Source organism: Astyanax mexicanus, chromosome 14 (genome assembly GCF_023375975.1).
Source record: "Astyanax mexicanus isolate ESR-SI-001 chromosome 14, AstMex3_surface, whole genome shotgun sequence".
Lineage (NCBI taxonomy): Eukaryota > Metazoa > Chordata > Actinopteri > Characiformes > Acestrorhamphidae > Astyanax > Astyanax mexicanus.
This window is the reverse complement of record NC_064421.1, coordinates 20,958,688-21,030,776: the sequence shown is the minus strand read 5'-3', so window position 1 is coordinate 21,030,776 and position 72,089 is coordinate 20,958,688. Positions and strand designations below refer to the sequence as shown.

The window sequence follows — 72,089 nt, the reverse complement described above, 5'->3', positions numbered from 1 at the left end:
CATAATTCCCTGCTTAACAACATTGCGGTCGACTCTCTCTCTATCTCTCTTTCTCTCTCTCTCTCTCTCTCTCTCTCTCTCTCTCTCTCTCTCTCTCTCGCACACACACACACACACACACACAAAGGAAAATATGCATAAGTAAAATACAACAGTTATCCACCTATAAAATCTATCGGAGCTCAATATACAGCTAATAGTGTAGAACTCTTATTTTCATATTTTATTTTCTCAGACCATAAATGTGGTAAATTTATTCCGTTAGATCAAATTAGTTTAAAATCTAAACTCACAGTGTTATTTTTACACTCACATGTGTCTTAAGTTACCACTAGGAAATTGATGTTGCATAGCACGAGTACAGATGGACTGCTTCACTTTTGTGCTGTCTACTCTGAATTCACAGATGTAACCCACACTATTTTAAACACATAAAAATATTATCAGATAATTTGGAGACACCTATAGTTATCTACAACGGCAGCGATTTTTCAGGATTTATACTCAGCTGCTAGCTTCCCATCTACTTACTATTCTTTGCTCACAGATTATGGAGCTAAAGAATGTCCTCGATCAGTTTATGAAATCACAGTGTTCATGTTTGGTTGATTAAAACGTTCACATGTATAAATTATTCCAAAAATGTGGGTATATATGTATTACGAGAGTCGGCTTGACTCTCATGATTAAGGTTTTACCTGCATAAAAATACAATAGTCGTCATTTGGATTAAAGGATGCGCCTTATTCACTATAAAATAGTCTAAGGTCTATTTTGCAGTTTAAATGTTTAAATGCCGGTTATATCAGTAGCGGTTAAAACGGTACGGTTTTATATACTTACATAAATGCACACCAATGCAAGATATAAAATATCCTCACATTGGTGCAGGTACCGTTGGTCACGGAGAAAACAGGTGTTGACTTTGCTCGTCGCCAAAAAAACAAGCAAAAAAATTATTTATATCTCTCTTTGAGTCACTGTCTTTCGGAAGGTTATATTATTCTGTAAACCGTAAAAAATGTAGACAACGCGAGAATGGGTATTGCATGTTCCTAGATGGTTCTGTCCCCACAGCAATGTGTTTTTTTGCAACCTATTAGCATCATTTCGTCCATCGAGCTTCATTAATTGCATTTGAATGAAAACTTGGACCGAAGAATAAGGTTTTGGAGAGGCCTGTCAGATACTTGGTACTCTTGGGAGGACCTTTAACCTCCTTAACGGTGGGTATGGACTGTTTAAGGAGTGCTTTCTAGGCAGCCTGGGAGCTGGGACAAGCACCTGCCTGCTTTGGCACAAAATGGTTGACAACATAATTGGTGAACATGGCTTTATATAAAACCTTTTCCGAGGACACCTCAATTAAAAAAGAATTCAAGGTTAAAGGGATGAAGTATTATTTTCAATTTGATTAAAACACTAGAGTGGTATTAAAAATAAAAATAAACAAATAATAATAATAATAATAATAATAATAATAATAATAATAATAATAATAATAATAATGTCCATTATGAGAAGTAACGCGCGACCTTGAAAAACAAAAAGCAATCACAATCGCTACCGGTAGATAAAACTAGGTCTGCCCGATAAAGAAATATTCAAATGTTCTTTGTCTGTAATGTATACTCGTAATGCAAAACTGAATAAAGGGGGAGATATATATTTCAATTCCACGCTGGAAAATTACTTAAAATATCCCAGTTTGAACTTATCCTGTTTTATTATTTTAGTATTATATTTAATTATCTTGCCTGAGCATGACGTACATAGTCTAATTATTACTTTTCGAAAGGCTAAAATAACTTTTCTTTTTCCTGTGTCGACAAATAAACATGTAACCATGTGAAGTTTTTTCTTAAACAAAAAACATAACACTAGTCGGTAAGGCTTTGTTCAGACAGTGCTTCAGTGTTGAAAATAATAAAAAGGTCAATAAATATATAAAGTTTACTACTATATTTACTATTATTTTAACATGGCATTAGTCATTTATTTCACATTTAGAATGAATTGTAAGCATGTAAACACAACGTGTAAAATTGAGTGAAATGTATTGATTATAAATTTATTATGAACATAAAGCATTTGAAGTCATACATTAGTAGGGATTAGACATTGCAAATTGATAGGAAATACATTGACTCTTATTGAGCACAGGTTACACACGCCATTTACATTAAGGCGCTTAATAAGATAAATGCGCTTCGAACAAGTAGCAACTTTAGCATTTCGCCCAAATGGGTCGTGTCCTCCTACCAGTTTGTTGCAATTAGAAAAGGTAACTGATTTGATATGACGATCTTAATTTATGTAAATTGTCCTCTAAATTAACAAAACAAAGTGGTCGGCGCGTTGTCTGTGGATCTTTGGTTCCGGATCCTCACCGCACTTGGCACAAATTGTAGGATACTCCTTGGATGTGCGTCTTGGGCGCATCCACTACACTGACTGCGCAATCCAAAAAAGAACAAAGGCGTGAGTTTAAAGTTACTGTTTTGTTTTCGTGGGTGTTTTGCTCACTGAAGAGTGGTTCGAGTCACAACCAACTCTGAGAGAAACTATATGCTGCTTAGAGCGATCAATGCACGTTGTATCAATATGATTAGCAGTGAGACCACAGCATGTTCGTTCTGTGTCCGCACAAACAAACATGTTGCTTTAAACCGTCGCTGGTCTTTAATTTTTTCAAATACATAGAATTGCAAACGAGGCCAGTGATTTGCGAGGTGTCCCCTTTTTTGCTCGCTCCGGACCGTTTGTTTCGCTGTTGAATCTTTGAGATGGTGGGTCAGGACCCCAGCTCTCACTCCAAGCGCTCTTGCCCTCCACTGACCCCTCCAACCTTCCGCTCTGGTGGCTAAACTCGCGCGCCTCCGTGCGCCTGGCACAGCGGACATAGTGGTGTGCACTATTCTTGTATAAACCAGGATACCTTTCTTTAAAATGCAAGACTGCTATCTTGTATATTCTAGACATATCAGAGACGGCGTGCATCTTAAATAAAGGCGCACCAGTGCTTTTCATTTTGATGGCTGACCAATGACGCTTAACATTTTTGCTGCCTTTTTGAAGCATGAGAGTAAAAGCAGAGCTTGAGCTGGTCAGACAATATATTGTTAACCACCTCAAGGTCAAGCAGAGATGCCGCTCTCAGAAATGGTGCTGTTATCCATATAGTGGCCTCAGTCACGTCAGTGCGTAAAGAGGATGCTATTATTTGACGTTTTAATTATATAAACCAAATCAAATTTTATTTCAATATTTTAGGTGACAATTACCAGCATGTACAATGTAAACGTTAACATCGATAAGAATATGACCTTTTTTATTTAGCTTCAGCGTCAGAAAAAGAATTTTAGGTGCTACCACCGAGAAATATATTTGTCCCAAGATGTAGCAAAAGTCTTCATAAAAACACATTAAAGTGTGAAATTCACACCTGGCAGGTGTTTTGTGTTTTTATTGTATCAGATATTGCACCTAAATACTTAGCTCTGTTTATTGTTAAGTTATTGTTTCCATTGTTTTTGCACGGACGTGATAGCCCGCGCGCCACCCGCCTACACACACGCACACACACTCATTTGTGAGCCACCTTGAATAAAAGTAACATATTATTTGACACCTGGTAGTTGTAGTCCATAAATGATCTTGCTACTCAACTGATTATATAGAGTGTATATTATATTATCTGCCGTAAATTACATTACATTATATGCTATATAGTGTGCACATTCTGTACCTCTGAAAACGCTGTCCGGTGCGTCCCAGTCCTGCCTGCACTTGTTTATTCTGGTGGTCTGCTCCTTAATGACGCACGGCTTGCACATAGAAGAATTTGGTCAACTAAAATGCTACACTTTATGTCCTGAGCGGTGCGGCAGCCCCTGGCTTCTCCTGCTGCAGAGTAAGCTCGTTGGCCCGCGGTCATGCTCTCTGCCTTAATATTCCACAAGGTTGAGTGGCCCGGCTCATTTACCTAATGGTCGAGACGCACAGATCCCAGCCAAGTTTCTAGGAGCAACCAGGCAGACTGCAATCAGACAGGATCTGGCTGATAATAGTGCTTATGGCATAAACAAATAACATTTATATGTTAAGTTTGTTAATAAGCGAAAATGATGTTGATTAACTGTATTATAGCAAGTTTTAAAAGTTATAAGCAACATATATATATATACCAGTTTAGGATTGAGAACTGACTCATAAGTTTGGAAAACCTTAATTTTGTATTTTTCACTTTCATTTAATTCATGAACATTTAAATGTAATTTAGCAGCTAAACATGTCAACATAAACACTTTTAAGCTGAATCCCGTCATATGTTGGATGAAATAGGTACGTAAATAGTTAAGAATAGATAATTATATCTTATAGTCTTAAATCTTAAAAAGCATGACGTGTGCTAAGTAAATATGCAACAATGTTATTAAACCTTATCAGGCCTACTACCTATACTGATACTGCGCCATTAATAGGTACTGCGCAGACGTCTGTTCTCAGTTATTTCAACAAGTTAATATACTTTAATTTCTATATTTAAATACATTTCCAAATAAATATATAGGAGTAATAATATTTGTTCTTAAGCCTCTTTTGGTTTAAATATGTGTTCTGACGTAATTTCGATTATTCGAAGAGCCACATTGATATTAATAACTACAAATACAGTCAGACAGACGGGCATTTGTTTAAGAAAAGGCTGCAAAACACAGACATTACTACAGAAACAATAAGCCTAATAATACCAACAATATTTTATAATACATTTTATATTTAATTCATAAAAAGGCAAATGTGGTAATTAATAATCTGACAGCCGATGGGAAATGCAAGTGTAAAATATACTTCATAAAGCTTTTCATTTTTAGCTTAACGTCTTTTCAGAGAAGACTGTATTGAAAATAGTATATGCTAACAGGTTTTAAAATAAAACGAAATAATGGATTATAATGCTCACCGATTGTCTTAAAAACGATCCTTCGATCTTAGATGCTTAGAGGGAACAGGTGAAAATGAACAGAAGGTGGCCTTACATATATAAGGTTTCTAATGTCACTTTTCTGTAGTCAGGACTTTTTTTTGCCTTGAGTTAATTTGGAAGAGCCCCTCTCTGGTGGCGCAAAATGATGCTCAAGACGCACAAATTAGGTCATGCAGTGGAGGGGGGCTTCATTGTGCCTCTTTGACGGTACTCGCTGGCGCTTATGTCTCGTCAAAGTGCTCTCAAACTTGAGGAAAAGTATGGAAGTCCCTATTGACGCAGAGCAACAGAGCATAGAAGAAAAAAAAGAAAAAAAGTCGCACTGGACTGGATGAAAACAGTGGCTGAAAGAAGGGAACCCTCATTTAAATGATGCTACCAGTGTGGAGTTTTTTTAATGGGAATTGTGGGAAGGGAAAGGTTTCAGCTGGCACCAATGCTTAAGTTAATATGAAACTAACAGCATTTTTTCTCAATTATCTTGCTGAGATGTCAATGACTATTGTTTGGCGGTCCTGGACGTCGCTCCGCCCCTCCTGTTTGTCGTAAACCTGGCGCCTAGCTACAATAAACCCGAGCTAAAGAGTGGCCAGGGCTCGCCTCCTCCTCGAAGGCGATCAATCGGATCTCAGGCACACCACAAGCACTCTCTTACGTAGACGTTGCACGAGAACGGCGCTGATTACAACAACATCGGCTGAGCCGCACCACCAAACATCCACCTGCTCTCTGAACCATGTCGCTGAGCCCAAAGCATACGACACCTTTCTCAGTGACAGACATTTTGAGCCCAATCGAAGAGACGTACAAGAAGTTTGGTGGCATGGACAGCACGGGGAATCTCGCGTCTCCGTTGGGAGCGTACCGGCAGCCTCAGGTGTCCCAGACGGGTATGCAGCAGCACTCCATGGGCCATAACGCCACGGTGGCCAGCACCTACCACATGCCACACTCCGTCTCCCAGTTTTCGCACGGCGCTATGGGGGGCTACTGCAATGGCAGCATTGCCAACATGGGAGATTTACCCTCTTACCAAGAAACTATAAGAAACAGTGCTGCAGCGACAGGGTGGTACGGCACCAACCCCGACCCGAGATATTCAACAAGTAAGTTACATTTTTTTGCTTATGTTTTTAAATGCATGTCTGAAAATTGTATTCTTTGACTGAGCTTTAGATCTGTTTTAAACGGTCTTGAAATGCAAATTATGGATAAGTTTTACGCACCAACATAATTATATTTTTTTCTACAATATACTGTGGACTTTATAATATTTTTCGATTAATTAATGAAGCTGATTTCTCGCATATTCTTTAGCCTAGTCTATGTGCGCAAACTCCGCGTTTCTATGTAAACACTGACAGTGTTAATTTAAACTAGCATTTAATGCGTAAAAACAAACAAACAAACAAAAAAACAAAACAAATAAACAGCGTACGTGTTTATGTATATTTTTAAGTTTCTAGATTCATGGGACCTTCCACAGGTATGAACATGACGGGCATGGGCACGCTGAGCGGCATGGCAGACGCCTCCAAAGCCATGACCCCCCTGCACGCCGCCCCGAGGAGGAAACGGCGCGTGCTCTTCTCCCAGGCGCAGGTCTACGAGCTTGAGCGGAGATTTAAGCAGCAGAAATACCTGTCGGCGCCCGAAAGAGAGCACCTGGCCAGCATGATCCACCTGACCCCGACGCAGGTCAAGATCTGGTTCCAGAACCACCGTTACAAGATGAAGCGACAGGCCAAGGACAAGGCGGCACAGCAGCTGCAGCAGGACGGCGGCCTGTGCCAGCAGCAACAGTCGCCTCGACGGGTGGCCGTGCCTGTGTTGGTGAAGGACGGCAAGCCATGTCAGAATGGCTCCAACACACCGACGCCCACCCAACAGCAGATGCAGCAACAGCAGCAGCAACAGCAGCAACATCAGCAGCAGAACGGTTCTGGAGTCGTGCTTCCTGCCACGAGTAACCCTCTAAACCAGCACCAGAGTCAGCAGGTCAGCGCGATGGTGCAGGCCCAAGACCTAGAGGAAATGTCACCAAGTCCTCCATCCCTCCATTCTTCACTAAGCAACATGGGACAGATAGACACTTCCGTAGATTACACCAATAACATGGTCACGTCAAATCTGCTGTATGGCAGGACGTGGTAGGACTGATTATCGTTTATACATCTTTTTTTTATACAAACATTTACTCTAAATCTCTGAACTGCAGCTAAGGCCAAAAGCAGAAGAGATGTGAGAATGTGGAGCAATTGAACGGATAAAAAAACATACTTTTGAGACGAGCCATGTGTGCCACCTGTTCTTTTTCGAGGGCGCGATGATTATTTTAATTTTTTTCTACACGAAATCCTTCTGCCTTTGAAGGACAAGCTGTTTCTAGCCTTATTCTGTGCGTTTTGGACTCCCTCGTATTGTTGTAGTAGAAGGTTATCTGTTATTGAACAAGGTCGCTGCTCCTCGTCCATGGTTAAAGGCAGGGAACGGGATGCTAGGATATCAGGTACGAACTTAAGATCCACGGAAAATCCTCAAGAGGCCCGATCTCTCAACGACCCTCTCGCAATGAACACCTGAACTTTCTTTTTTTAATGATATGACTATTGTAAGCTAATGTATCCATTTAGATTAATGAAAGGTAGGGACTGTATATTTGGCTAACACTTGATTCTGTTTTACCTGTAATATAAATGTCTTATTCTGTTGTTTATTTTATTTTGGGTTTTTTTGTAAGTTAAGACAAAAACACATACACGATGGCTGCTGTATATGTTTCAAACCAATTGAACGTTAACAATAAATGAATTGAAGTGCAAGCCCATTCTCCGGGAATTAATTTGGAGTGCGTTTTCATTAGGCCTTACGCTGCGGCTCAAAACAAATGGAAGGTAAAAGCAAGGTCGAAGGAGGTGAAGTTAGCATTGGCAAATGATGAATTTTAAGAGGTACCAAAAGAAGCATACATGGATACTAGCGCAGTTTGGTTTGTCGTACTATAAACTATTGCCTGCTTTGTTAAAATATTATACATCAAATGTAAGTTAATTAAATTAATCAAATAAGCGAAATAAAATAAATACAAATACGTGACTAATTTACTTATAAAATACTTCTTCAATTGTGTTCATTTTAATTTTTTACAAAATACTGTATATATTAAAATGAGAGTACTTGTTTATTTGATACAGTTCCAAAAATAAAATAATAGAAAGAGATAACATGAGCCTCAATTGAAATGAAATGCAAATTTGTAGATTTCTGGTATGAACCAACAAATAAATATAAAATAATAGAATGAACTTTTCATGCTTTTTATATTTCACCATTCCATAATATATTTAGCACAACATAAATACATTTCTAAAATCGCTTTTTTATATTCTTAACATTTTAACATCCATATTTTTTATGTCTATATTTAAAAAAATATATGGAGAGAAAGAAAGAAAATCCATGAAAAGTTTTGTTCGTTAGACCTCACCATGTGCGTTATTCTCGCCTGCATTATTCGGATTTTTCTTAGCTAACATTAATAAGAAATAATGTCCTAAAGCACACAGTGTATAGGTATGTTTATTCGGTAAATTGACAAATAACCTCAATGTGGATAATTTATAACAGTAAATACGTAAATATATTATAAAAGCAAAACGACAAAGCTACCGTTTTCGAGTATACCAAGAGCGCCACAATGACAGAATATATTCAGTCTGGCTCAGTCTTAGTAAAAATATAAAATTACTAAAAACCTCATTCCTACATTTTAAACATCAGGTGTGATTATATGTGCATATAATTATAATGGGATTGTGATGTAATGTATAGCAAGAACATATTTAAACTTGCTCTAAAAAACGAAAAAGACATTCAACTTTCTGTCTTCACTTGATGTCTGTACGTTAACGTACAGGAAACCTTATATTTTCAACAATTATTCATACTCCACGCGAACTGTTAGGCTTATTTGATTTAGTCGTAGAATCAAAGTGACAACCGAATATTATTAACTTCAACTGCATTCAGAAATGCTGTCGAAACCTCACTACATTAAGGTGTGTTATGAAGAGAGTGGTCAACGGCAGTGCTAACTTCATTTCTAGCGGGCAAACTCGATGTTTTTGAGAGTGATTAGCGGTCATTAGGAATGTATTATAGGCCTTAAGCACTTATCTTTCTCTTGATGGAAAACAAAGTCCAGTTACTGCCTCACAAGGATATGTGGTCATTATCAGGTAGCTGCTGTCTGATAATGGCTGTGCTGTCCAACATTTTTGAAAAGCATGCTTTAACCTGTTGCCAGCTGATTATGATATTGCTTTAAGTGGCCTTTGGAAGATTGAATGCATCTACAAATTGCATCCAAATAACATGGTACTGGAGGCAGTTTCTGCATTTAAATGACAGATTATGACCTTGTTCTGGCCTCATTATTCTGAGTCTTTAGCATTACACCGCAATGACTCTTGAAGTTTGAACAACTGTGTGAGTTTTTACAGCATAATATATATATATATATATATATATATATATATATATATATATATATATATATATATATATATATTACAACTGTTTTGTTATTTGCACCAAAGCTTGGATTATGCAAACCTTATTTTCCATAAACAAATACAGGTTATTATTTTACCAGTCAAAATCATGTGTTTACAATGAAAAACAATTGTAAACTCTATGATGTCTAACAATAAATGAAAAGGGTAATTGTGTTGCTTTTCAGACTTTACAACTGTTATTGTTAGATTTGACATTTTTTGTATTATGCCTCCATAATTATGATGTTCCATTTAAACGTATTCTATATTATATATTTATATTAAAAATCCTACTAGAGATTAAGAGCATTTAAAGTTACAGCCAGCTGTTCTGCATCAACACAACATGGAAGGTTGCTTAGCCATGTTTCAGTAGAGGTGTCAATATTTTATCTTATGGGTAGGTTTACTGCTATACCTCTATTGTTTTTTTTTTCTTCCTGGCTATTCAGTACTTGGAAAGCGCAAGCATAAAGGTTCAAAGAGATGTAGTATTTCTACTGTCCATTTCTACTCTGACCTGGATTTCTTGGAGCTCTATTCTTTGCTGCTAATTGCAGGATCCAAACAAATTCTTAACAGCGAGTAATTTGAATCCAGGCTAGAGGCCTTGTCTGTTTTTTCCCTTGCCATTATTCTACTTAATATGTCAGAAGGTCTGATCACAGAGAAACCTTTTCAAGTTCTATTGATGTGTCTTTCAATTGACCATGGTGACCTAGCAACCTGGCCAGCACTAATTGGAATAGGCCATCTGACGTCAGCATTACAGTTTTTGTGGGAACAAATGCAGCGCTCATGAAATAATTTACAAAATTATAAGCACAATGGCTCGAGATTATGTCTAAACAATGATCGTGATCATGGAGGAAAAAAAGAAAAGCATGCATTAAATGTGGTACTCAAATAATAAATGGTATAGGTTTCACTGGAGCCTGGAATATAAATAGTCATAAAAACCCATGAAAAAGAGGCAAAAGAGGTGATAGCAGCAGGAGTGGGCTCATTGATTTAGTTCATTGTGTGCTGTGGTTTGTAAAACATAGCTTTAAATGTTGTTATTCCCACTTGTAAGAAACTGTGAGTTTGCAATGTTTAAATGAATTTAAGTATAATATAAAGGCATGGATTTGGGGATTTTTATTTGGCTTGTTGCATTGTTTTGTTTTTACATTCTTGGAATCCTTTGGCACATTTTGGATTTTTTTTTTCTTTTTTGGAGAGAGAGAAAGAGAGCTCCCCACCCCCACGGTAGCACAGTGAAGCAGGCTGGAGGTTGCATGTCCCCAACCACAAGAGCCACTTCTGTTACTGCCGATTCAGGAGGTCTGAAAATAGTTTATTTCACTCTTTGCAGTGCATGCTTGTTTTGTTTTTTATTTTAATTCTAAGATCTGTCTGGGCCACAACTGAAGCAGCAGATAATATCAGAAATCTAACAGTGAAGTTGTTAAGGTGTTTTCATTGCTTTCAGCCCTTTATTATCTTTTGCACTCAGTTTCTCATTGTCTTTGAAACCTTTGCCAAGTTTAACCCTGACACGTTAGATCATCAGCAACAACTGAAGGGCGAACATTGCTTTTGGGAGCAATGTAGCCAAAATGACCTGTAACATTCTACAGAATGAGCCAGTTATCAATTTTAAACCGTGTTTCAGTGAACTGGGTTTTTACAGACTGAGTTAATGTAGGTCTTTTATATGTGACTGTGAGAAACCCTGTTTTTTCCAGTCATGAATGAGATTGTGCCCTAGGAAACACAAACTTTCCTAATTCTAGTCATTTCAAACTGGGGGAAAATAGCAGGCAAATAATCATCCTCAGGCAGTATGAAAAACATTTCAAGGAGGTCAGAGGACTCAGAAAGCAATCCTCACTCTAATAGATTTCCATAAAATTAAATAAGTGATGTGCATTCCAACAATCCCTTTGCCAAGCACACACATACTGCAACAAAAACACACACACACACACACACACACACACACACATACTGCAACAAAAACACACACACACACACACACACACACACACACACACACACACACACACACACATGGCCACATTCAGAATGATACTGTTGTGTTCTGTCTAATTTTGCAGCTTGGTTTGTGTGTATGAGAGTGCATGAGTGTTGTAAAAGCAGTTCATTCCTCTGAAGTCTGCTTTACATCTACAGGAGGAGAGATGCGAAAAAAGAGAGAGAGGCAAGCATCCCTTATTACCAAACCATGTCACATTCTTCTCAGTCTCTGCTCTGCGCTACACCGGCCAGCCTGTAATCCCCCCTCCAAGTTCCTCATGCATCTTATTCAGGCTGCCCATAAGTAGTTAAAGAAACTGTTTTCAGTCGCCACTAATAACTACTGACCTAGAGTGACACGGCCCCACAATAGCTTTGGAAGGCCTGAGTTGCCGAACCAAAGAAGCTGATTAGTACTTGAAGAGGTTTGAACCAAGAATCAATGGTTGGTCTGTCCCGTCCCGTCGGGTTTTGCCTAGCTGTAATTACGGCAGCTCACCATTAGTTACACCTCATTAAGTTCAGCAAACATCCCTCAAGGAAATTTTGTTTACCATCAAACAAGTAATATAGTTCATATTAGGAGCCATATTGGGCCGGGATGGAAGGGGCACAGAGAATATAAAGCTAGGCATATGGTAAGAAATTGGAAGGATCCCCATGAAATGTGAATGCTTTGGGAGGTGCCGGAGATGTCAGTTCACAATGAATGAATTTCTTTTATTATGATTTTGGAACTGAGTTTTTTTACTACAGAATCATTAAACAATCTAAGAATATAACATCTAAGTATATATATATATATATATATATATATTTTATGGAAATGTTGTGAACAATCTGATTGTGACTGTAAACAGTCTTATATCTAATTTAAGACTTTGACAACATTCCTGGAAAGACTTTTTAGTTTTTTTTTAATTCTATATTTAAAAGCTTAAAAGCATGTTTTTTTCCATGGTTCTTGGCTTAAATGCACCCATATTAAAAATAAATAAATAAAAATAATATATATATGTATATATATATATATATATATATATATATATATATATATATATATATATATATATATCTTTTTTTTTTTTTTTTTTTCATTTAAAGAAATAAGTTTTTTGAGATGAAAACTGATCATTATATAATTTGGGAAATTTAAAATTGTTCTATCAACAATTGACATCACTCTCAACAACTCTTTTGGCAACTTTAATGTCAATCAAATTGTAACATCAAAAAAGACCATTTCACACATGTTCACCATGAATTCACATTATATACATCATCTAATGCTTAGATTTTACTTTTAGCCTCTCCTTATGTTCTCCTTATGAAGCTTTTTAACTACAGGAAAAAATGTCAGAAACCCAAGTTGCCAAGTTTTTGGTGTTTGATGTTGACGCGCAGGCGATTCCTTAGTATCTAATTTGAATAAAACAACTAGGAGCATTTGTATGCCTTGACAAAAATGCTTCAGATAACAATAGTATTCTCGAGAGACATGAGTGTCCGATTTGTGTTGGCTCCCTAAAATTCAAATCGGGTTTGAATGGGTTTCATTGTGAAGTGCTGAAGTATTCCAGGTCTCTGCGAGGCCTTTACAATGCTACACTTTCTAACTGGTCCACAGCTTCGGCCCAATCCGCAGTTGCCAAGGCGATAGCCAGCTGCAAGGCTGTGCCTTGTTTGTTTATAGGGGCAGGACTGGATAGCGGTTCAAATGGAGCCCGGCAATAGCATGAATTGTTTGTGTGTGACCACTTCAGAAGTGTGAGAAGGAATGAATGAAGTTGCATATGTTCGGGTTCTGCTTTATTATGTGTGTGCCATTGTGAATAGAACTTAGCCCTTTGTATGTCCACGCTTAGGTGCTTGCTTGACCATGCTCACAGAAACACGGTTTCACATGCAAAAGCGCATACATTCACCTATAGCAAACACATATCTCAAGGCTTTAGACTTCAGACACCTTTAAAAACCCAAAGATTTAAAATTTAAAAATGATCTATAATAAAAAGAAAATACATTAAATATAGACCATGATGTGAGGGCCTGTTTAATGATTGCCAAATTGAATTATCCTCTTTTCCCCTTCTCATAGGACCAATTGGGTTTGTGAGCATATGTATATTAGCCTAGGGACAAATAGGTTAACATAAGTTGTTAACACCACAGCCATATCCTTACATTTACCCATGGGATAAGTCCACTAATAGGTCTAATCATCCTAATTAAGACAGACAAATTAAGTGACAAACGTCTGCTTCATTAAGTGAAGAAGAACGTAAGCATTTCAACATGTTTGTCATTGTGCTATCCACACGTACAAACAGAGCAAGGCCAGCCTAATACACTGACTACACAAACCCAAAGAGCCAAGCAGGACCACCCACTTTCTTTCCAATTATCATCTTGCGACTACCTGTCTCCTCTTCACCGTTCATCAATAGACACAGCACTCCAAGCAGGGCATTACAATTAGATGCCTGTTGTTCCTCTTAATAAATTTCTAGACTGTTGCGTGGAATCAATAGCCTGCAGTCCAAATGCCCCTGAGGACAAACAGGATTACACCCCAAATCCCACGTTCTACTCCCACTCCTTCTTCTGAGTTACCAGGGGGGCAGACACTGCTAACTGGTATGTAAGCAACAGATCTGCAGAGACAGAGTGTCTCCTTCTTTCATTCATTCTTTCATTCATTCATCCATTCATTAATTTGTTGATTCATGACTTTATGTATGTAAATATACGTTTCTGATCCACTACAGAAAATATAAGAGCTACAGAAGCAGCAATAACCTACCCGTACATTATAAGTGCAACATAAACAGAAACAGTTACCCACAGTATATTTACACAATATATTTACACTGTGCAAAAACGTCAATTTACAAACAAGTGCTCAAGCAGCATCACTTGAAACATTAACTTGTGTGTAGAATATAGTATACTCGGTGTGTATTTGTCTGTACATGTATATTAATGTATGCAAGCACTGTGTAGTACTGGAGTACCCTGAGACTACTGTTTATTTACTGAAGCTTCACAAAAAAAGGTTTGGACACACATTCTCATTCTTTATTTAATTTATTTTCTACATTGTATATTATAGAAATTAAAGACATGAAAACAATCCCCTGACCTAAACTCAACTGGGAGATGGGTGATGAAGGATGAGCTGGAGCTTCCCAGCGTAAAGGGAAAGTGGCAAGTATTGTTTAGCACCTCCACCAACTCCTTCAAGACATTGTGCAAACTATCTCCTAGAAAAAAACATATTCTGGTTTGTTTAACAGTTTTTGTTCCTGTTTAGTTTTAATGTCTTTAACATGAAACTTACAATGTAAATAAATCCTAAAAAGAATGAAAACACACTGTGAGGAGGTGTCTCCAAACTTTTGGCTGGTACTGTACATACTGTATTTTTTTTAACTAACATAACAATCATTTAAAAATAAAAAGAAAATTAAATATATGAAACTAGGGGAAACCTGATAAACCACCTACATTGCCAACATCAGATAAACAGCATCTGAAGCTTTCATCTTTGAGAGATAGGAGAAAATCAAGATTCACTCTCACTTGAAAACATCTACAGGTTTTCTTGTCTATCTTTCCACTCTGAGAAGATGACTCTGTGCACTGTGGGTCTTAAAGGATGTGGATATGATCCGGCAGCTCTTACTGAAATAAAATAATTAAAGATTCAAAACGCACCATCGTATATGATTGGTATGAATTGGTTGGTGAGCAAAAAAAAAAGCCAGAAAAGGTCAAAAATTGTTTGCTAAAAAGAATCAAAGCTGTAATGGAGGTTTCTGTCTGGATGTGTCTGTCTGCTCATATTTGTCTCAGTTTCATTCTATCTGCCGACTTGATCCCAGGTATCACTTTTTTATGCCTGTTCCCTGATGCATTACCCATGACCTGCTTAATATGATGCACACGGTCCATGTACATTATGCAAATGAAGCCAATTAGGCCAGGAAGCGCATGGGACAAAGGTGTGTTACAGCTGGCTGGCCTCTTGGCCACAGCAGACGCTGGAGTGTTTGTTTGGCCTGATTTAAGCAGATGGTCACAGAGGTTAGGCCTGGCTAGAGAGAGAAAGAACACATTCATTCTGCCCCATGGGGGGTACGACACACGAAAAGAGAAAGTTAACTCAGTTTTAGCTCCCTCTCCACAACATCCCTCCTGGAACCTTTTGTGGAGGTTGGTATTGATCAGGGAAACAAGGAGGCCATCAGTCCTTTGCGTTTTCGCCCACAAATCCTCAGTCTAGCCACACTTCACGGCTAATTAGCAAGCTCTGGACAGTGCCTTAATCACAACGGCACATTAAACCTGTCCTAATCAGGCTTAATCCTGGGACTGTGCTCTCACTCACTCTCCCTTTCTCTCACAGCACAGCCATGCTCTCTAAGATTATTAGTTAGAGTCAGTCTCAGCGGCTGGGTGACCCACGATTAGAACTACTGGACAGACCATGTTAAGAGCATCATTATTACCCACTAGTGTAGAGCAGGGTAAAAAAAAAAACACATGATATATAAGAACTTTAAAATAAGACTACCTTTATAAAGGGGTTATAAATGGTTTACAATTAGTTTATTAATGGTTACTATTTAGGTTGTAAATGCCTTAAAAATCATTAATAATCAGAGAGATTATTAATAATCATTAGAAAGGACAACAATATAGATGGCTGTGGGTTCACTATTTGGCAAACAACAGGTCATTGTTGCCCTTTCTAATTATATGTTATAACTGATTATTAATTTTTTTTAAGGCATTTACAACCTAATTAGTAACCATTAATAAACTAATTGTAAACCATTTATAAACCCTTTATAAAGGTAGTCTTATTTTAAAGTGGTACCGAATCTTTAAAGTAAAAATGCCATGAACTGTTAACAGAGATATAAAGAATTATTTGCAAATTAAGGTATTTTTTATTTTGTATCAGCATGTTAAAATAGAACCGAGATTATTAATGCACAAAATAAAAAAATAAACCAGAACCAAAATCATATTGTAACATATATCATATAGTGTTTTCATTATACCATATCATATAATATTATATTACATATCATATCATACAGTCATATACCACACTGGATCATGTTGCATATAATATCGCATTTTATTATATATCACACAACATTATGTTGTATTATATCACATATCATAATGTGTAGTATTGCAAATAATATCACATAATCATATTATTAAATCATATAATTGGATAGAAATCTCTCAAATTGAGAATAACCAAACAATGAATTATATTTCATTTAATATACTTTTAGCATAAAAGTTCAGGTTTACTGATGGTTAGCATATAAGCTTATGATTGGCATGCAAGGTCCTACTTAGCTTGTTTTTCCTTTTCTAGTCTTTGAATTAAAGGACATGTAAACAAATTAATCTTTATTCATTTATTTACATGATTGGGTATTTTTATATGCATGTAAATGACTCTGAAAGCCAAAACTTTACTGCTTGTAAACTTTTATAATTCTGAAAATTAAAATAAACTGAAAATAGAACCATTATGCAATAAAAAAAGTCTATGGTAATACAGGAATATCTAAAGAATTTCTACAGAATCTTACTGTAAATTTTTGTAGTAAAATTTTTGTACTGTAAAATTGTTGTAGTATTCTAAATTCTATTGTATAAAAGTAAAAATAGATAGAATTGGTACATAAAATATAGACTTTATTAAGGTTTTCCCAAAAGGTATATTTTCAGGAACTGTGCATACAGCACCAAATTAACCTCTTATTTGTGTGAAAGTTCCCCCCAACACACACACACACACACACACACAAAATCGCAGACATACATTAGTATTGAAACCTCTCAAAATAGCAAAAATTAAAAACCTTTAGTATCTCCGTTTCAGACTCATTATGTCTGCATGATTCTACACAGGGTTATTTTCTTTTTTGTCTTCAAATCTACAATAGGCCTTCATCTGCATTATAATCTGAGCTCTGAGCTGCAGAAAACAAATCAGGTAATTACTGTACTTTTCAGGACTATAAGGCCATAAATTTAAATCTTCAACAACTTCTCAAGTGACAACTCATCTAATCACAAGGACAATCATGGAGAGGCCACGCTGTTTACTGATTGCACTAATCAAAAATGGCTTCTTCAAACAGCTCTAATTGGTAAGTTTATTCACAGAATCACATGGCAGATATACAGGGGACACTGTTGTGCTTCGCCTAACCCAAATATCCCATTTGCATTGAGTGCCAGCAGAATGCTCTTGACTCCCACAAGTTATCAGCAAACCAGACAATTATTCATCAGCCACAAATTGGCACATCAAAGTCAAATCAGGGAATTATGGAGAGGAACACCAACGTGGAGGCTGAGAGATGTAAGGTAGCCTTTGATTGACCGCATTGCCCTTCCAGAGTCTTCGCGCACATTACCATGTTTAATTCTCGACTGAGGCCAATCTGAGTGCCGGACAAGTGCTAAACTCAGAAAAATGGCCATTTAGGTAGATAAATGGAATGTGGTCTTTTTCCCCTTGTCTTAGAAAATCAAGACATAATGAAACAGCAGGGAGGCCTGGACAGCTCAACATATTCATAACAAATACAAATTGGGTTCTGGGAAATGTACTGGTGTGATCTGAATTCAAGTGACACCATGTACAGTGGGCGCCTTATTAAATAGACACAAGAGCATGATTGATATTCACGTGAAAATAGCAGTATATCATAGGTTAGAGAGATCAGAGTTGTTTTAGTTTTCGATTGAAGCCAGTATGTCAGCTGCTGTGACTCCTGTAGTTTAACTGAAAAAAAAAAAAAACCCAAAGTACGTTACATTACGCAGTGCTTAGAGAATGTTCCCCCCTTAGATCAGGCATGTGCAAATATTTTAATTCACTTCATCTTAAAACTGTGGCCTTCACTTGTACCTTTGTAGCTAAGACCTTTCCTTTAAGCAACTTAAAATAGTACAAATACTATCCAGTACAAATAGCTAAATTTAATTGATTAAACATAGCTCTTACTGCAGACGCTTCATATTCTCTCCATTAAAACAGATATAGACAGGTTAGCCAAGCTCAACATGAGTGCAAGGGCAAGAGGCACTTTCTGTAGCTTAAAACAAAAGGTGAAGCCTTTGAAATTGTGACAGGGTGTAAATCAAGGTAGGATTAAATAGAAAAAAAGTGAGAGCTGTACAATTTTCCCACAAACAAAAAGCTCGAGTTGAAAGGGAATTAATCCTATATTATTTAGAGATCCGTTCGGCAGACAGTCAGAGCAGCAACCAAATGAATGTGGTTTGGCCTTCCTTTGCTTCAACACTGCTTGACAGCCTTTTGAATCATCAGCTGAATAGCATGTGTTGCTGCACTTGTAAATGTGTCCTACATTAATAAAAGGTGGAGGTGCTTGCATGAACAGACAGACACTCACGTTCGAGGACCAAGCTATTCCCAATTTTCTCACTGCCAAGTAAAACAAACGGCAGCTCCCTATTTAACACTGGTCATAAAGGAATCGCTTCAAAACAGTGCACTCTAGGACACCCAACATCATTTTAGCATGCATTACGAATCAAAAACGAGTGGACTTGTAGCAGTTTTATGTGGCTGGAGCTGGAGTTGAATGCTAGGCAATTAGTCTCAAATTAGAGTGATATCACTATTTCTGATCTCGTTCTACTTTAATTCCACTTAAGCCATCTATGTAGTCATCTGCAGTCGTCTGTCAAGAATTCTAATTTCATTTTAGCTGTTACATTTGTCTGGATAATTACAAAACTAACTGCAGTAAAGGTAAATTGGTTTGTTTGTTATAAAGAACTGGGTCTCTTTTAAGTTATTCACTATAATAACGTAATTTAATTGCATGAGTGTTTCCAATCACTGCACAAGTTTTTTTTTCAAGGTAACCAAATGTACAACTGTTTTAATTAACGAATGATAAAATAAACCCATTTAATATATGGTTGCCATATGGAGATTTTATTCCACTGGCATATACTACATATGAAATATGTATACTATGTGTATGTATACTACTAATACTACTATCTATGGGAAAAAGTACTGGGACACCTGCTCATTTATGGTTTCTTCCCAACTCAAGGTTATTAAAAAGTATCTTGCTTTCCTTGGAACAAGCACTGTCTTCACTCTACAGGGAAAGATTGCTACTAGATTTCTGGGACATTGCTGTGAGAATTTGATTGCCTTTATCCTCAGATGATAGCAGTGATAGTAAGGTCAGAGTGCTGGATGATCACCACCTTACCTAATCCCCAACTCCCAACTTATCCCAAAAGTACTGAATGGAGCACCATAACCAATAGAGATTTTTTTTAGCCCATTCCTAGCATTGGTACCAATAGGTATGTATTTATCTGCTGTAGCCCAGAGAGTTGTAGTATACTGGCAACTATAGTGTGTGCTATAATCTTTGCATTTCATTTGGAAGTCAAGGGACCAGGATTCAGGAGTCTGGAGGAAGAGTGAAGAGACAGTCCAAGCTGCTTGAGGGCTAAAGTGAAGTTTCCACAATCAGTGATGGTTTGGTTGCACTGCCCACACTGCCAAAAGTACCAATAGGTCTTATATAATATTAAAATTTTCGGAGAGACTGATATTTTATTTTATTTTATTGGCTGTAAGCCATAATCATCAACAATAAAAGAAATAAACGCTTAAAATAGATCTCTCTGTGTGTAATACATCTATATAATATGAGTTTCACACTCTGAACTGATTTACTAAAATAAAGTCACTTTTCAATGACTTTCTAATTTTTTGAGATGCACTAGTAAATACATAGAGAGAGAGAGAGTGCAGACATTGTTACCTTGTAAGATGATAATAATTTTTGAGGAAAGAAATGATGGACCTTCAGTCTTTTGTGAAGAATGAGTTATTGTAAAAATACTAATTCTCAGATCAGCTGGAATGCTGTAAATTCAGACAGCTATGGAATTTAAGAGCACAGTCGAGAAGGACAGCATGGCAGGACCATAAGTGCTCCAAATGCTCTCCACACACCCTTATGATGGATTTTCTTTTATTTTCATAAAGAGAAGAAGTCTTTAAGTTTACAGAATTAAGGTCAGTGCTTTTATAACACAGAGGGGAAAAGGTTTTTGTAGTTTGTTCAGTGTTCTCTGACGTGTTCCATGCTGCAGATATATTTTAAATCATATGGGCCTATGTGTAGTCTTCCAACAAATGTCTCCTTTTCCAGCATTTAATAAAACGTTGAATAAACGTGAGTATAAACAGAGTATTCAGAAACATCACATTCATTTTTTTTACTAAGTTTAAGTGGGTAGAAAATTTACAAAGCACAGCTTTATACATTACTAAATGAAAATGGGTTGCAATACACCACTGCTTAGTAGTAACTTAGTAACTAATAGCTGCATGGTTGCGTGGTTTAGTATTTAGCATGTACTGGGGTCTTGGGTTCAAGTCCCAAACTGGGTGGAGTTTATATGTTCTCCCTTTGTCTGAGTGGGGTGTCTCCGGTGTCTCTGTTTTCTAAAGCATCAGGTTCATGTATGTGTGTGTGTGTATCCAGGTATGGATTTTTACATCAGTATGTTCTGGGTAAGTGTAGATAAAGTGTAGATTTCTAGATAAAAGTACACTGTGTGTGTCCCATTAAGGTGCTATATAAGCTTTAAAGGATTAAAACAAATAAAATAAACCAACAGAAACCACTTAGGACACAGATAAGTATACTATAAAAATAAATAATTTATTTAATAATAAAAACAATTAACGCTGAGTACAGTTGGTGCCTGCATTGGCTTGCATTTCACTGGGATTTGGGGCAGAAGGAGGAAAATCTTAACCAAACATTAGGAACAAAAAAAATGATGCTGAAAAAAAATCATGCTCACTTTATGCTGACTACGGCTGTGGCATCACTGGGGATCAAACTTTCGATACAGCCAGCACTTATACGTTTTTGTAAAAAAAAAAAATTCTAAAACTACTCTCATATTCATAAAATTTTTCATAATTCCAAGCAACCATTAAAAGGTAACATTTTAAACCAAGAGACCTGTTTTGTGTGGCATGGTGGATAACACCACTACCTGCCAGTGAGCTACCCATGTGGGAGACTGGGGTTCAATTCCATGTCTGGGTAACTATGTTTGGCTACGCTAATGAGAATCATTGGCCCACCTCTGTAATATACTTGTAATGCATGTAAGTCGCTCTGTATAAGAGCATCAGCTAAGTTTCATAAATCTAATATAAAGATTACAAAGAGTACTACTCAGCAGCAACTAGGTTTAAGCTAAGTTACTGAGCTGATGCAGTGGAGGAACTGTCACCTGTTACTTTAAATATCTTTACTGGCGTAAAAAACACAATGTTGCTGTGGGCCGGGATCTTTCCCCATGCCTCATCAGTATCTAAACAGGGCTGCTGTTGGGGAGCAGGTGTCTGAGAATCAGCATTAGCATTTCCCATTCATGCTAATGGCTGAACCCTGTTCCCCCCATGAGAAGCTTTGAGCCTGCTCTCCTCTCCAGAGCACAGTGCATGCTAATAAGAACACACTCTACAATCCCCACACTGTGTGTCTTGGCTAATCTTGTTTTATCACCTTTGTTAACATCGCCATGAACAACAGATTTAATCCAGGCAGAGATTACCGTAATGTGACTTCTGCTGGCCCAGATGGAGTCTATGGCCAGCAGTCTATAAACATTTGTATTCCCGGAGGTAGAGCAGACAAAGAGGGATGAAGTGAGATGTTACGGAGGTGACAGCAGGTTATGAACTGGGGTTTGAATACGTGAGCACGTAGGTTAAGGACAGAGATACGCACACGCATACACGTGCACGCAGAGGCCGGGAGGAACGTACATTGGACTTCACTTCTGGCTGAAATGAGAAGCATCCTCTCTTCAGATCATTTGATGCCGTGTTGAGTATTCAGCGAGTCAGTGGATGTGTGTCAGGCAGAGAGAATCAAGACAGTCGATCTTTCCTCTATCCACAGGACGAGATGATGAATAATTCTGTCCATCCCTGGAGATTGTCTTCAATCATAGAGCATAAGGTGCCAGTGCTGTGCCCCTGCATGCAGCAAGCAGCGAATTAGCTCCTGACAGATTGCCGAACAGGCTCTAATAAGACACTGTTCTGGCTTAATTACCCGATGGGAAGTCAGGACTCATGATCCGATGCCGGGCTTCTCCACAGGAGAGCAGCTCGGGTCAGCTCAAGAACGACACAGGTAGCAGAATAGACAGAGATAACAGATACAACAAGATCAGATCAGTCTTATGTTAGTCACTAAACTGGTTAGGTAACCACGTCATTAAAAATGAGCCAAACTTGTAATTCTATTAACACCTCAAAACACACAAAAATCAAATCATGGCAGTAATAATTAAATGCACTAGTAAGCAATTAAATGCATCCTTCATGTATTTTGTACATATGAAAAAGTATGATAAGTGTATATACAGTACCAGTAAATTTCAGTGTTTTCTTTTCATTATTTTAAAAGATTCTGCATTGTAGATTAATACTAAAGTCATCCAAACTATGAAAAAAAAAAATATGGAATCATTTTGAAAAAAATTTAGATTCTTTAAAGAAGGCAACTCTTCTTACGTGACAACTTTGCACATCTTGGCTAAATTTTCTTAGTCGGCTCTATCTCTATCAGGTAGAGTCACCTGGTAAGGCTTTCAGTTAACAGCTGTGCTGAACTTGTCAAGAATTCATTACTTGCATTTAAAAAAATAAAATAGCACAATCATATGGAGAATATACTGTACCATTTACAGCACAATATTAAACCAATGTACATAAAATAACTAGACAAGACACAATCAGTCTTGACATCATCAACCTGACTATTTGAGTAGTTCCCCCTCCACAAGACTCCACAACATCTCTCAATGTGTCATGTGGTATCTGACACCAATCCTTCAGCAGTTTTGAGGTGGGGCCTTCATTGGTAACATAAATGAGCCTTAGGTGCTCATAAAACTGTCACTGGTTAGCAGACCGTTTTAATAAGCACTGAGCAAGTAGTTTGCAGACGTTTTGATTCAGTTGTTTAGCCATCACAACGTGGTCCTTGGAAAAGAGGCTCTTATGCTCAAGAACTGACTGTTCAATTGCTGCTTTTGAGAGATACCAATGTAGATGAAGAAGATCAATGTTTTTCACTTCACCTGTCATTGTCGATGTTGACATAAAGCATGCACATTCACTATATGCTTATTGTCACTGTCCAAAGAAAAACATGTATCTCCAAAACAGCAACTTGGAGGAAAGTGATAAAACCTTATTCATTTTAACGGAAATCAAAGTAAAAAAAGTTTATTTTAGTTCATTTTAGATTATTTCTATTTGTCCATTTATTAAGAAATTCTGAAACAGTGTACGGGACAAAATGAAGTAATCTAAAAATTGTAAAAAAAATGGAGATACTTGTTTTTTATCAACGGCAACGATATACATTCATTGGGGGAGTACTCACATCCAACCATTGTTATCATAGCATCATTTCCAGGGGGATGGGCACGGGTTATAACCACTCCAAATAGTATAAACTCCAAACTAATAATTATATAGTATTATACCACAGTTAGATCTGACCCTGCAATGTGATTGGCTGAGAGGTGTTCTATAAGTGCCATTATCAGCTGGTAATGCACTGTAACCAAAGCTCTCCATGTATTACTCAGCCACATGCAGGTAACCTAGCAATGATGTAGCGCTTACAAGCCAAACAGCGCAGCTACAAAAAGAGCAGCTATGGAACTGTTTCAACTTGCAGAGTTTTTATAAACAAACAGATCATATTTTCTCGTCCTCTTTAACTAAAAAAAATTCAATAATACAATACAATAATACACTTGAGGTTTGTGCTATAACATGTAATACTGGCACTGCTGTGATGCTATACGGCACAAGGCCGCCTATGACTGCAGCACAGCAGTGCCAATATTACACATTATAGCACAAATCTCGAGTGTATTATTGCTTAAATAACACTTTTATTTATTTTTATTTTTTTACAAATATTTTCTGTATTTTTTTGCCCCCAAGTTGGTTGAACTCTTGCTTCACAATGAAGTCTGTCAACAAGCAAGTCACGAGCAGAGTAATTGTATATGATGTGTTTAACGTATTTGGCAAAGATTACTGTTAGTGTGTAAAATGTGCATGTTTGGTGTGCAGTATCTTAAACCACAATATAATTAGTAGTATAGACCTTTTTATTTTTTATTAGCATTTATTTTTAGTTTATTAGCAGCCTACACATCACTCTGTCTTAGACTCAGACAATGACTTTATAAAAGCATTCATTAAGCTTAGATGTTACATTAGCATCAGTGCTTGTGGTAGCTAGTCGTAACAGTTGATAACAATACAAGTATAGGAGATTATGTTTTGCGTTTCTTTGCTTGTTTAAAAGCAACAATGCATCTGAATGTTCTCCATATTTGAATGTACAAGTTCCTCGTGTAAACAAGTACCTGTGTATTGAGCTTTGTCTTGTAGAGTGGGTTTCTCGGACAGGGATTAAGCCTAGTTGTCTCTGTACAAAATGTTTTGTAGTACAAGACTAAGCTTAATCCCTGTCTGGGAAACGGCCGCATAATGTTTAGTTCAGTAAAAAAACGTTCATTATTTAACTGATTTTCACCAATTGTGTTTATTGGTTACACACTCCTGGATGATACAAATTTTTATGAATTTTAACCATCCAGTTTACAGGGTTATATATTTGTAAAACGCTATGAAACATAATATGTTTTAACATATATGTAAACTGTCAAAATTAAAATAAAATTAGCCACAAAAACACAAAAATAAGAATAAAAATTAATACCCCAGTTTAAATAAATGTAGTTTATTATCTGTATACTCCTAACCATATTAAAATATTTTATCATTGATAAAATATGATATTTATTTTTAACACTTCAATAAAAATGCGTAAAATTATTATGCATGCTCCTTTTCAACCCTCCAATTTTCAATCCAAGGTTATGCACTTGATAACTGTAGCTAAAACATTCAACTCTTAATTACAGAAGAAAATGTTTTTTTTTTTCATATAGAGGAAACTCTTTGATAAACATTTCTATGATCTGTAATCGCTGGTTTTTCATAGTCAACATATTAATCAACATAAATAAAGCATGTTATACTTTATATTAGCAGCTCTGCTAATATATCTGCTGAAATGTGTTCATGTAAACTATTTGTTGTATAAAAATCAGCAAAATAAACAGAAAATGAATGATAAGAAATTACATTAATAATAGCACTCATACCAAAAGATTAACGTAATCTGTATTTTCATTTGTTAATTTATTTATTTTTACCTACCCAAATAAAATAAAGGTGCTTTTTTATTTCCTAAAATAAAATTGGTCGACCAGACCAATATGATTGTTAACAGACTTTAAATCTTTACATCATACCATTAAAATGTTTTTGTACTGTAATAGCCATATACCCTGAGTGTGTAAGTTATTTAAAAAACATCCCACTGCTGTTCTGTTCTAGCATGTCACAAACATGTATTTTGCCCAAGGAATATATTTTTCCTCTTCCATGCTGCTTGCTGGCATTCTGCTCACATAATCAAGGATGAACGTTTGTCTGTCTACCCAATCTAGCCTTGGGTCCCAATGGGAGAGGGGACTTGTAGCAGGAAAACCTGCATGAATACTAATTCAGCCTCTTGGCTTTAACAGCTTTTGCAAGTCTATCTCATAGGAATTTGCCGAGCATGATGCCTCCCCATATTAATTACTCCATGGGCATGAGGGGGGGAAACATAGAGATCACAGGAAAACCTATAAGGAGGGACTTGCTGCTCCAACTTAAATGTGGTTAATTATAATTTGATTTTGTGCATTAGACACAGGGGCCCAGTGGTCTAGAGTGGAGCTGCCTTCAAAGATCTCTCAGTACGATTCATCTCAAGCAGTTCGTTTTGTCCCACAGTTTATCTTTGCTGCACACTGATGCTAAAGAAGGAAAGGTCACACTAGTAAGTTGAAAGGTTATAAGATAATGACGTTTCCTTTTGACTTTAGTATATTAGTCGAACGTTAAATATGAAACACAGTATGATGGTGTGGATGTTAGGGTTGTTTAGGGACCTAAGATCATCTACAATACATGAATTAGATATTTCATTTTTGGGGTAATATCTCTGAAAAAAGGAAGTGTACTAAAAAGCTGTAATTAATGTATTGATTTGAGGCCCCAAGTGGTCCAGAGGGCTAACCGCTGCCACTATGACCAGGAGATCGCAAGCTCAAATCCTGTTTGTGTAGTTTGCCATCAGCTACAATTGAGAGAGCACAATTGGCCTTGCTCTCTCTGGGTGGGTAGATGGCGCTCTCTCCCCACATCACTCCGAAGGGTGATGTTGATCAGCACAAGGCATCTGTGAGCTGATGTATCAGAACTGAGTCGCTGCGCTTTCCTCCGAGTGCGCTGTGATGCTACTCGGCAATGCTGCATCAGCTGCAGTTGGAAAAAAGGCGGTGGCTGATTTCACATGTATCGGAGGAGGCATGTGCTAGTCTTCACCCTACTGGTGTGTTGGGGCATCACTAGTGATTGGAGGAGTCCTAATGAGTGAGTTGGGTAATTGGCTGAGTAAATTGGGGAGAAAATTAGAAAAAAATATAAAATAAACAAAAATAAATCATTTTTTATGACAGATACAGTGATTTTGAAATGTTCTAATCAATGTACAACAGTATGTTTATTATATAATAATACTTAATACAAGGGGTATATGATGTTTGTATCTTGATATTGATGGGAAATACAATTGTTTAAGATTATAAATTAATTCAATGTTCTTACATTTTTTATAAGCTAGGAAATAGTTGGTGTGTATGTTCATTGGGGACCTCTGCCTCGCTCTGCCTCCAGCTGAGTTATGTCAGGTGAGCACAGTCTGGAGAGCTCACCCTGTTGTTGCACAAGGGTAAATTCGTTTGAACTTACTGTCAATCACAGTGTTATTGCAGCTCTTTCAATGTGTTTTTCATTAAAAATCATATGATAGTAATGCTAAAAATGCAATTTATCATGCAGTCCTTTAATTAGCCAAGATAAACTGTGTTCTGTGTCTGTTATCTATATCCCACTGCTCCACTAATGAGAAAATTGTTGTATATTCAGTAACTTTATAAGAGTCCTTCTAAATCATTTTAAAATAAGAAAACAAATAAATATGAATCAGGGTGAAATTTTGCATTACGAAATTAAACATGTCGCAAAGATTTATAATGAAAGTGAATCTTTTTGTAGGGTATGCAATTAATACACCTACTAATTAGCATTCATACAGACTCAGCATTCATATCATGGCCTTTCAGTGAGAGGACCTCACCTGGACCAGAGCAGACCTCAGCGCAGCAAGCCTTCGTCCATCTTCACTCCGCTTTCAGATGCTCCATTCATGTGCAAATGAGCTCATTGTCCACATGCTCTTTCAGATTCTTGCTGAATCAAGTTCCATTTTAATGGCAGAACTCAAGATAGTTGGATTTATTGGACACGTACAGCGATATGTCAGGACTGTGGATGCACATGTCATCCATACACTCAAATATTTACTATATACTCTTTTTTTGTACATGGATTCGTACTGTTTAGGAACCTACGGGAACTTAAATTAGCTTTAGCAAGCCCTGTGTATGACTGAATAAGTAGTTAAAAATGGTGGATAAGTACTGTTTGTTTACCTGTTATGTGGTGCATTATGTACTACTATGTATTCAAAGCAGAGTAAATTGAGCTAATTTGTAATAATGTTTAAGGATCAGATAAATTCTTGATTCTATTTAAGATATGTACTGCTCTAAATAATTCGCTGTTTTATAAGACTGTCATATAGAGCTTTAGATTAGAGTTTTAAAGTCCCATCAGTTTTTGGAAGATACCTCTTCAGCCGTGCACCCACATATGTCTGAAATCTTTCAGAAAGCTCAAATAGGCTTGAATAACAAAAAGCTTCGCCTTTGTGTCTTCACTGCACTCCCTCAGAAACCCTGTCAGAGAAACCATAGCTGCATGAATGAATATTTAATTAAGGCCCATTGAAACAGAAGATCAAATGACCTTGTTTTAAATCATTATTCCCTGATAAAAATAAAAGTGGAGAGGGGGAGAATGGAAGGTACACACTTCAAACTTCAACTTGCCCAACAAGCGAGAATAAATTACACAAACATGCAATATGCAACTGGTGCAGTGCTGCCATATCATTGTTAATGAGAGTGTTTAACTTCCCTACTTGCTTTCATCTGGGTCTTCCTTTCTTTTATTGTCTGAGTTGCAGCAGTGAAATACTCAAATGCTTGGTTTTCATTGCAAAGGGGTATAATAGAGTGCTTAGAATGGAGATGCATGTACATTTGAATTCAAACTGAAGCTTCTTGTCATAAAAACTCAGTGGCAAAATCTTATGAAAATTGTACTAACGTAGACGATATACTTTAGAGGAATCACAGAACATATAAGAGTGCTGTATGCCGTGATCTTAACAAAGAACAAAGCAGTGTTTTACAGTGGTGTGCAGTCAGGCCAGCGACCAGCAGTCTGTCATTGATTCTGTTGGATTTAAAAACATCAGCTTATTTATTTAGACTGGAGGAAGCAACTCTATCTGACAGTGCTATTAATTTCTAAAAACTGTTAGGTAATATGATTTCAGGGACTTTCTGTATGTGCTATATATGTTTCCCTTCTGCTGATATTTCAACAGGTTCTTTAAAGCGATATTGTGCAAAATTTGGAAATTTGGGGATATAGAACCTCTCTGGAGAGAGTTTGTAATTACACAGAGCGTGCACAGTACTTAAAGTACTTAAAGTACTTAAAATAGCAGTCCGTATTATTTTGTTTCAAAACAGAAAGCAGAAGCATTTCTAAGCGGAGAAAGGGATAAAATATTGTGTTTGATGGTATCAGTGTGCTGGAACGGCCTTCTCTGCTAAGCCTAATATATTCATTCTAAAAACTGGGGTGTTGGGTCGCTTTTCGGGGGAGTTCTTCTGGTCACGTCACGTGTCTTTACGTAATTACGTCACATGTACAGCCTGTAAAAGAGGATTTGGCTTAGTTTTACTGAATGCGAGGGGCTGGTGGAGCAATGGAGACTTCAGAAGGGGAAACTCAGACCTTAGTAGAGTTGCACGGTGTACCGAAGGTTCGATTCTTTTTCGATACTACGTCATCACAAACGATTCGGTTCTTTAGCGTTCGATGCTTTCGATACTATATAGCCCAGTCACTAGCTTCAAATGAGTCAAATTAGTAGGCGCGATTTGATTCAGTTCATAAGAAAACTGATTCACACCGCAGCAGTCGGTGTGGCAGGATTCAGATAAACTTAGTGTTCTGAACAAATGAATCGATTCACGTGTGAATCGATTCATTTGACTCGCTTGAGCGACACACGCACGCGCAAGCCAGCAGAGCAGCGGCGAGTGTAGAATGGCGACGTCTAAAATAACAGATGTCTCTCGTCCGCGACTTGTGGACAAAACGGGCGCGAGGAGTGAAGTGTGGGCAAATTTTGCTTACATCGCTGATGAAGAAGGGAATCCGACCAACACCACAAACCCAGTTTATAAACGGTGTTATAAGTCTATCCAGTGCAGAGGAGGGAACACCAGCAACCTGGCTACGCATTTAGCAGACAAGCACCCTGATCTCTACAAAGAGCTGAGAAGTCGACAGGTTAGTGGAGTTAGTCAAGATACACTCTGTCTGTAGCTTTACTAAGATTTACTAGCCCTGGTCCGCCGGCGGGCCAGAAATTTATAATATTTAATATCTGGCTGTGTTTATGAATAGTTATAGGTTCAATATAGACACCCAATATGCCATTTTAAAGCTTAGAATCTCGGCTTTTCAGTTATCTAGCCTATTTAGCTGGATCTCCTTTCAGAAAATAAACATTTAGGGCGAAATATGCCTTGCTTCTGAAAATATGAAATCATAATTTTCATATTTCCGTTTCTCGTCCATATTTGATCGAATGCGGACATGTTATACACCATTCGAACCGTCTGTCTCTCCGGATTCGCTCCGTTTTACTGTAGGATGTACGGTTCCTGAATTAGAGCTGAAAGAGCGCGTCACAGCGCGTGTTCAGAGTTAAAAGCTGCTTGTTTTTCGCTGCAGGGTTACCTCAGGTCACTCCCTCCACCCCCTCAACCCCCACCAGCGGCTCCCCCACGCTCTTACCTTCAAAACCAGACTTAAGAGAATCCATCAATCCAGTCTCCTGCAATCCCCAATTATATACAAACAGCGCATGAAATAAACTGAGGCAGAAAAAAAAATAATATCCACTTTATCTCCTTATTAAAAGCGTAATTTTCGAGGCTGCATGTGATAACGCACGTGTGGTTAATCTGCAGTCCAAGGAGAACAAGGTTGACAGAAGACCATGTGGACACACTTGTTTTCCTGGCTAAGAACCTTAAACAGGCAAAGAAACTTCCCACAGTGTAGTTTCAGAAAAGAAGAGGTTTTAGTTTTTAGGAAGTGTTTAGATAATTATGTTATAGTTAAGGTTATAATAACGAAACTTGTTTTTTGTTCAAATGTTTCATTTTAGAATAAAAACGTTTGCACCGATTGTTCAGTGTTCAATACAGTCCAATCAAAAATAAACATTTTATGTTCAGATATTTTTATTGTTTTTTTTTCTTCCAAGTATCGTTTTGGTATCGAGAATCGTGATACTACAGTTGGTATCGGTATCGAAGTCAAAATTTTGGTATCGTGACAACCCTAGACCTTAGTAGCTCATTCACTCATAGTAAAACAAAGAAAGGAAAGAGTGAAGTTTCTGACTGAGCGCGCTCTCTGGAATCGGATTGTTCCGATTTGAAAGGAGACACACCCACCCGCCCAGTTCAAAATGATTCTTTCGCATGCTCTGTTCAATTACCCATTCTCATCAGAGAAGGCCCTAAATCCCTCAAATCCCAAAACTTACAGACATCAGCTTTAAAAAAAAATTAAATAAAATGTGCATTGGAGAGCACTTTTAAAACAAGCAGAGTGAATGAATCTGGTGAATCGGTTGCACTCTTTTTTGGCTTGCCAGATTTCTACAGTTATAAACCTTTGCTTTTTTGGCTTAACTATGTGTGAACAAGCAGATGAAACCTGAGTTTCTTGTTCTGTTATCTACAGTTTGCAGTAGCTCTTGTATCAGCAACATTAGCTGCACTGTGGTTGCTTGGGAAAAAAAGATGCAAGATAAATTAGAATGAATATATTATATGTTGCTGGGATGGTACAATATTTTGTACTGTCCTCATCCAGGAATACTATCGCTTTCAAGTTTAAATAAAAAAAATCTTTAAGAGCTTTTCTTTAATGTTTAGATTTGTCCTGATCAATCATAAAGTATAAGGATAAAAGTAAAGTGAAACGAGCAGGAGCTTTTATTACAATCTACACAACCTGTAACTGTACATGGTCTGACACTTGGCCGAGATGCTGTGGTTCTACTTACACTTTTAAATAATACCACTCACAACTTTTAGTAGAAGTCATAGGCATAGTTTGTGTGTTCAACTTTTCCAGAATTTTCCAAAAATGTGTGCCATCATTTTAACTAGAGATTTAACCTCTAAAAAAAATATTTTATAGATTTTCAGCATATTATCCTTTATTAAAAAACATGGGAGATTCACTCAAATCAAAGTAACATATGTTTTATTTAAAAAGTTGTGTTGGTGTATCCTTCACATTTAATACAATATAACGAGTTTAGAAATTTAAAATATCTCACTGCCTTCTACAAGTTCCTCAAGAATGTATAAATCAGGTGGTGGAGATAGTCAACAATGTGTATTATTAAAAAAGTGCAAATTGTACTTTTTTTTCAAAGTAAAAAAAAAAAGTACCTAAATTATACATCAAGCATTTATAACATTGAAAAATGAATGCATGTAGTATTGTTATTCAAAACTGATTAAAAAAAATAACTGAATAGCCTTTATCAAGGCTACACGTCAAACATAAATGTACAATTAGCCAGAAAGAGAATATTTATGCTTATATAATGCTGCTCTGCTGGGACTGTCTGATGTTTCTGATAGATATGAAAGGCACATGGATTCAAAAAGCCTTATTGTGTTGTATTGGAAAACAAAAACTAATTTAGGGGTTATGGTATAAGTGAAATCTCCAGCAAAAGAAGAAAATAGTTTACACCAAATACTCACCAAATATTCAGCAATAGAAATTATTAGTGAAAAGACAGATTAATTGAATATAAGCTATGTTCAATTGTGAATAAATATTTTTAAAAAGTAGTTTTTCTTTAAAAGGAAAAAAATGTAGGTTATTTAAATTATACAGTGAAAATAGACATTATTGAACACCTTTAAAGAACAGTTTTTTTCCCCGTTACTTTTGGATTCACATATTATTCAGTTGCACATGAATACCTTTAACACATTAACACTGCAAAAATAAAGGTATTGTGTAGGTTATGTGTGTAATTCTATATTTCTATTATTATGTTTTCTGATACTGGGATGGACCTGGCTCCTAATTATTTCATTCACGGATACAGGTGTTACTGTGATGTGACAATAAAACCATTTTGACTTGATTTGAGAGGTGTGTTCAGTATTTGGCCTTTTGCCAAATGCTTCATTTCTGTGCTTTCCCTGTATGATAAACAAAAATATGATAAATCATTCACAAGAAAATGATTGACCTAAGCCAGTGAATATTGCACACAGAATTAAGCTTCAAGCAAAGGGTCAGATAAGTAAAATTTTAGTTTCCTGACTTGATTTTGAAAAATATTTTGCAAAAAATACTCATTGTTTTGTTAGATGTAGCTGCATGCTGAGGACAGTAAAGGTGCACTTATTTTAGGTGATACATAAATATGTAAATGTTATTTTATGTGTGTGTGTGTGTGGGTGTAATGCAGAAGGGGCACCTGCACTGCACACTGCTGCTTTAAGAGTTTAGCATGAACCTAGCAAAACTGTGGTCATCTCTGGTCAAAACCTGTTTCTGTCAACAGTTAAAGCAGCATTTTGTAAGAATTTGAATCTGCTGCTCATGGGCTCCCCCTAGAGTTGCAGTTCTTGCATAAAAGGTCTCGTGCCTGCTGTGCCAGAATTATATAGTCCAGCATTCAGTATGCCAGGCCTGGAGTGGCAATGCCAAAGATGCCAGAGATTTTATATATATATATAAAATTCAGAGGAGAATCAAAATGGTTTAAAATGAATTAATTGCATGTTTACGATCATATACAAGTCACTGAGGTGGTGCACTACTCTACTGTGCAGTGGCACCTGCACAAATATGAAAAAAAAAGTTTATAATTGTGGGACTAAATACTTAAAGCAGTTACAACAATTATAACATTTGCTTCTAAATTTGCTTTTTAAATAATAATAAATAAAGACATCTTGTTTGAAATATTAAAGAAATGTTTGCTTTTTTTTTTACTCGCTAAGCTATTCACCATAAAAGACATTTTGACCAGGGGTGCACAAACATATGCATATCATAATTTGGTATGATGAGCACTGCTTCCCAGGCTAAACTGCTTGAAGAGAAAGGTCCTTTAAAAAAGAGTTTATGGTGTTGTTAGAGATCAGCACAATGTTACTCTCTCGCAGCGCTATCTTCCACCACACAAGTATCTGTTGACATGATCCTTAACACAGACATTATGTGAGGGGAGCTTTTTAGCAAACTCCAAATGATGCAGACGGGTTTTTTGGTGTGTGCGCCGCTCCGGGGTCAAGGCTGGCTACAGCCATTACAGCTAATGAGTGTGGAGTCCTACTTTAGCAGGTTCAGCCTCATAAAGTCACCTAAAAGCTGACTAATGGAATCCTACTGATGGAGCGAATGCCGGTGCTTTTATATTATTACAGGATTCCATGCCTTTGCGCATGCTAAATATGTCACTACGCTGATAAAAAACAAATGAACTTAGAGGCAGGAAAGGATTGTGAAGCAGACAAAACACTCCCACCCTGCTGAATGCAAGTCACAGGTGATGAGGAATAATGATGTGCGCGGAAACTGGATATCAGTCTGTACTGTTATTTTCAAGTCCATTAAAATGGTCACACTTATTATCGGTGATTAGCTGGGAAAAAAAAATCCTACATCTACTATTATGATAATGATATGGTCAGACAGGATCGTCAGTTTTAAATCCCTATTGTATTAATAACGTATATTTTTGAATAAATATTAGACAAAAGAATACACAAACAAGAGACAACTGTAAAAAAATAAATGGAATATATAATATGAATATACACTGACAGTCAGTTAAGGGTCAGTTTCTTAGTCAGGGATTTAGCCCAGCCTTAAACTACACAGCATTTTAAACAGAGATTTCCCAATGAAATGAAAACCCCAGTCCAGAAAACTGACCCTAAGAGATATCACTATACATAGCTTAACACTATGGATTAGTCTATGTATACACATTACATTGCCTTTTAAATCTAAATATACCTAAATATACTGCAATGTAGGTTCCTGAAATCAATTTTAGCACCGTGCCTTTTTGTCAATTTGTTTGTTCATTTGAACACAATGAAAATATGCTAAGTACTGAATTACTAAAGCATGCTGAATAGAATCATAAGGGCTAAACATTTTCTAGTTTAAATAATTTAAAGTACACGCTTTTATATTTGATCAAAAGTAAGGTCTGCAGGCTAGAGTGCGCTGTCGCGTTAAGCCATCAAATATTGTTCTTTTGCCACTACAAACATAGAGAGCATTTGTTACTATATTGAGATGAGCGCGGCACATTTTGTCTTTGTAAATGGACCACAGGTACTTGAGCGAGTTCAAAGGTATTTCGGCTGCATCCAGAGAGGCCATTGTGCTCCGGCTTTTCAGATGAGTTGACTCACAACATTCCACTCCAACTCTCTGATGCTAAAATGCGTCGAGATGCCTGCAACATCTGAAATGCATAATATTCACCACAGAGCAAAGGAATCACTTTAAAACCCAAGTTTAATCTATTTCAACCAGGCGCAAGTGTTGTTCAGTTAAAGAGACTCAAGCAGGGTTAACACCATCATGCTTCGAAAACTCTCCACATTCTTTGCCCACAATAAAGAGGTCTCCCCTTATTTGTTTTCATCAAACATTAATATTATTTCTCTGTCAAGATTTTTTATTTATTTAGAAAAAAAATTACAGTGCAAGTACATTACAGTGCAATGGCTGACCACTAAAAAACAAACTTGACAGTATGGTGTCTCACTTGAAAAAAAAGACATCGTCTCACCACGCAACTAATTGTAAAAATCATCAAAGTCATCATTACTGGCATTGTGGGATCGAGGACGCAAGGCCAATTCAATTTCAGAGTTGGTGTCATCCGAATCTCCCCAGAACGCTGAGAGAAAAAAAAAAAAACACAATAATCTGTTTATAAACTTATGGATGTATTTTTGCAGTAATCATGCTGTGCCTTATCTATGTTTGCTGATGTAGATCATGAACTCTTATATCTTAGAAAAGTATAAATAAATAAAAAAAAAACAAAAAAAAACATTATCAACCAAATACATCAACTAAATACAAAGGTTTAAAATACAAACTATTTGTATAACCACTTAAATTAGGTGTTTATGTATAATATCTGAATTGAATAACACCCGTTCAATTGGATGTTAAAACATGAATTTATGTTTTTAGTTAAACAATTTTTTTTAGTGCAGCTAAAACAATCTTGACTTGAAATGATATATTTATAAATATATGTGTGTGGATGCTTGTATGTGTGTATTAGACAGTGTGTATGCTTAGTAGACATCAGATATTGGAGTCTATATGATAACTTCACAAATGTGAGGTGTGTAATGCCACACAATTAACACACACAATGGAAAAGAAATTTCTAGAATTTGCGAACATATAGGTCAACACAGCCTGGCTCTCATAAATTATTCCTAAAGGTTGTCATTTTGCTTTACAGGAAATACATTATCAGGTTGTGCTTTGACACTCTCTGCAGTTTTGACTAAATGTGCAATATCCGAAAATGTATTTGCATTTTTCTAAATTTTAATTTAGTATATTGCACAATACAAACTAACTACTATATAATATAATCTTTTAAAATAGTGATTGGCACTGCAAACATATCATAAACATATTTTAACTGTTGTCCAGTTACTTAGTATATACTATATTATATATCTTACCTTTGGACTGAACAGCAGAGTAGGCCTGGGCTTTGCTCTTAGGATCCTTCCTAAAATAAAACAAACCAAAATAAATATACATATTTATCAAAATAAGAGATCAAGGCTCTTTTTACACACAACAAATCATATAGTTCTGATAAAGTTAGAAGTAAATAATGGCATTTTTTTTTTTCAGAAACACGTTAAAAGAAACGTAGCCAAAATATTAGAAACAAGTTATCGCTGTCCTATCAATATAAAACTCGCTAAATACCTTTGTTATATTCTTTTATTTGTTCTATTTTCACACATTTGAAAATGCCAGCTGGCCCTCTGCGTCCACAATTAATTGTAACAAGTGTATTGAATGATTCAAGGAATCAATATTAAAATAAATGTTTTATTTTCCCTAGTTATTATTGGAAAAATAAGTTATGCTTATTATGCTTTTTTTTTTTTTTTTTACAGAAATTGTATATTTCTTATCACAGACAGAGCTGCTGTTCTGAAGATCTCAACAAAACTTTTTTGTTTGTTTTAATTTTTTTTTTTTAGATGCTCAAGCAACCCCAGAGGAGTGGCATCTCCCTGCTCAGACCGTTTTCATTTATTGAACCGAGTGGCCAAATAAACTTCCTTGACTCCTTTTCTAATTGTGCTGAAGGACCCAGTCAAGGCCCTCTTTATTCATAAGTGATCTGAGCGCAGGGTTGCTGGGTTCCCATAGCATCAGTGATATCTCTATGTAAATGAGTGACCCCTGGCAAGCCTTTGATCTGAAGCAATGCATATGCAAGAGGCAGAGCTACTTTTCATACAGGTTTCCTCTTCAATTTACATCAGCACAGAGCCTATTCAGACCCGAACAATGTCGTCTTCGGCTTCATCTTTATCAGCGAGCTCTGCGTTATCTTATATCCATACTGTCTATTCTGTCCTTTTCTTCTTTTTTTATCTGCACTTGTTGTCGTGTGCTAGTAAACCTTCTGCATGGAAAGAAAAGAAAATACTGGTTCTTTTTGGCGATCTGTGCAGGTCAGTACATTTATCTTACACAAATAATTTCAATCAACAGCACTCGTCCTTAGAAATAATACATATAAAGAACTGTCCTTAGTGTAAACCATGGTTGTGTGCAAGACTCTTGTATGGTAAATATATATATATATATATATATATATATATATATATATATATATATATATATATATATATATATATATATATATAATGTGCAGTGTATGTACAGGACTAGATTTGAGCATAATATATAAAATTATTCAGAAAGAAAAATACATACCAAAAAAAATAATAGTGTCACAGTGTCAAGGTTTACACATACAGTTTACCAAAATATAGATTTTTATGGTCAATGGTCCAATGTCATAAATGTGGCACATTATGAGTGTTTATTAAAGACATTCAGGTCATTCTGGTTTTAGCGCCGAACATCTCAGCATGGCCTCTATGATCTAGCGATCTAGCATGCCAAATTATACAAGCAAGACTTTCACAAAATACAGTCTTTCCTGTATGAAAACAGATTGTAAAATAACATTCTATGTGAAAAATTTGGACACGATCTCATTTAATGTCTCAACTCAACTCAACTTTATTTATAGAGCACTTTAAAAAAAACTTTCTGTTTCTGTGGTTTATTTTATATTCTGATCTGTTTAACATTTTTTGTTTACAAAATAATTCCACCTGTTCCTTTTTGCTTTAATGTCTTCAATGTTAAATTAACAATGTAAAAAAATAATAATAAAAAGAAGGAAAACACATTAAATGAGAAGAAGTGTGTCTAAACTTGTGACTGGTACTGTATGTTATATATGTATTAACTTCTAGCATTTATTATGCACTTTAAATACTGATACTATTTGAATTTCTGGTTGAGGCTTAATGGATTTTATTATTATTTATACTTGTACTGTGGAAAGTCAAAGTTTAATCTATCTACAAGCAAAATGCATGACAAGAGGAGAAAATGCGAAGATGCATGAAAACTATAATAAAAAAACAAGGTTATTCAACCAAATATTGATTTTTGAACTTGTTGTTTTCTTTGCATTATTTGAGGTCTGAAAGCTCTGTATCTTTGTTGTTATTTCAGCCGTTTCTAATTTTCTGCAAATAAATGCTGTAAATTATAATATTTTTATTTGGAATTTAGAAGAAATGTTGTCCGTAGTTTATATAATAAAATAACAATGTTCATTTTACTTAAACATATACCTATAAAAAGCTTCAAATTCAAATTCTAAAACAATACCAAAGGCATAAACTATAAATCCTATCCGTTCCGACCCAAACGAAAATCCAAACGCATTTCTGAACATCCACAACAACATTTGGGTTTTTCCGTTTTCTCTATTGCCATAACAAGCAGAATAATAAATCCATAATTCAGGGCGTAAATTGGGCTATTCTTTTATATAACTTGCGTGCCATGGGAACGCTCCATCAGATGCAGCTCTTCAGACAGGGACTGGTCTGATTTCAAGACATGATTACCATAGAGAGCTGTGGATGGCACTGACCCCTCCAGTCTAATATTCCATTTCCATAAACATTTATGCCAGTTCATCTTGCGCTGAGGTTCACTTAATTGAGGCAACGAATCTGAATATGTAAGACTGGACTGGCGACTGTTTGGCTGATTCTCATACACAGAGGTGAATATAATGTGTAAAATGATGCAAATTACCACTTTGACGAAAACCTTTTTTTTTTTTTTTTGCCTCCACTACAGCGCTTGTTTTTTTTCACCCCCCTTTTTTTATTCTCACTGTTGTGCACATTGTTTTGAGCATTTGGGTGTGTTTTTGTAATGTTGGATACAGAGTGCCCCTGTTCATTTTCATGCATGCTGTTCATACATTAATATATGGCATGTGTGGGCTGCTGTTATGAATCTGAACTGGGAATAAAAGACAGCTCGCTGGATTGACTCGGCTTCATGTAAACAGACTGTATTTCATGCTTAGCGTCTGTCTAGTCATTTTCCTAATGCCACCGACGATGCCTCACATGATTAGAGCCGTGTGATTAAACACAATGAAAGGTTATAGGAGAGGACAATGTTTTCTTGCTCTGATATTGTTTCTGAAAAGAATGAAACATGAAGTCTCTGAACTGCGCTCATTACTACCTGTCATTCATTTCACTTCAGTGTTTCTTCTCAGTCAGAGAAGTGCTAAACAAAGAGTGTTAAAACAATTAAATTATGCAAGGAATGCAGGGGAGCACAGACAGCAAAGAAAACAAAGAAAGAACTGACACCTTAAATGACACAGTCTCCTTTAAATCCGCTGCTTGAACTGACACGTGATAAGACATAAAAGAATGTGAATCTCAGCAGAGCAGGTCAAGAATCATTTCAAACTGGCAATCATCTATTATAATGAGTCCCTAATGGTTAAGGACAGTTCTCTTTATTTACCTGGCCTGAAAAAAAATAAAACATGAAAAAAAAAAATCTAAAACCTACCACCCACACAGAAATGCTAATAGCTTATGCACTCTGAAACAATGTTTGTGTAAGGGTGCAAAAATGAGGCAGCGCCGCCATTCTCACCTCCTCCTACACTCATCCCAGCACTGACCTGCAACAGCACTGATTTAGGATTGATTAGGCAGCAGCAGAGCTCTGCAGGGGGGGCTCACAATGAGGTAATGACTGGCAGAAGAGCAGCCCGAGCGCCCTCTATGTGCCAGGGCCTGGAACCTGTGCTCTTCAGCTTAGCAAGCCTAAATATGACTGCTCTCTGCTGGCTGTGCAGAAGAACTGCAGGAGGAGAAGGAGGGTGGGAGGGGTGAGCATGTCTGCTGGCCTAGAGGAGTTCCATCTGGTTAGATCCCCTGTTTAAGCCCTGTGTAGATTCAGGATGATTTATTTACAGGATGTGATGATCATGTACGTATTGTAGTTGCATTTGAAATCTATTTGGATTTAGTTCTATCAGAGGCTGTATTCAATTTTCTTGCACATGTTTTAAGTGATTTTTTAAAAGCTGTTTTTTGCACTAAAAATAAATGCTTTTAAAATATGCTCTGAGGTGCCTAAAACCTTTGCATGCTTTACAGTACAGTATACACACACACACAGTACTGTGCATAAGCTGTAGGAACCTGTGGAAATTAAATAAAGAAAAAATCTTATATGGACAGTAAATTACTGTTTTAGTATAATACTATTATACAATATTAGAATAAACACAAATAATTATATAAAAAAGTACTGATTTTACATCACTAAGTTTATGAAATCATCTTCAAATTCTCCTCATGGGAGACTATTATTAATTACAAATATTATATCGACACTTGGTTTGGTCAATCAGTGTTTAACAACGTTAAGTCAAGCTGGTGAGCTAGTGATGAAATTGAACATATCCACACACCAGATGAAAAGAGAAATCTAAATCTAAACTTTGTTCTTTTGACTAATTAAAAAACAAGAAATTCTTCTTACATTATACTGTATGTTGTTTACTTGTAGATATCTAAATAAATAATATGTATTTTCTAAGGCAAAATCAGATAAATGGTTTTGAGTAATATGCTCAGGTGCTTTACATTATATATATATATATATATATATATATATATATATATATATATATATATATATATATATATACATAGGGAGTGAGGGGTGAGTATATATATATGTGTATATAAAATGAACCCTTGAACGTTTCCACACATTTTATATATGTTAGACCATTATGTATAAGATAGACCAACACAGAGTATAAAGTAACTGTAAAGTGAAAAGTAAATGACACATGGTTTCAGTTTGTTTAAATAAAAAGCTGGAAAGTGTGGCATTGATTTGTAGAACCACATTTCACTAAAACTTCAATTACAATAAGATACATTTAAGTTTTTGTGTGTATGAATACTTTTTCAAGGCACTGTATATATATATATATATATATATATATATATATATATATATATATATATATATATATATATATATATATATATAAATAAGTCGTAACTGCTTTTTATAATTAGGTAAACTATATGTCAGGAACTCATAACCAGTGCAGAACAGGCCTTACCATCCTAAACAGTATAAAAAATAAATAATAAAGCTCATTAGCTGCAATATTATTAAACCTCTTTGTTCTCATTCCAACCCATTTCCCTACATTTTCAGAAATTAAGCCAAATTTTACAAAACTGCAAAATTAAGAATTTTAATCTGATATAATCACAGAAATAGTGAGATTCTAGCCAACATAAAACTGCAATGCATTCTTATGTATTTGATGTTTTTTTTTAAAACAAATTTACTGCCTATATAATAGCTAAACATAAGTGGCTAAATATACAGTATATATGTTCATTACTTTGTAATATATTTGCTTTACCTGTATCTGTTCTAATATGAAAAGGTGTTTATACAAGCAATACAAAAACACATTAAAATGTTGTACTTAAGTATCTAAAACAATTGCAGGATAATGTGTAGTAAACTGCTGTACTATATAAATAATAATACACATATCAATGCCACACAAACATCCCTACAATTTACTTTTGGCATAATTTGACATTGTAAGTTGTCCTTTACACTAAGTTTTATTTTGAATATAACACATGATAAGGAATCTGATCAAACATCCACTAAAGATTTTTTAAATCCATTCAACAAACATCTGTACAAAGTACAGAATAGATATAAAATTGTATTGAGCACAAGATGCATAGTGACCCCCACTGGCTACAACTGATAAATGCTGCCACAGACTGTTCTCTTTTTCTCTCCCTCTTTTTCTCTCCCTCTCTCTCTCTCTGTCTCCGATGCACATTTGCAACACACACACACACACACACACACACACACACACACACTAATTCACAAGAGTCTAGCTGATGGGTTAGGAGGACTATTGTTAGAATGTGATGGGTTTGTGTGATTCGGCATTACCTCCTGCCTCCCCACCTGCAGCCACAGCACTGTCATTGTAGTGCACACCTCAAACTGTTTACACCACAAACTAAAAATACTCTTAAAACCTCCTCCTATCTCCTAGTCTCCACATTTCTCTCTCCATTTACGCTACTGTCCAAATGTCTTGTGGATTTTGCCACAAATAAATAAATAAAAATAAACAACTGAATGAATAGAGAAATAACCAGCCTATGATGTAGCACTCCGAGCACATGCCTACAGTAGAGGAGGACACAATGGCAGCAGGAGAGGAGGAAGCTGTGGCATGCACCCCTAAACAAAGGAGGGGAACAAGTGGTCTTTACATGGAGTGCAGCTGCTTATTCCAACTCTCTCCGTCCAGCATCATGCCTTTCATCCACACTCGAGCACAAAGCGCTGTCGCTTCACATGCCACAATGCTAGCGCAAGATTTAGAATGACCCATCCTTAATAAACTGAGGCTGATCTGTCTGCTTCCACTGTCATTAATAATGCGGGACCCCCTAAAGAAGAAAAAAAGAAAAAAAACACTGTCCTCTATAAAAAGCATCTCACAGCAATATGTAGTGCTGGGAGAGAGCTGGAGGGAGGGGGAATAAGAGGAATATGAAAGACCCCAATTCTCTCCAGTGGCATAATAGTGAAATGAGCACATATAAATGTGTTAAGAGTATCTCTTGCATCTTGTATGGACTGCATGTATTTAATCTGGAAAGCTTATTAAGGGCCAAGTCATTGCTATGCAAAGCAGCGCCCGGCGCTTTTCTCTGCTCCTTTCAGCCGAGTGCAGTGTTTGGCCAATAGGCCTGGCCCCCCGCCTCCCATTGGGCATTCATAACATGCAACATTTGCACAATGTATCTCTCAGAGGCTGCTGAATAGGGAGCCTTAATACTCATGTAAACAACTGCAAACCAATTACTTAATGAATCGGCCCCACACATAATGAGGAACGGCACAAAGGCCCATAAATGCATTTTTTGCACTAAAGCCCCCTGCTTTAAACTCCAATCCCTCAGCTGTAGTCTCGGCTTAACTGCCACATCGTAATTATGGCTAAGACAACAGAGAGGCAGCCATTTGTTTTTTTTTCTTTTTTTATTTTGGGCCCAGCCAGCGTCTTTTGATGTTGCTCATCAGCTCAGTAACAAAATAACAGTAATAAGTGACTGAGAGAGAAAGAGAAGGAAAGAGAGAGAGAGAGACAGAGAGCGAGAGCGAGAGACAGACAGACACGGGAGCACATGTTCTGCCAGTGCTCGAGTGCCGGCCACTTATGGAAGCAATAAAGCGCAAGAAGTGACTACGGTAAGAGGCATTCTTGAACACGGAAAAATGACAGCGTTCGCTAGGAAACATAATAGTGAAAATATCCTTCTCTCTTTAGATTGCAACTCAGTGTTGCGTGATTTAAAACCAAATAAAAAACAAGCATAAACAAAGCACTGTAACCTTATGAAACAAAATAGAAATGGTGGTTTTGAGGTGAAGGGAGGGAGGGGGTGTCTTACTGAACACATTCTGAAAAGTCTTCTGCGGCTAGTGAGTATTGGGGGAGATCTGAAAGCATCTAGCTCTGCGATGGCTCATGTTTATTAATGCAGCCATTCATTGGACAGGCCACGGCATCCATCAGGGAGCGCAGATAGAGTGTGGCCATTATGCCCTTCCCTCGGCTAATAGTGTATGCTAGCCAGAGAGGCGGAGAGAGAGAGAGGGAGAGTGAGAGAGAGAGAGAGAGAGAGAGAAAGAAAGAGAAAACCACAGTGAGATAAGGAGGCAGGTAGTCAAGAGAGAGTGGGCAAGTGCACAAAAAAAAAAAAAAGAAAGACATGGAGGAGGAAGAGGTAGAGCAGGGGCAATAGACTTCTGGCCCTTGTGTCGGCATAGCGCTTGGTAATCACATGAAATCAAAGACGATTACTCCTCATAATGTTTGCCCACCCATTACCTGCCCTAATGCATTCACAGTGAAGAGGCACATCAGCACGGAGAGTGTGTGCCTCTACATTTCTCAGCTGATTGTATGAAGATCTATTGATGTGCAAGCCAAAATATTCTTCTCTTGAACTGTCGGCCATTCAAAGCCCTGATTTGGGAAGGCAATCAAATGCATCATTTTCTGGTGTGGGGACGCTTAGAAAAAAGAAAAGTGGTGAGCTCAGCTGACGGTCATTACACACGGTAGCTTTCATTCTAAAATGACCACATAAATTATTATTATCGGTTGTATAGGTTCTTACCGCACATCCTGAAGGAGCTTCTCACCGCTCTTTGGCTTTTTTGTATCGGAGATACCTTTGAAGGAGAAAGACAAAAAGGTGTTAAGGATATTTAAGTGAATTATACTGGGAATCAAAATTCAGGAGGAGATGTTTGCTCTAAAAAAATATCAGCATTTATAGCAGCGTGAAATATCTAGAAATTAGCTTGTGTTTGGTTTTATTTTATTTTGTGATTTATTTCTTTATCATTTGTGATTACTGATCAGCTACTGTAAATTTAAATAAGTGAAATATTGTAAAAAAAAAACTGTAAAGTCAAATTTATTTCATTATGACTGTTTTTAACTTAATAATTATAATGTTTCTGCAGACAGACAGACAGGTATAGCTGGTGTTGTTGTTTTGTAATGTTTGGCTTAGTTGCTAGATTACAATATTACAATTATATAATACATATGAACATGAGCCTAAAATTTCTATACCAGAAACAACAGAAACATCTCCCAATACCATTTAAAAGACAATGTTTTGATTATTTGGATATTGTATATCACCGATGGCACACAACTGTCTATCTTTAAAATGAAAGACAATGTTAAAATACTTTTTTAAAAACATTTTGAAGCATTTCTTCTGGTCCTTGTATGGATACAAAATTGACAATTTACATAAATTTTGCATATGTTTATTGCATACTGAATACTGCACACGGTCAACCATCCCATCTGCTAACAGCGATGTGCCAGGACCCTAAGCCCAGTTACCTGATGGTTCCAAGTCAGAACTGTCCTCCTCTTGTGTGTTTCTCCACTGTTTCTCTTGTGTGACTGATTGTTTAAGCAGCTGATATGCTTTTGTCTCTGGAAAAAAAGAGAGAACGAGACACACACACAAAATCGGCTGATCAAATATTTGCCCAAGACCTGGGCTTCCAACTTTCCAGAGCCTCCTGTGTTTGATGAACCAACAGGATCCTTTGAGGGCTCTGATGAGCAAAGAGAGGAGGTGGAAAACACAGAGAAGCAGTCCTAAACTATTGATTTAGTCCAGACACACAGGCAGGCAGCCGTCGCTGCGCAACAACAAGTGCTCCATGCTTTTGTGTTGTCTCTACATCTGGCAGGCCTCCATTCAGACAAACTGTCCTTCAGTCACCACAAACTTGCGATGAAAGCAATCAATGATGGTGCATCTTCAATCTGGAAAGTTTCTTTGATCAAAATTTATCACAGAGGAAACATGGAATCAGGCTTTTACTCTCTGAGTCAATTCTGCTGATTGTTCATTTTATACGCTTGTGAGTAAATATTTGCCTGTTTGATGATCAATTCTTCAGTGCATGCACAGTGCAGCATTCAACCAAATTTGGGCTGACTAGAAATTTACTGCAAACGTTTTTCATCATAAGAGCTTTTCAGTCACAGAGTTGTGTGTTCGAGAATTCAATTCTATGTTGTTTGAGTGAATGCTGGGGCCTGCACAGAGCATCCTTTTAAAGCACATACAGTGGCATGCAAAAGTTTGGGCAGTCCTGCACAAAATCACTGTTACAGTTGAAAATCAATGTTAATTGGCATGACGTTAAAAATTTAACTAACGTATAAACATTTTACATTACATTACATTTACATTTACATTACATTTTAAGCAATATTTGTGTATTATTTGATTGAGGCCTTAATTAGCTCATTAGATTTATGGCTTGTTCGGAAGTATAATAAGGAAAGGTCAGATAATGCAAATTCTAAAGCTTTATAAATCCCCCTACTCCTCATACCTTGTCCCTTCAAATCAGCAGCTTAGCACTCTGAAAATAAAATGGTTGAGACCCACAAGGCAGGAGAAGGCTACGAGAAGTTAGCAAAAGGTTTTTAGGTTGACCATTTCCTCAGTTTGGAATGTAATTAAGAAATGGCAGTTAACAGTGGAGGTTAAGATAAGGTCTGAAGGACCAAGAATAATTTTAGAGGCAGCTTAAAAAAGCAAATCAAACCCCCTTCAGGAAGATTTAGCAGACTCTGGAGTTATGGTACATCGAGCTACTGTTTGGGAATACCTAAACAAATTTGGCCTTCATAGAACAACCATAACCACAAATTTAGTGTCAGCAGTTTGCAAAAGAACACTTAAAGAATCTTAGAGACCAATTATATATTTTACTGCAATAAGCAAATGTATGTTTGGAGAAAAAGGGCACAGAATTCCATGAAAAGCAGTCAATTTCATGTATTGCAGCCAAATGGCACAGGGAATATTTCACAGGTAGAGCGCAAAATGGATTCAATAAAATTCCAGCAAATTCTGGAAGCAAACAAAACATAGTTTGTATTACTAGCCCTTACTAAAATAAAAATTGTGTTGTTTTTTTTCATGTAATTCAATGCTTTATTAAAATCTGTGCAGGTTCCTGTCGTAAACTGGTATCTTTTTACATACAAGTCAAACCTCATTTTTGATTGCAAATTATCTATAGGAAGATTAAGACTCTGGAGTAGTGGTGCACTATTCTACTGTACAGTGGCACCAAAGCTATTATTAGATTCACAAATTGTACAGTAGAAAAGTGTTATGAATCACTCCATCTCTAAACCAGAGAACATAAAATCTCTACAAAATCTCTAAAGATAAAGACAATGGATTCTACAGCACGGTAATGACCCTAAACACACGTCAAAAATCTATAACTGGCAACCTCAACTTATATAATTTGCCTTGGCACTTACCCTGACTCACACATCATCAACAATCTGGAGACTGTCTGTCAGCAAGAACAGGAAAAATATACAAAGCTATTTTCAGGCAATAATGATTGACAAAGAAGCTGCTATATTTGTGAATAGAAGGAAATATTGATGTAAAAAAAACTTTTATTTTGTGCCCAAGCTTATGCGCACTACTGCACAATACTAAAGGTATGCAAAAAGTAATAAATAGCTGCATTAGCATTAAGGCTTCAGAAACTAAAATATCCGTGTTTAAAACATCCCATGAGGATCACAAACTGCTTATGGATCATGTATTCAAACTACAAAGCTCAGCTACATGCAAAGAGGACAAAATACAAGGCTATGTGCCCTATTATCTTGATATTCCTAGTGTGGTTGACACATAACTTTCAACACCAGGAAAGCATTTGCATGTCCCATTTTAATGAGTGAGAAATGCAGGCGTTAGTTACATGTAGCACATCTGAAAGCTGCTTTCATGTATGTTACACAGCTTACAAAAACACCATTGTGAACGTATAGCAGAGGACAGAGACATGAAAAAGCCTATATATAGATGGTTCAGGATGTTTGCTATGATAACTGCAAAAGAAACTGCACACTAAGTCCCCACTATCCTGCTGTAAACATCTCCTAAATAGGCTGCACCAGCAGAGGCGTTTTTTGTACTACTGTGGCTTTGATTAGTTGCAGTGAGAAGCCGGACTTCTTTCTGTTGGCCGTGCACTTTGGGGAGGCCAGCAGATGAAAGGCACAGTATGAAATCAGATAGCCAAGTGGAATAATGGACAGTTTTACATTTCTGAGCCTGGTGCTGGGGACTTGCTACCCTGGACTCTTAAAGACATGCCTTCACATCCAGTCTTTTCAAGTCTGTTTCTAGCCGCCATTGTTTAGAAGATAATGAGAACCAATGCCGGACCTCGTGTGGCACCCCCCCACCCGGCCAGTGGACAATTAAACGGCAGCATTATGCTGCCAGAGAAGCTCAGTTTCACCCGTACCGAGGAAGAGGGAGGGTGGGGGGGGGATGAGTTAGAGACGAGCTTGTTTTCTCTGGCGATAATTAGAGGACCTGCTCTACTCTTCAGGTGGGACTTTGACCCCTGATTCACCTTGATCATCCTTCCACAGCTATCCATTTGGGGAAAAAAGGGGACCCCCCCATTATCCACTGTGGCAGGAGAAAGACAAAACAAGCACAGAAGAACTCCCAAACGGGCGGTTCTCGGCACTGCCTTTTTACCTCTAATAGGAATACTTTCCACAGGGCTTTGGTCGGCACTGTCCTCTTCACCACTTTGTACTCCTGGAAGAAAGGACAGAAAAAGAGGGAGCAAGAGAGAGAGAGAAAAAGAGAGAGAGAGAGGGAGAAAGCAAAGCTCAGTGAGGGGGAGAACAGGACAGAGAGAGAGGGAGGTATAGATGGATAGACAGATAGAGATGCTGAGAGACATGCAGGGGGGCTGTTGAACAGTCTTTTTGTATCTGAACAACAGGACTGATTAGGACAGAGACTGTAAAAGGTTTAAAAGGGGGGAAGAAGGTCCGTAAGGCTTTATCAGACCGAATAAATGGAATTCTGAAACAGTGTTTTCCCCTGAGGATCACAAAGCCCAGACACCCTGCTCTATCTTCTACTAGAATAGAAGACGCTATACAGGGACTTTCCATCACAGCACTGTAGATCAACGCTGACAGCGTGAGCTCGTCTGCCTATTTGTGGAATACTTTCAGTTCCCCTCTCTGACCTGTGGGGCAGCAAGTGCTGTAAGCATTGGGCTCAATTTCTGTTTTAAGTGGGTGTGGCTCTCAGCTTCACTTGGTTCTCTTTGTGATGGCTACATTGGTAAACGACTGGCTGCTTTTTTTGACAGCTCAAAGGCATAAATTCACATAATTTAAACTTATAATGTAATGAGATACTAATATAAAAGCTATAATAATAATAATAATAATAATGATAATAATGTACAGTGCTACAAAATCTGGTCATTTTGTCATATATTTGATGCACTTTTATGTCTGAGGCTCATTTCATTTGTTTCATTTAATTTGTACTGAATGTTTTTATTTTTAGCAAGGAAAGTGATTGTTCTGTTATATTGTCTTAATATTCTTAATAATTAAAAGTACATTCCTTTTTTAAGAGGGTGTAACTGCATTATTATGCTATTATAGCATCATTATATCATATTATTGTTTACCTCAATTATGACAAAAATAGTTACCATGACGGGCATAATCATTGCAAATTGCAATAATATTTTAATTCTACACATTTTTAAATAATATGAAGAGCTTTATAGAAGCATCATGCAGGAATTTGCATTTGCAGATTTGTGAGATATATAAAAAAGGTGTCTGAATTAAAAGAAGTGTTTGGTAACACAGAAATAATAAAGGATTTTACACATATTTGACTCGGGTCACGCTGCATCATGCAGTTCTTACACACACTGCCCTGGCCGCTTTACTAAAGTTACATGGTGCAGTTTCTTGCATGCTGAACCCGAAGTAACAATAATAGATACACTATTCTCCTTCTTACAAGGCAGCTTTTACTTTAATGTAACAATGCTACCTAATGTATTGCTTAAAGGATCATCAGGAGCCCTGGAATAGCTAAAAAGCTTACATTTCCCACCCCGATACTAAAGGGGGGTATTAGATGTGTACTGACCTTGTGTGGCAGTGGTGTCATATGATTTCTTAGAGGGTCTGGCTGGTTTGATCTCCACACTGTCGTTCAGTAGTGAGGGTAAGCTGCTGCACGAGGACTCCTCACTCTCCAACAAGAGATGTGTCTCAGCTGCATGGGTCAAAAGCCTCTTCAATAGCACTTCGGCCTGTATCCCAAGCGCACACACACATGCGCGCACACACACACACACACACACACACAAGCAAAGACACACACACATTCCTGTAAAATCTGACACCCCCTCAACCCAGACCGTGCTGCATTGACACAGAATTCTGCTTTATCCAGAATTCTAATCCCGAGCTCCTTATTTCACTCCCAGATAAAATATTTCACTTACAGATAAAGACCCCTGATGTGACATGACTGGTATCACATTCTGGATTTATTTGATTGTTTTGTCACCAATTGTGTTGACAACATCAATATACTCAAATAACGAAGATGCTATCAGCTGAGGATATCCTGGCCACCTCATCCACTTGTCGTATCTTTTTACAAAATGTGCAGCAAGATCAGAGAGAGGATGTTACAAGAAGAAGCAGAAGCCTGATGGTTGATGATGACATCTTTGAAGCTATCTGTGAACCAATCGCTGTTATCTAAAATATAAAAAAAGGCTCTTTATTCTTCAAAGCTCACCACTCAAATAAAGATGACTGTATCCAACATTTAATGCTCATTAAAAGTTATGGACATTCATTGATCAACAGATTTGAACACAGAAACACTTCAAATATACAATTATAGCATCTAAAAATAATCTATAAAAGCAGACAGTCTACACACACAGAGCATCAAAACAGTCCATGTTATCCACTACATGTTCTACATGCACTACATGCTACAGCTAGTTTTAGAGTTCTGCATATTTGTAATAGAGCTATGCGGCTAATGTGCCATAAATGTATGTAGCCCCCAGTTTAGCAGTACAAACTGCAAGCATGGAGCCTGACACATTTGCTTTAAACTAAGGATGTTTCAATCTGATTCAGCGACTTGGGAGCAGGGCTGAATCAGGCATATTTAATTGGTTAGGCAATTAGCAATTTTAACCCCAATCCAGTTCAGAGGCTTTGTTTTAACTACATTGTCCAGCTTGCTAGAATGTGATTATTTTGGCATGTAGCATAATGCTACCAGTAAATTGGTGCCTACCTACAGGTATGTTCATTACTTCCAGTAGCATTAGCATTGTAGCTCTTGAACACAAAGCAAACAACCAAACTTTAAACACCACATTTCTTGGCTGAATACTAGGAATTTTGGGGAGTGTGGAGGGAAAATTGTGTAAATTTGATTTTTGGCCGAACCACCACTTTAACATAGGGCTGAATAATGGGCTAAAACACCATTCTGCCAGATTTTCCACAAACCACCACATTAAAAATATGAATAAATGCAACTGCTGGCACTTGAACATTCAGAGAGATGTCAGAGCGCATGTGTGGCACAGACTGACTTTTTTGCATGCAGCAAGACATGCATGTAAAACACATTCTAATGTAATGAGTGTGCGAACAAGCCAGAGAGTGTTTAAAATACAAAAAAATAATGAAATAAAAAAGACAACAACATTGAGTTGTCTTTCTGTTACCCTCAGCCATGAGGATGAGAGAGCTATAGGATCAAGCCTTTTCTTTTTCTCTTTCTTTCTATCTCTTTGACAACATGTTTAGTGCTGATATTTTAGTACTTGTTGAGCATGTGCTACAGTCATGTTTTGGAGTTTTATAACCAATGAACTACTGCTTTAAAATTACTGGAATAATAAAGAGAATTACTTTTCTATTTATGCTCTTGTGTAATGATTACCACAGAGCTAAATGTAAATACTGTCTTTCACACTTTGTCCTTTTCCTGCATTATGCATTAATATGGTATGTGTCTCTTCGTGTGCAGAGAAGGCCGGGTATTTTAAAGCTCACTGAATTTGAGCATGGTGCTGTAATAAGATGCCACAATTGCCACAAGTCAGTGTGCGAAATTTCTCCCCCATAGATATGCCCCATAAATAATGAGTGGTATTATTGAAAAGCTGAAGTGTTCATACATCACAGGAACTCAGCCACTTGAGTAAAGTTACAGGGCAGGGTTGCCAAGTGCATACTGCTTAAAAGTCATAGTGAATGCAGACTTAATTAGTAATCCGCATTCTGCTTTCTTTATTTTTACTTTTCTTTGTTTTATGATTTTTATATTGTAAATTTAATAGTAAAGTCTTTAAAGCAGGGACACGTGAAATTATTTTGTAAATAAAAAAATGTTAAACAAACAAGAATATGTTTTGTACTTTAGATTCTTCTTAGCTTTGATAAGGGTCACAATGACTAGTTTTCTTAGGATCCTGAAGGAGTTCCCAGAGGTGCTTTTCCTTCACGCTGTGCTCCATCTCATCCCAAATCACCCATCTTAGTTGGGTTTAGGTCAGGGGATTGTTCGTAATTCCATATGCGCCTGCTCTAATATTCAATGTCTTTAATATTAATGTACAATGTAAAAAATATAGGAAATAAAGAAACAAAGAAAAACACTAAATGAGAAGGTGTGTCCAATATGAATCGGAAGAAAAAAAAGATTGCAAATGCATTATTGCCTATAGCAGAGATCACTTAGCACCATTCTAAGGAAGGACAATACAACCGCTTAATAAAGGGCCTAGTGGACAGGAGGATACCTTGTCAGTGTAGGAGGCATTGTTGTGCACTAGGAGTGGTGTGAAGAGCTGCATGATGCTGTCGAGGGGGAGAACTTCGTGCTGGAGCAGCTTAAGGGCATGTGTGAGCCAGCGCTCCCACAGAGCAGCACTATCAGCGGACAGACACGACCTGCAGTGGACACACACACACACACACACACACACACACATACACACACACTTACATCATCAGCATAAGTATAAGCTGTATCTATAAGTCATTATTATATTACATTTAATCTATTTTCTAATTCTAATTTAATTATGACTTTATCGTAATGATTAATCGTATGTGAGTCAACTTATATTACTAAAAACAAATAAAATCTGTGTAGCTGCTTTGGTTTATATCATATTTAGAATATGTAAAATTATTTATTTATAATATTCATATATTTACAATTTTTTTTCATTTTGTAGATGCTACTTCTAAGCCTCAAACTTCAGGTATATCAGTCTGTACTGTATTGTATCAGAAGGTACAGCTTTATTACATGCATACAATCATAAAAGAGAAAATTGCCCTAAAATACTTGCCTTAGACCTGCCTTGTGTTAACTGTACTGTAAAAATAAATACAATTAAAAATACATTTCTAAAAGCCAGACAGTCAACACTCAGCCTTGCTCTGGTAGCTGCCCCTACATAGCGTGCATTGCGGTTTACTGTACCTGATTTTTGCTGCATCTACAGCAGTGGCCCAGTGTGTGCTGACCAGGTCACTGGACAGCAGGCAACCCTGAGGAGTGTTCCATGACAACCGAGGCAACTGCTGCAGGACCACGGCTCCACACACACTCAGCTCCTCTCCTTTCACTGCACCACGCCGACTGCACAACCTGGCAAATACATACAGCTATATCAGCCATCTCCATGGAGCCTTGAGGGGCTGTGCACACATGCACACACATACACACACACACACAATCTCACACCCACGGCTGTGCGCTTTTATGCATGTGTGAGTTTTTTCTGCACTAACACTAACTTGGATAAGCATAGGCCGCTTATTATAAATTATTATTCATACCCTTTATATTTAACAAATCTGTGAGCAAACAAAACAGAGGATGATGGAAGATGTTACGCACATCTGTTTGTTGACAGACATCCTAATTATCAGTTCAACAGCAAAACGGGGTTACCTTGACGATTCGCTGTGATTTGAAACCCCTCAGAGGCCGAGATTTATTGCTAGAGTGTTGTTGGTGCCAAGTAATGGCACTTAATTTAAAGTGAGTGCTCTTAAAGACAGGATAATGCAATTTCCACAGGAAGCGTGAACACTACACAGTAATGAGGGGAAGAAAATTCAGACAAAGCAGAATATTGTACCTGATAACATCTCTCAGCTTCTGCTCACTGACTCGAGAGCTACAGTACAGCTTGACGTCTTTAGCAGGGAGACGTTCCTCGATGCTGTCCAGCAGATAAAAAAAGTCTTCCATAGAGAGGCTGAAAACAAAAACAAAAACAAAAAAAACCATCAGATATATAACAAATAACAATGTGTATATGTCTTATAGTAAAATATCTGTACATTTCATATAATAATTGCATTACTCTGTTTAATTAGACTGTTTCCTAAAATAAGATGTTTTATTCATAAATAAATAAAAAGTGGCTTATTCATACTGAGGTTATTCAGTGCTATTAAAGTACAATATCTAAAACTTTCATTCAGATCAAGGCCTGCGACAATAATTACAATATCGTACTTACTTATCAGACAATATATAGACAAGACCTCAATCCATTTTCTTACATTTATACTTTCCATTGTTTATTTTGGTTAAAAAAAAAAGATCCATTAACATGAATGAATTCATATGTCAGCAATTTTTAAAAATAGCAGATTTTATTTTATTTATGTTTCATTTATTTAAAATATTTACTTACACTATGTGGATATTTGCAATAATTAATAATAATTAAAAGTAAACTGTTCTTTAAAAAAATATACATGCATTGTTATATTATCATTAAACTAGTGCCATCAAATGTTTTAACATGGCAATAATATATATATATTTTCTCACAGTTATTTCTAGAACTATGTATCATCCTAACAAAAATAGTTATTGTATCAGAACTATTCAGACCCATTATTAGCAAAACAAAGGCATTAACTAACCAATATCAATAATTTCACTGAAAACAACCTATTGCATTTACTGTATTTATTTATCTGGTTTTATGCTATTTGAATTTATTCTATACTGATGTTTAAAAAAAAAAGAAAAGCATAAGGAAAAAAAAATCCTGCCAAGATATATATTTTTTAAAACTTCTGACTGCCTAAGACATATAAACAGTATTTGCTTATTTATTTTTTGCTTATTTATTTAATTTAATACGGGTGTGCTTCAATTCAATCCTTTTTTTTAAACAGCAAAAAAACAGAGTGGCTGAATGATGATCATAGCACATATAAATATGTGAATAATTCTATGATCAGTTTAAGCAAATTGTCAACTGTTCACAAAAAGAACAATAATCTGAAATTAATGCTGTGATTTATAGTGTTCTGATAAGCTAATGTTAGCTCCATGCTAACACACTAGTCAGAGACTATCATGGTTGTCACAGTGCAATGAAATAATTCATACGGATGTACAAACTTATTACTTAGGAAATAAAACAAGGAATAAACAGTATTTACCTTTCTAAAAACATAAAAAGAAAACTCAGCATTATTAGCTCTTTTCAATTCAATACACCTGGGCTATCAAGTTAAATCACGAATGCTGCTAATCATAAAAAACAATGTATATAATAATCCAAGGCTCCAAGAAGAACTCAAAAAACAACAGTGTATTCTACTGTGTATTCTACTACTACAACCAGTACACAGTATATATTATAGTAAAGAAAGTGTAAAGGTAGCAATAATAAAATAACCATCCAAATCAGATTTACATACATAACAAAATGCTTATGTATGCAAATTAAAAATAAGGAGAAAAAAATTAATATCTTCAAAACCCCAAAACTCACTGTCATTTTCATGGAACGCTGAGGAATTGCTCCATCAGGCTGATCATGGGTGGCAGTACAAATACGATATGAACCCTAAAATGTTAAAATGTTCGGGTTCAGTGAAACCATATCTGTCTTTCTGGAGTATTAAGAGCTGGGTGGCCCTCAGTGAATGGTGGCTGCAAAGCTCAGCCTCAAATCCCGAGCCCTTGCCACATGAAAGCCCCAAAAAGAATTTATGACAATCTATAATGGGCCAGAGGGTCAAAGGTCACCAAACAATCGCTACCTCTCTTTGGCAGGTTGTTTCCTGGTAACATTCTGATTAAGCCGCCCGTGCGAATTATATCCATGACATTCTGTAGAGCACAATCCATCTGGGCTAAGTCCACTTCAGAGGGGCTGCAGCAGCATGGGCGAAAGCCCTGCCCCCTCCAGCAAAGCACAGAGAGAGCTTCTCTCCATTTCAACTGGCAGAAGCCTTCATACCAGACCATTCCCAAGAAGATAAATATAAACATCATTGCTGAAAATATGTGAATATATACTCTCATGTAGAATCACGCCATCAACAAGTGTGTCAGTTATTAATGGAAAATTATAGTAATTTTTTGCCCAAAGAAATTAGAAGAACATTATTCATGTTTACTTCAAATGTAGTCAATCAGTGCCAAATCATATGAGGTTTGTTTCCATTTAATTACCCAACAATGAGAGATGCTAGACTAACACTATTAAAAAATATATAGAACACTGGACACTAATTGCAACTGACTCTGGAAATTGTTATTTTATACTAGGGGTGGGCAGATATTTAATGGTATTTTCACAATAACGATACTCTTATATAAGGCGATATAAAAAACTGAAAGGAAAAAAAAAAATATATATATATATATATATATATATATATATATATATATATATATATATATATATATATATATATATATATATATCAAGAATACACTACTGCAACAAAATGAAAATTTAATTTTATTATTGCAAACGACATGATATGGCACACCCCTAACTGAGATATTAAAAAATACAAGAAGTTTATCAGATTTGTAACAGAAGTCGTCAATGATCCAGAATGTCATGATACTAATAATGCACTCCAAATATCTCTATATATTCAGGATTACAGTAAAATAAATTATACTGGACAGATAAAATCTGTCTCCAAAATATATATATAATAGTAAATGAGAACAGTGTGAATTTTTCTTTTGCTAAAAACGGCAAAAAAAAAAAAAAAAAAAATAGTACCATGATGTGATAACTAGGGGTAGGTGACATGATACAATATCTAAGGGTATAATATCATTTACGATATTTAAAATTGTTGGCAATATTATTGCGTACGATACAATATGGCACACCTCTATTTTACACATAATCAAGTTAAAATGTGAAAAATCCAGTGATGATTGCAAATGATAGCCAAGAATGTCTCACACTAAACTAAAGAAGCGAACCTTGTTTTGGCTGATTGGCTGCATTACATTAATAAATGCATGTTTGCTAAACATATTAATAATAACATATTAATATTAGATATGAGGTAAACAAAAAACAAAGCATCAACAAACTGTACAAAATAACATGACAATCAATACAAAAATCCTAAAATAAATCATTTTATTGTCTAATAAAATGTGGTCAGCTAGCTCTGTTGTACTACATACTGTTGTTATTCTGTTAAACCATCACGATTATTCTGTCCCTAAATGGCCAAGCAGAGCTTGTTCATAAACTATAAGCCATGATCCAACAGCAGATTGAGTGCAGATCATACGATCACTACTGAAGATGCAGATGTTAACATTCAGTCTGCTACAATAGATCACAACAGACCACGACTACTGTTAGCCTCTTACAAAAGGGAGGCAGATTCACTCACTAAAAGCCTGAGAGGAAAATACAGCTCCCAGCTTGCTCACCTTGGTCAAAGTGGTGAAGGCAATAGAAAAGACCCTTTCTGGGACTGAAAAAGAGGACTGCCTTGACCCTGCACTCAACAGGACAACGTACACACCACTATATCGCTAGAATATGCTGAGATGTACACTAATGGCTTGCTCTCTCTCTGAGCTGGGAGAAGAAAAGGGATGAGTGTCTCTCCTACACTTGTCTCTTCACAAGGCCACGTATTCACACTAAAACACTCGGCTGCTTATACTCAACTTACACACAGCGGCATAACAAAATCAGCAGCTGTTGCTTGGTCAGCACTGCTGAAGCAAAAGAGAGAGGAGAGAAAACACGAGAATAAAATGATCCATTTAAGGTTTTTGCTGACACTGACCTCACTTACTTGTATCACTTTGTACTACGTTGGATACAAATCATGTCTTGGACAAATTCTTTTTATTTGGAGTAAAAGGGGCAATTGAATATACGTTAGAAGTTTTGCCAAACCATTCATTTAAAGAAACAACAATTCTTTCCATTTGGCACAACATGCATTTTAGAGCAATACGTCAAGTGATTTTTCATGTGGTTAAGTAGTGATGTTAAAAAAAAGCAGAGGGGTTTGTTCATAAATTATTTACAGTCATTTATTTCATTTAATCTTTTTAATAAAGATTCATTATTAATACTTATACCTGTAAGCAGTGTAATCAACAATTTTATGGTTGAGCTTAAAATAATTAGATTTAAAAAAGCCTTTACAATTAAATCAATAGTAGCTTTTACAAGATTATATTAGATTTTAGAAATATATTAACCAGATTTTGGCATAAACTCTGGAGGCTTTTTTACCCATCGAGTAACATCAGCTGGTGTGCCAACTGGCCCTATTAATGATCCAATCATGACACACAGCTTTTCAAAGGTTGCTTTAGACAGTGTGAAATACTGAATACTGTCACAATCATTTTATTATCCACTTATCATACAAAAAATGGACATGACCATAATTAATATTTGATAATAGTGATATCGTCTATCGTGTTCAATTGCATGTTTGTTCACATATGTAACAGTGAACAGTATTTTAGCCAGTCATGCAACGACCAATTCTTTAATAACTGCAACTCCATACACACAGTGTGGGCTGAAGTAGGTGAAGAAAGAAGTATATATTTCACAGAATATGCTCAATTTCAATTTTGCTGTCATTAAAATGATATAATTGCTTTGTTATGCTATTCTATTATCATTGTGTCAGTGACATTTATTGGTATTAAAATTACAATAATATTGTTTATCGCAATAATTTCTGGGAAGACATATCGTCCACAAAAAAAAATCTAACTTTGACATCTAGCTGAATCCAAAGCTCATCTAAAAATATGCCTCTTCACTGCTCACCCAGAACTGTCTAGAGTGTTTGTGCTCCCAGATACATAGTGGACATTGACTGGGTGCCACAGAGATTTCAGCCCTCATAAGGTGACCCATTGCTTGTGCTGCCCAGATACAGATATAAAACTGTAAAATTTTGCTAAAAGCAAAGGCAGAGTAAAATCTCCTCATTCAGCTTGTTTCTATTCAGTTCCTAATCACGGCCACTGGTATCCTCTAAAATATCACTACTCTATTACTACTCTTACTAAATGTATTATATTATATTTACTATACTTATTTTTTTATTTTGTGCATAATGTTTGTGAAACTTCTAGATGGAAACTGATTAAGTTTAACTTCACTGTCTACATATGAAGGAGAATTTCTAAATAAGAAATACTTCAGATCTTCTAGATTGTTCTTTAAAAGATATGCTAAGACACAAGCAGTTTTTTTATTTTATTTTATCTATAAGATAACACATTAAGCAATCACATCACATCAGCAAACTACACACTAATATAATTTAGAGAATGCTATATAAGTAGAATTGTCAATACTAAAGACCACAGTCAAAAAACATACTCATACTCAGTTAGTGAACTAACTGGACTGGAAACACTGTATATAGGGAAGTGGAGGATCAGAATCAAACATACAGCCAAGCAGTTCTCCATGATAGCATTGTTTAAACTGGTGGACATCATCTCATGGTCTCTTTTCCTAAAGTGCCGTCCACACTTCCATTCTTCAGAACACTCTGGGGAGTCAAGAAATTGTCGACTCCACTGGGACTTGGGCAAATCTCCCGAGCAGAAAATTGCTCCGTTAGAGCATTATCTAGGATTAGGGCAATAATGTTGGATTCAGGGTCTGAGCCCTCCCTACAAGGTGTCCTGAAGCTGCCACTGAGCCACATTGAACAAGGCCCTCTGGAGCGTGACCCTGGTTCATCATTTTCTCACGCACTCACACACATTCACATGTACACACACACACACACACCACAAATGTTGCTGCTAGTGAATTTTAAACTTGCAAGGATTGATTGTTCCCTAATATCTAATATATATATCGTTATATTTACTGATTTAGATCAGTAAATAAAGCAGGAATTACCAACTTTATAGTCAGCACAATCATAAAAAGCAAAGCAATAGTTAGAACCGTATGAACTTCACACTTCTGTCTCAGGTAAGACGTGCTAATGTTGTTTCTGATAATGTATGCCATACCTTTTTCTATTTGTAAAACCACATATGTAAGTGTATTTCAGATTACGAAAAATTGCCTCAAGCATGTTATGGTTTATGCATTCTATTCTTAAAAATGCAAATTGGCTACAGCTACTATTGTGTTATGCGGCAGCAGTGCACAATTAAAGAAGAAAGCATCAGTGCAAATATGAGTAATAATGAAATGCATTTTACTAAAACAAATCTCAGTTACTTTAAAATAATAACATTACACTGACATACTAAATGTCATGTGACATAGGAATAAAATAAAAGCACTAGAGTCACTTGTCTGATGCATGGACAATTCCAAATAGCCAAATACTGCTGCTCATGATCTTCACCACTCTCACGGTGCTGTGCACTGTGGGTGGCAATGCTTTTTTCTACCACATATTCCTGGTTTATACGAGACACTGATGACCAAGGAATGTTAAAATGCCTGCACAACTTCAGCTCCAGAAATGGAATGTTCTATAGGAGGTATCACCCACTATTAGACCGACCATTCTCGAATGAAAACGCAAGGCAGTGTTCAATTAGACTCAATTTCAACATAACAGCTCAACACTTTAAAAGGTGCGAGCATTCATAGTTGTGTGCAGAAATAACACTATCAGTTTACAGTTTACATACAGCTATATCATGACCTCCACATAATAATTGAAACATCATAAATGATCGATACTTCTGTTCTGTACTGGTTTACCTGTGTTCTGGCTTTGAGGAAAGGGTGCCTCCAAAGTCCACTCCATCCTTTGGTTCTTCACTATGCTGAGAGGGTGTAGTGCTTTTCTCCAGCACTGGAGCTCTTTCCCCAGACCTGTGCTGTTCATGGAGACTATCACTGAGTGAAACCGAAACTTCACTGGCTGTGTTCAGGGAAGACTCAGGTGAGATATCCACATCAGAACTGGAGATACTGGGGCTTCTGCTTTGATCCTGATCTAAAAAAAAAAAAAACAATATTCAATAAATAGACAGAAAGTATTGAACTGTGTATGTGTGCAAAATATGAAACACTGAAAGATAAAGATTGCAATACCAACATGTGATACTGATGATTGGCTAAAGCGGCAGTTCATAAGTTGTGGGGGGGGGGGATTACATTTGGAACACTATGGTCTTAAACCAACAAACTATTATTTTAACTAAACTGGTAGAACATAAATAAATAAAACAAAACTAGTTTAAATGAGCACCGAATACATGCCTAAAACATCTGGCTGTTTTTCTGCTGACACAGCTTGTTCCTTGGCTCCTTCAGCATCCCCTTCGGCCTGCCCTCCAGAGTCACTGTGCCGTGAGGGGTCTCTCGTATAAGTGGTGTCTGGGGAAGGGTTCTGGCTGGGACAGTGTTGGAGTGACGCAGTGCTCTCGGCTCTCTTCACGTTTCTGTGATGAGAGGACACTCCAGATGCCTTCAAGGTCGTGTGAGGCAAGGCCGGCTGCTCCGGCCAATACTCCTCTCCTGCTCCTCTGAAGAAGCCACAGTCAGGTGGTGGCGGCCGCCTTTCAGACGCAACGTCGGCGCTGTCAGGGAAATCGTCTGAGTTTAGAATGTCATCTGATAAAGCTGCGCTGCCGCTGGCTTTTGAAATCCGGGCATCCATCAAAGGACCACTTTGTGGCGAGGAAGCTGAGGGGTGATTAGGTATCAGCGCTGTCAGAGATGATGAGTGTGCGCTCCTGACGCCTTCCTCCACCAAAGTGCCTTTGAGGGTTTGCCGACCCGTGAAGATGACAGCAGGTTGGGAGGACTGTCCGATGTTGTGTTCAGGGAACTTGCTTTGCTCCTATAAAAAACAAACAAACAAAAAAAACTTCTGTATTAAGTTTGGATCTTGGAAAAAGAAAAATGAATAAAATATGCTTACAGGATGTGAATATTCTATAAACTTTGAAAGATTCTAAACACTCACACCTTCTTTACAAAAATTAAATAACATTTATTGAAACTAAAGAACTTCAGTGATTAAAAGAGGGAACGATCAGGGTTTTGGGGCCCAAAACAGATCAATAACTGACTATCCTAATATGTCCTATTACCTTTTTCAGTCAGAGCAGGTAGTGCATCATTGGAAAATGATTCTGTAATGTTGCATACAATTTAATGTCTTTTTTAATGTGCTCAAAGTGTTTAGAGAAATCAGAGAACCAGCAGTGAGACTTTTCTTGTGAGATTTTTGTGCATAACTGTACTGTGGCACACTGATACTCACTGTATTGGGTTTATTAGTGTACTCTTCAAAGGGGAATCCAGTTAGCGGTAATAAAACCTCTTCTCTGCTTCCCACACAATGCATGTTTGATTTAAACATTTTACAAATATTTGAGTTTATTTAAGTCAGATAAGGTAAAACTGCCAGAGTGGCTCTGGGTTTCTGCAGACATGTAAGAGGTCTGTATAAATATATAGCAGTTTAATAAGGGAAGCCAGATTCCAGTGATAAACAGGCCTTGCGCAATGCTGCAGCAACTCACCAAAAACAAATGGCTGCAAGTAATGGCTGATCGCCGATCGCATATTTGGGCTGAAACTCATCCAATACTGATATCTGATTATCACGTTCATCAACTATTCAAATAACTACCTATGAAGAGTTTCTTTAGGAAAGCAAAAATGAAATTTGGAGACTTTCTCTGCTAGAATCTTCATTTACATTTTTATTCACTCTCCATTTCAGTCAATAACCTTAGCCTAGCAGCTCCTCCAATTCAACAGTGCCAATTCAGTCTCCCCCAGCTCCTTCCCAACCTAAACAACTCCAAAGTGTTCAAAAGTGCCACTTTTTTGCCTTTTCAACAACCGCCCGAGATCTATTTGGGTCAAGGTTAGATTCCTTCTCCAACTCTCTTTTTTCAGCTGAGTGTACTGAGATCAATGTCTTAACTTTTAATCTTATTAGCAGTGCTTTGCTCCCAAGCTCTGATTCATGTCTGCCATGGCACTACGGCGTGGTGGAGGGGAAAGAAAAAAAAATTCTCCACACACAAAATAACAAAAAGCAAGGCTTCTGTTTCTTTTCTGATAAGGGTCTTAAATACCAAACAGTTAGCTGCTTAATAACATCCACTGTAAACCGCGCTGCCTGCCTGGCAGATCCAGCGCAGAGGTAGGGGGGGAATGAAGTGAGAGGGAGGAAGAGAGAGGGAGTGAGAGAGAGAAGGAGAGAGGGAGGAAAAGTTAATTTCTTGGCTGAGTGATTCCATCGCTAGCTGCGGGGCAAAGTAGAAAGTGTTTCGCTAAAGTAGCAATTGATTCTTCTATCAATCTGCGGCACGCGCCTGCTCTTCCAAGGAATGTATTAAATATGAAAATCATATCCCGTTATCATGGCTTCCCAGCTTTCAGGCCGGTAAGCTCCCCTTAATGAATGCTGCAGCCTCGGGGACATGCACGCAGCCAGCAGTGGCGCGTATGCATAATGGAGTGATTCCTCCCATCTCTGCTCATTACAATATCGCCAGGCTGGAGGGAGGGAAGGAGAGAGACAGAAGGGTTTGTGTGTGTGTGTGTGTGTGTGTGTGTGTGTGTGTGCGTGTGTGTGTTTGAATGGGGGGGGGGGACACACAGTCACAAGTGACTGCTCAAGACAGCATGCTCCAAGTCATTATGAGCTGTCTTCCACATTTCATCTGAAAGCGCTCAAACCGCTTGAAGTGAGGGAAAGAAGCAGCCACAGGCTTGAACTACATCGGTGGCACGGTCATAGCGGGCCGGATTAGACACCTGCGCCATCACAGATATGGCAACGAAAAATGGACAGTCCCCCCGGCCCCACCCCACCAACGCTGAGCTGTCTAAATAATGGCTACTTCTGTTTTTCATCAAAAAACACCAAAGAATTGTTTCATTTGTTATGGACACCACACACCACATCAATAACCGCTGTTTATAGAAATAGTGGTATTAAAAAATAGACTGTAAAAAAACTAAATAGCACAATGGTCTTGGTATGACAGATAGCGGACACAAGTTTACATTTTACATTTACATTTTAATAGAGCTTCATAAAATTTACTTCTGTTGTCCAAGAATGCAAACAGAAGTATAGTTTTATTTTACTGGATATTTTTTAAATATTAAAAAAAAAACATAAAAAATTATGGCCTCCCATCTTCAGGAAAAGTTCTGACTATTTTTGGTCAGTAAATATGAAGCTTTTTAAAATGCTGTCATCACAGTGCATGCATTTTTTCTGCCTAAATCTCAAATCCATTCAAACACCCAATATTCTGAAATACATGTCATCAAAACTACAACATTGAGGCACAGATAGCACTAGATTGCATTATAGATTTACACACATTTTGTATTATACTTTGTGGTTGGTGTGGTGCAGTGGATAACACCACCAACTGCTTGTGAGCTACCTCATCATGTGAGAGGCTGGGGTTAAATTCCTGGTCTGGGTGGCTATACTGTGATACATCAATAAGAGTCCCTGGGCAAGACTCCTAACACTACATTGGTCCACCTCTGTAATAGAAATAACCATGTAAGTCGGCTAAAATGCCATATATGTTATTATACATTTTAAAAAGTGGGCAATGGGATAACACACTATTATGTTTTCTTTTTTCTTGCATGATGTTTTGATGTCTCTCTTTTTATAAGGTACTATACCCATACCAGGTTAGCATGTTCATGTAAGCTTTTAACATCTCTGTGTAGACAGACACAATTTCAAAAAGAGGGAGAAAAATATTTCTATATGGATGTAGCCTTAAAAAGTCATGTCAATATTTTTTGCTAGTCAAGAAAAACAAACAACCGACTAAACAAACCTCCTCTCCTGTTTTTCCCTTTTTTCTAGGACTACAGATTAAAATGTACACATATCTCTGCTGATAATACCAGGCAAATAACAACAGTGTACGGTGGTCAGGGTTAAATGACATGCGAAACTAGAAAAAGTTCCAGAGAAGATCACTCTTTTTTTTTTTTCCTCTTTTCAAGAGCTTCATAAAAACCCCTATACCATAATTTGGTTTAAAGACTTGGATGGTCCTTTATTAAAGCAAAAGAGCCATTTGAAGTTGTGAGCAAAACAGTAATTACCTCAAGCACTTCCCAAATTGCTTTTGATTATAAATTAATTGTAGTCTTTGAACACTGATACCCCATATAAACTGTAAAAAGTGTCTACTGAAGAAGAAAAAGAAGAGGAGGAATTGCGCAGAATAATGGATTTGCGAGTCTATTTCTCTCTCTAACTGTCATTTCTCTTCTTTGAAAAGTGAAACGGTACACTTTATATTGGATCCCATCATAAGATCATGGTTTCATCAAAGGCGGAGAGATAGCTTTGTAAATTTCCACCAAATTGTAATCCCAAAAGATGACATGATAAATCTGTCGTACTTTGTGTGCTTCGAGTTCCTGCTTGCTCGCCGTCTTCCTCTGCTCCTCCACGAGTCTGGTAATGTGATTTCTACAATCCATCTGAAAAGAAAAAAAAAATCTATCAAATCTTCTATTACCCAAAAAATCCTCAACTTTTTCAACTCATTAATAAGAAAAAACTCTTGCAAAGATTACATTCACACAGCTGATAAAAGTGGTCCAAGTCAAATATCTTTGTCATAAGTGACACATACGTGTTGCCTGTGTGAGAGCGTGAACAGCAAAACCACATTAAAAAGGATATTTTAAATTCTGATTTGGGCCACTTCATACGTGGTATTGAAATTTGATATATATCCAACACGTGACAGTGTGAATCAGTCTGAACAGCCAGATCGGAATTCACGCCACCTTTATTTAAAAATCTAATTAATAATAAGGAGAAATAGAAATGGATGTTAGCAGTGAGGGTGAGATGATGAGGTAACAGACCTCCTTAAATGTTAAAGGTGAGGTTTCTGTTCAAACTAATTTAAAAAGGTACACATCACAACTGCTGCAAGTTTGAACAAAGTTTAAAGAAACCATGGATGCAAACCAAGGAAACTGCTGCTGTTTTTTACAGCAAGCTTGTACACATTCTCTTTGATAAGCTCAGCTGTCAGCCAGTGGAACTCCGTGATAGCTGCTGTAAGGCTGGTGAAGGTGAATGTGAAGAACTGATCTATTTTGCATGCAGATCAGTTAAGGTGTGTGAAGTGTTCAGATGACAAAATCAGATTTATGTCTCTTTACCTGCTGTGTGAACATAGCCCAAGTCTTATTCAAAATCACCTACAAAAGCAATGCAATGGCAACTGCTTTTACAGAACTCTGAAATAACATTCCAGGCTTTGGATTACCATACTACAATGCTTTGAATGTGCAGGATGTTCCTTTTTAACTACAGAGAATTCTTAAAACCAAACAGAGGGAGGGAGGAAGTGTAAACAGTGAACTTGAGGAAAAGAGGAGGGGAAAGAGAGGCTTATGTTTATCCCTGAAAATGTAGTGTCCCTCACTGTGGGTATTCCCCTCTGAGTGCCCTTAACACTGCCTGCCAGGGCTCTTAATCAATTTTGTGGTTAGCCAGACTGACTGGACTAATCCAAACTTCAATTAAACAGTCTAATGGCAGCAGTGAGGGCACTGGGATTACCTCCAGCCACCCACTTCATTCCCCTAAGACAATAGAAGCTCCACCAAACGGAACAGTTTGCTTGCTAAGCACAAATCCGTTATCTATTTGCAATGGTTTCCAAACACATAATTACAACCGTAGTGTACATACTATTATAATTACACTGACAAATATTGGAACTGCAGAAACAGAGAGAACGGGAAAGTGTCAGAGGCTGTCTGGTTGTGTATATGTCAGTTATATTAGCGGTCTCCTATCTTTGCAATAGACTGAATCTTTGCAATTTAGCTTTTGTTACTTCATTTTACGTTGGTGATATTCTTAGCTTACTTGTTAGCAACTAGCAATTTCTACACCCATATTAATAACATTAAACAGTGTTTAAATATACAATACATTCATTAATTAGAGAATAAACAAATATAATAAAATGATAATGAGTCCAAACAATAAAAATGAAGAGAGACAGAGAGAAAGAGAGTCACAGACTGTCTCCTTTCAGGGAGGGAGAAAGCCAGAGGTACTTCAGTGTCTCAATAGTGGGCAATTAATTTGGGGTAGTGTAATTAAACAAATTGGCAAATTTGATATTAAGCTGTTGAGCACTGTTCAGTTTTAAGTGATAATCGACCACAGCCATTGTTTTCTTTTTCTCATTTCCTTGCAGTGATAAATGGCACTGTTAGAGTGTTTACAATTGTTACTAAACAAAAATGAGAGTAAACGCTCAAACAGCAGATGAGAATTAGACAATGATATGGGATTATAGGCAGCAGGCTAATTGAAGCTTACAGTGTGTGAGAAAATCGCAAATTTCTTGCTTTCAGAGCAATTAGTTGCTGTGACACATTAGGCTAAATCAGTTACGGTCTCATTAGGACCACAAACACACACACATAAACACACACACACACACACACACACATACATACACAGCACAAGGCATTATAATAAATAAGGGGGTGAGAAAGATGATGCTGCTGAAAGCACTGTTTGAAAGCCTGCTTAAGAAAATAATTCAAACATCATCTTCTGGAGGCCAGCATGTCAGCACAAAACAGAAATAGCAATCCAAGGCTTTTACCTTCAAGTGATGCAGTAAAGTGTAGTCAATGGAAAATTCTTTTGCATTTGATACCAGGCTCTCGACATTTCTCAGGAGCTCAAGGTTGCGAGCCTTTGCTTGCTGCTCCCTCTTACACAGTTCCTTGTGATAGTAGCGCATCTTGGCACATTTCAATTTGGCTCTGTAAAAACAAACATAAAGACATTAAAGAATCCCATTACTTAGAGTTGGATATAGCGTACACCCTGTATGTTATCATCTAAAGAAAAAAAAAAGTATCTACATTTTTGTCCATTTTTAGTTTACAACCTAATGTGTCAAATTTGTGTCTTAATACAAAAACAATAGACATTCTCCAAAATTACTTGAAATACATTCTTCTTACACTGACTTCCACTGAAAGTTGAGAAGGTTTCATCTCTCTCCTGTAAAGTTGTTGTTTTGGAGATACATTTCTTTCATTGGACAGTGATGATGTGTATATTCAGGTATTATATATGAACATATACACTTAAGCAAGGATGTTCAATCACAGATGGTCAGTGTCAAACCTTGTATAAGCAATACTGAAGCTAAAATTGTGGTCAAGTTAGAGACAGACAAAAATATCTGATAATGGTGCTTGGTGCATTTGTTAATTGGCACTCCAGAGCGAAAATGTTTTGCGATTTAAAAAAAAAAGGCCAACAAGGAAAATTGCAGGTAAACTCTGAATCTGAATCATAAAGGCTGATCCACTAACCTTTTACATTTTTCCTGCCCTAACATCCTCATAAAATGTTTGTTTGCATCCATGAATTTGGCGGGGCCATATAAAAACAAATAGGTCTCCGGCACTTGAGTTAAGTGCCATCATATCACCCGTGAGAGAGAAGAGGCTATATTTTAGAGAGTCATCTAATTGTCCTAAAACAAAAGTTTCGAGGTGAAGTCCCATTCAAACAATGTACCTTATGAAAAGTGGATCAGGGCAAAAGATAGGGAACAGTTCATTTAAGAGAACAGCTATTGTTAAGAAAGAACAGTTTTCAGTTTTCTACAGAGATTAGCCTAAATTAAACTGCATTGAAAGTAATGTCATATTAATAACCCTATATAGATAAGATTGTTTGCTTGGTATGTAGGATCATACAGTACATAATGATATAGTTTAAATAATACACACTGCCTGGCCAAAAACAAGCTAATTCACTGTGGCATCGTTTCCACAAGCCTCTGCAATGTCACAACATTTATTTCTGTGTCTAATTCATTTTCCCCAATATTATCCACTGATAAGGATATATGTGGACCACTGTGCAAAGTCTTTTTCAGCACACCCCAAAGATTCTCAATGGAGTTCAGGTCTGGACTCCAGAGTCCATGTATGAAAATTATATCTCATGCTCCCTGAAACTAACTTTTGCAGTTTGAGCCTGACGAATCCTGGCATTGTCATAGTGGAATATTCCTGTCCCATCAGGGTAGAAAAAATCCATTGATGAAATAACCTAGTCATTCAGTGTACTCAGGTAGTCAGCTAACCTCATTCTTTGGGCAAAAGTACAATCTTTTTGTCTCCTACCCTACTGAAGCCATTTTTACTGTTCCCATCAATGGTAAGTCTTAAGGCTACTCCGCTGTGTAATCCCAATCCCTTGAGTTCCCTTCACATTGTGGGAGTGGAAATGCTTTTACCTTTACTATTAAACATAAATTTAGATTCTAGTGTTGTTTTTCTATTATTTGTTTTCACCAAAAGGTGATGGCCAAACACAATCATTTAATATTTTCTCCTGACCACATTATTTCTTCAAAGATGATGTTTCCCCACTGTCATTACAATTTTTAACCTGATTTTAGTAGTTTCAGCAATCTAACGAGATTTTTCTCTGTTTGGTGCATGTCAATAATTTGACTCTTCTGAAACAGATTAACATTTCTGATTTTGATAGCCACAGGATGTCTCCTTGTTTATGGATGTGTGCTTATTACTCCCTAGATCAGATAGAGTTAAACACAATAACTTGTTGCCAGCTAAAACATAAATTACCAATGGGGTGCTTATACCTAGTTGCTTTGTTAAATACAGGTTGGGACCTTTTATTTTGGACAGGCAGTGTATTCAACATATATAGTTAACTCTTGTTAATAAAACAGCTATACAGGAACTTAGTAAGAAGATAACGTTAAAACATAAAACAAATTTAACCCTGCACAACCTAAACACACACGAAACAACACACATAAGTGAAGTAGGATACTTACAGTCTATCTTCTGATCGTGTATAGGTAAACAATTGTTCCTCCAACTCATGCCTCCTTTTTTCCCTGAAATGGAAAGACTTTATGTTTAAAAATAACTCAAATATCTTACACAGACCAATTTCATATCACGGGTTTGCATGAAAAAAATCTCTAACCGGACGCAGTGCAACGCTGGTCTCCGAAAACGATTCAATTAGTTAGCTAACTAATCAAATTCACGAACCTATATTAACCACGAATCATAACTCACAATGCTGCTCTAGCTGTTAAAATATAGCGGTGGGGTTTTAACAGCAGATGTCGTATTATATAACAGTTAACTTAGTTAGCTCAGTTAGCTAGCTATATTCATTTAAAAACGTGTCCAAAGAAATAAACAAAAAAAGCTAACTAGTTAACTAACTAGGTTACCTAGATAACTTTACTCACTTAACTTACCGTCCCGCTTTGCTTATTGCGCTAGCCCCAACTCCAGCCGCCCGGTGAATGGGATGTGACTAAAATAAACCAGGCAGGACGTTAACTAGCTAACGTAGCGTGCTTGCTAGCTTAAGTATCTGGGTAATATTAATACATATAATTACAACAGTAAACATGACGTTAAAAAGACCTAATGCATAACGTAGCCAACTTGAAGTAACCGGCACTAGCAGCACTTTGTTCAACGTCGTTTCCACAGAGGCGCTTCTCAGTGAAAGCTGCAATAGCATTAGCATTAGCTTCTTGCTAACGCTTGTTAGGCTAAAGAGTATAAGCACCACAGAAGAGCAGACATGCGCGGGCAGTGCGGTCTATAGCGGCGCAGCTCTGGACTCAAACCCGCGGCTTCATACCAGGCCCTAGCGCCCCCTCTATATCAAGGCTTTGCTTGAGGATATAGTATAAATATCGCGTCCTACCTTTCATGTATGCCCTTTTGAATAGATCCCACTGTGTCGAAGTACTCGGCACTGCAAAAAGCCATTGAATATTATTAGCTGGTCCCCCGTCTGTGTCTCGCACAGCGCCAGGACCGTGTTTACGCTCGTTGCCATGCGCACCACTTCCCAGATGGCCTGGGTTGTAAACAAGTAGACACGCTGTGGCCACGAGCAAGCGAGCGCGCGCACTGCACTGCCAGTTCACGTGCACGAGATTTCTTCAGGCTAGGATGAGGAAAAACGCTCAGTTTGTTTTTATATAAGGATTTAAAATGTGTTATTTTGCTTTTGTGCACTTTTAGCTGTTACTATACAAACGTACAAACATTGGGTAAGTAGACTTTTGGGTAGAAACAAACCCCTCACACAGTTTGTCTCGTGTAAAGAGACAAAAACCCTCTTTAGCATAGTATTGACCTCATTGCCGATTTGTTTACTACTTCATATCTTACCTATCTTTTAAAATGTTTTTTTTTGTTTATTTATTTGTGTTGTATTTTTATATAATGTTAAAGGGCATATCTACGAACTTTACAATGACACATACAAGAGCGTCATAAATAAAAGTTACCGTGTATATGTGCAAGAATCTAATATGTGCATCTGTTCTAATTGATCACTTTGTTATAAAAGGGCAAACCAAAAAGTTATATTTTATGTACTCACACAGACTCCAAA

The 72,089-nt window shown here is 37.0% G+C and overlaps 2 protein-coding genes across 5 annotated transcripts; one reads left to right on the top strand and one right to left on the bottom strand.

The window, feature by feature from the left end:
- The first annotated feature begins 5,368 nt into the window (after nt 1–5,368).
- nkx2.4a (NK2 homeobox 4a) lies at nt 5,369–7,812 on the top strand. Of its 2 annotated transcripts, none has more exons than XM_049464241.1 (2): nt 5,369–6,096; nt 6,477–7,812. In XM_049464241.1, exons 1-2 carry the CDS (start codon nt 5,727–5,729, stop codon nt 7,142–7,144), a joined length of 1,038 nt encoding a protein of 345 aa, XP_049320198.1. In that variant the 5' UTR covers nt 5,369–5,726; the 3' UTR covers nt 7,145–7,812. The 2 variants fall into 2 exon arrangements, with proteins under 2 accessions (XP_049320198.1, XP_049320197.1); XM_049464240.1 differs by having other exon boundaries at nt 5,377–6,096; nt 6,450–7,812.
- Nucleotides 7,813–35,632: 27,820 nt separating this feature from the next.
- On the bottom strand, nt 35,633–71,570 carry kiz (kizuna centrosomal protein). 3 transcript variants are annotated; one of them, XM_049463942.1, is made up of 15 exons: nt 71,391–71,569; nt 70,492–70,554; nt 68,263–68,425; nt 66,017–66,097; nt 61,862–62,444; nt 61,358–61,595; nt 54,473–54,592; nt 53,809–53,976; nt 53,117–53,267; nt 50,419–50,584; nt 48,982–49,044; nt 45,774–45,869; nt 45,028–45,082; nt 36,850–36,899; nt 35,633–36,038 (listed from the first exon to the last, which is right to left on the bottom strand). In XM_049463942.1, exons 1-15 carry the CDS (start codon nt 71,453–71,455, stop codon nt 35,935–35,937), a joined length of 2,166 nt encoding a protein of 721 aa, XP_049319899.1. In that variant the 5' UTR covers nt 71,456–71,569; the 3' UTR covers nt 35,633–35,934. The 3 variants fall into 3 exon arrangements, with proteins under 3 accessions (XP_049319899.1, XP_049319902.1, XP_049319900.1); XM_049463945.1 differs by lacking the exon at nt 71,391–71,569 and adding an exon at nt 70,930–71,215; XM_049463943.1 differs by lacking the exon at nt 48,982–49,044 and having other exon boundaries at nt 71,391–71,570.
- Nucleotides 71,571–72,089: the final 519 nt, after the last annotated feature.

Bases quoted from the DNA above. Each gene is read 5' to 3' on its own strand.
- nkx2.4a (XM_049464240.1), top strand. From the start codon at position 5,727: ATGTCGCTGAGCCCAAAGCATACGACACCTTTCTCAGTGACAGACATT. The intron at 6,097-6,449 runs GTAAGTTACATT...TATATTTTTAAG, and splicing joins CGACCCGAGATATTCAACAA to TTTCTAGATTCATGGGACCT.
- kiz (XM_049463942.1), bottom strand. From the start codon at position 71,455: ATGGCTTTTTGCAGTGCCGAGTACTTCGACACAGTGGGATCTATTCAA. The intron at 53,268-53,808 runs GTACAGTAAACC...TGTCCACTGCAG, and splicing joins GTAGATGCAGCAAAAATCAG to GTCGTGTCTGTCCGCTGATA. The intron at 45,870-48,981 runs GTAAAAAGGCAG...CTTTTTTTCCAG, and splicing joins GGAAAGTATTCCTATTAGAG to AGACAAAAGCATATCAGCTG.